The sequence below is a fragment of the Acomys russatus genome, chromosome 12, assembly GCF_903995435.1.
Source record: "Acomys russatus chromosome 12, mAcoRus1.1, whole genome shotgun sequence".
Classification (NCBI taxonomy): domain Eukaryota; kingdom Metazoa; phylum Chordata; class Mammalia; order Rodentia; family Muridae; genus Acomys; species Acomys russatus.
In genome coordinates, this window is record NC_067148.1 from 19,441,440 (window position 1) to 19,513,528 (window position 72,089).

General features: G+C 44.0%; 3 protein-coding genes across 3 annotated transcripts; 1 reads left to right on the top strand and 2 right to left on the bottom strand.

The window, feature by feature from the left end:
* Window positions 1-7,732: 7,732 nt before the first annotated feature.
* Window positions 7,733-8,534, bottom strand: LOC127196161 (small cysteine and glycine repeat-containing protein 6-like). The gene has a single exon (XM_051153714.1). It carries the CDS (start codon window positions 8,532-8,534, stop codon window positions 8,208-8,210), a length of 327 nt encoding a protein of 108 aa, XP_051009671.1. The 3' UTR covers window positions 7,733-8,207.
* Window positions 8,535-20,485: 11,951 nt separating this feature from the next.
* Slc19a3 (solute carrier family 19 member 3) lies at window positions 20,486-34,470 on the top strand. The gene is made up of 6 exons (XM_051153954.1): window positions 20,486-20,679; window positions 24,247-24,398; window positions 27,108-27,918; window positions 30,924-31,116; window positions 33,317-33,458; window positions 34,266-34,470. Exons 1-6 carry the CDS (start codon window positions 20,556-20,558, stop codon window positions 34,434-34,436), a joined length of 1,593 nt encoding a protein of 530 aa, XP_051009911.1. The 5' UTR covers window positions 20,486-20,555; the 3' UTR covers window positions 34,437-34,470.
* A 6,739-nt stretch (window positions 34,471-41,209) lies between these two features.
* On the bottom strand, window positions 41,210-41,599 carry LOC127196344 (small cysteine and glycine repeat-containing protein 7-like). The gene has a single exon (XM_051153953.1). The coding sequence runs from the start codon at window positions 41,597-41,599 to the stop codon at window positions 41,264-41,266; it is 336 nt and encodes a 111-aa protein (XP_051009910.1). The 3' UTR covers window positions 41,210-41,263.
* Window positions 41,600-72,089: the final 30,490 nt, after the last annotated feature.

Below are 72,089 nucleotides of genomic sequence, written 5' to 3' on the forward strand. Positions count from 1 at the left end.
TGCTTACTTCTGAGGGAACATGGATGGGTAGATAGTGCTGAGTGAGAGGAGAGAGGCCACCCTCAACTGCTGGGGTTTATTGAGAACTTGAACTACAATAATGACAGGTTTGCATTAGGTAACACTGAAATTGTACGTGCTCTATCAGTTTGAAATCTATATTTTAGCCTGAAATACCTTCCTTTTCTATATCAAAGCCTTTAGCAAACTAACACTATACATTTGCTTGCACACACACACACATAGTAAAATAAAATAAACTTGGTCAAACTCTGTCCTTCTAATCTTGCTCACCATACATATTATTTACTTGGCAACATAACTTTGTGAAAATATGAATTTCTTATGCAATTTTAATTTAGGACGAGCATCCTTTTCACAAAGAGATTTCTTCAAGAAAAGGTAAAGGCCTAGATGAGGATAAATTTCCAGATTTTAGCCAAGTACAGATCTACCTACCATCTAACTATTCTCTATCACAAAAAAACAAAAAACAAAAAACAAAAAAACGCAACTCACTTTGAGCTTCTTTTCACACTACATGTGAGCAAAGCAGTCTATGGAGCTGGGAAGCTTTAGGTCAAGTCTACCATTTGTCTTGCAAAGATGAGTTAGTTATCTATGGGCTTTCACACTCACTCTAGCACACTTACAGGTGCAAATATACACAAAAAACACACAAATAGAAACACACTTATGTTAACACACAACCACGCTTTACATACACACCACACATTTACACATACCACATTCACACACACATTTACACACACACATACCACATTCACACACACATTTACACACACATATTTACACACACACATTCACACACACATTTACACACACATATTTACACACACATTCACACACACATTCACACACACATTTACACAAACACATTTACACACACATTCACACACACATTCACACACACATTTACACACACACACATTTACACATACCACATTCACACACACACACATTTACACACACACACACACACACATTTACACACACCACCACCAGTATCATTTTGCATCGCAGATGACTATGGATCTCATCCTTCACTTCTTCAGCAATTTTTCTTTCGGTTGCCACTATTCATTTTTTGAAAACAGATGATAAACTATAGGCATAGATGTAGAGAGTTATTTTTCTACAATATAAGCAAGAATGTGAAATGACATATTGTCTCCTAGGACAGCAATCTACCAGTCTGAATATTTGGAGAAACAAACAAACAAACAAACAAACAAACAAAGCAAAACAAAACCTCGCCTTCCAGTTTAGAATTTAGTATTCATTGCAGTGCATGGAGTAATAAGCTTAGGAAACCAAAACCGCTGGTCAGTCTTCTGTTAATGAGGTCCTATCACGTGATCTAGCCATACAAGGAGGCCTTGTCCAGTGTCAAAAAAGAAGGAGCCAGATTGCTGTGAATTCAGAAGGGATGGTTTGAGCCTCAGAAATGCTTATAAACGATGTAGAGTGTACATAATGTCATTTGTATACATGGACTTACCTAAAGACCTTAAACACAGTCAGGAGGAAGGCATTCTCAGTGAGATGCATGCAGAATGTGGTCCAGGTACCTGTGGTTCAAAATCAGGATGAGGGGAGAGTATATGAGGAAGGAAGCCCTTAGCGCATGACTTCAGCCTCTGGAAGCCCTAAGGCTTTCAAATGGCACAGGCACCAACACCATGTATTGTATTGTAGTGATCTCGTGGCATCATTGCATGGGGAGCCCTTGGCCAAGGACAGAAGTGTCCTTTGGAGGAATAGGGCTGAAATGTTAACATATGTCTCACCCCGGAAGCTAACCAATGGCTGTCCTCACCATCATGTCTGACCTTCAGTTAGCCAAAGATCTCGAGGTTTCAGCATCCCTGTGGAACAACCATTCCTTTGACTCCCAAGAAAACATAACTAGGAGAGAGGGCAGGGGGGGGGCACCTTATCATAAGCCATGTCCACAACAGATGTGAAAACTACAGTAGGGTATAGAGAAAGCCAACGGTACTCCCCTCACATTCCAGGAGGGCCCACCCTGGACATCAGCACTGCTCTTCCCTCTTTCCTGAGTCATCTACGCTGCCGTGTTTAGGAATTGACTTGCAATATTGAGAGAGGAAAAATGGGAATGATTCAGATCTCATCAGAGAAGCCTCTTCTTGCAGCAGATGGGAATTAACACAGAGACCCACAGCGGGGCAACGTACCAAGTGAGACGCTTTGGAGAACTCAGTCCTAAGTGGAATGTTTTCATCACGGAAAGATTATAAGAGCCACAGGTCCAAAGGTGAGAGATGACTCCAAGGAAACAGTGTCTCCCAGACACAGCAGGACTGATGCACATATATGTGAACCCAGAGACTGGGGCAGTACACACAGGGCCTGCACAGGTTCAAGCCAGACGGGGGCCCAGCACAGAGAAGGGGAAATGAATGTGGGTCCCACAGCCACAAGCAAAAGAGCCACACAGCAGGGCAGGCCCTGTGCCCAGGGGTAGTCGGTCAGCACAAAATTCACCCAATCAATAGTATTTCCAAGACTTTGTCTCATTTTTGCTTTGTTTGTGCATTTTTTGTCTTATTCGTCTTTGCTGGTATATTTTGGTTTGTTTTTGTGGGATATTTTTGTGTGTGTTTTGTGGGGCTTCAGTTTCTTTGTTTTTGTTTATCTGCTTACATGCTTTTAAAAGACAGGGAGAGGGGAGAAAAGAACATAAAGTTGAGAGGGCGCGACGGTGGGAGGGATTTGGGGGGACATGGGAAAGGGGAAGATATGACCAAAATATATTGTATGAAAAAGTTTTTCAATTAAAAAAAAATAATGGAAAGGATAAAATGAATTTCCCCTCTTACCTTCATATGTACATACATACACATGCATATGTGTGTGTATCTATAAGTGTGTGTGTGCGCACGCATGTGTTTACTATCCAATTTATCTATGTATACGTATATATAATCCAGGATGGATAGATAGATATACAGTTTTGAGGTTTTATGGTATTCCTATATGTGTCTGCATGTGTGTGTTTCTGTATGTGTGCTTGTGGGTGCATGCACTCGCACATGCACATGTGTTTCTCTGTGACTATATACATTCCTTTTGCGTTTTCTTGGCTCTTTTTCTTGTTTGGTTGTTTTGTCTTATTCTGATTTGCTTAGGTTTTATTTATCTTATTATATGTTATCATTATTAATTATTATTCCTTAGATTCCTGTTGTCAACGTACCCAGAGAAGAGGGGAATTGGAAGGAACTTGGAGGAGCAGGGGAACGGGAAACCATATCAGAATACATTTACGAAAAAAATTATTTTCAATTAAAGAAAAAAAATGGTGAAAGATGGGGAAATGATGGTCTATCTGCAGGCAGAGCAATATCTTGGCATAATACATCACATGGCAGGAATAGGAAGCATGTAGTTGTTGGTGTCTGTCTTTCCCCGTGTTTTAATAAAGCCACTAGGTTTATTCCCTCAGACACGCTCCTAAGGACCATATCTAATCCTAATCAGCTCTCGGAGGCCCCATCTCTAAACATACAGGTTAACTGAGGATTCAACTGCAACAACAGAATGCTTTTTATTAATGTGAAATAGTTATTGCTTTCTGACCACAGAGACAGGATGAATAAGAGAGGGCAGAGGGAAGTGGGGCATGATCAGAACACAGCACACCCAAGCACGGAAACGTCAGAGCAGACCCACTTGTTTATGCGAAGCGTGCGTGCTCTACGTCCAGTGGTATCATCTCACACAGATACAGCACATCAAACAGTGCATCCACTTTTGAGTAACATCGTCACATCAGGCCAAATCCTACCACTTCTACTGATGTCCACTGCCTGCCCAGCCTCAGACTAAGTTCCAACTGTCTATCTGCAGGCTGGACCAGGATTTTCTTCTCATGCTATCCCAAGATCACCCAGGCTTGCAATTATAATTGTTGCAGAAGTATCTAGTAGAGTTCCAAGACAGCAGAGAACAGTTTAAAGTCACAGCCACACAGCCTTGGGGTGCCCCCTGACAAAGGTTCACACCTCTGTCCCTTGTCCTCCCTCCCTTGACGGCAGTCTCTCGGTACTAATTAGCTCCTCCTCCTCCCAGAGGAATGCCCTCTGGGACCTTTGCTCTCCTGGGACTCCACCCAAAGTGCAGTGGAAGGTGCAGGATGTCCCATATTCCAGTTCTTGTCTCAGATCTGTCTCCACCCAAGATGACGGTCAGAGCATGTGATCCTTACAGGGCAAAACCCTGCAGCTGCACGTGATGGCCTCACCTTGAGTCTAAGTTCACAGCTGCCCCGACCTGGTCAGTAGACCAGCTTTAGTATCTTACCACGCTTGCAGTAGTTTGGCCTCCAGCATCGCATGTGCACAGCAGGAGCACTGTGCCCCGGGGAGCTGGCCAATGAGACTAACACCCGTGGTCCTGGCTACTTTCAAGGCTGAGGTGCGATACAATTTCAGCCTGCTCCTGTCTCGGGGGGGGGGGGGGGAGGGGGGTGGGGGGGGGCTCTCCATGCACATTGTGCACAGGCAGGCAGACATGCAGACAAAACACTCATACACAGTAAAAACAAACAAACAAACAAAAGAAAACAAACAAACAAAAACAACTTCCATGTTTTCCAGAGCCTTGAGCTCCATGCTCTGAAGCGTTAGTGAGCATCCATTTGAAAAGAGCACCCACACTGCCTCTCAGGCAAGGTGTCTGGGGCTAAACAGAGAAAGAAAGTCTTTCTATTCACACAGCTTCCTATCAGCACAACAAAAACATATTCCATATTAACATGACCAAATAGAAACTTTGCACCCACCCGTGGGTCACATAGGGCGAAAGTCACGAAGAGCCGCAGCACCCGCAGTCTAAGTGAAGCCGGCATTCAAGACAGAGCCCTGCACTAACTTGGGTATGAAACCTTTCCTCTCTCACCAGGATTTTTCAGGGGACACAGCACAGGAGGGGAAGCAGCTGACAAGGCAAGGTTTATGCCTTAAACACGGAGCTCTGATGGTCCACTAGCTCCACTTCCACTCTCAATGCACTTTTTCATTCCTTTCCTGCAAACGTCTTTGCAGTGAGTCTCCGGTGAGAGAACGCTATCACTATAGTTGCACAGGCCAAGAAGGAATGGCTGCTACTTTGATTCCAACACTCTTCCGACCCTACAGGGGCACCTTCTGCAAACCTCCATAGCCTGCTCCCCTCCTCCACAGGCCAGGCCCCATCCTGCTCACCCGGGGCTTCCTTAGGATAGATGGCATAGGTCTCATTTCAGCTACTTGCCAGGCTAGCAGTTCTGTGTTCAAAGTAATCCTTTGCGTAGAAAGCAGCAGGCCTCCAGTCTGCCAGCTTTTCACCATCCAAGCCCACATTTACAATGAGCTACAAGCCACTCCCTCCTCCCCGTCTGCGCTCCTAACGAGTCATTCAGTTGATTTCGCTAGAATTGCATTCTTTCAATTCCTTTAGACTGAGCAGCTCATTCCCTCATCACTTTGTAGTCTGCTCAGACGGAACACTCTGCCTGAACCCTCTTTGGCCTCCCCCTTGAGATTGTTTTTCTCTCTCTACAATACCACATTTTACCCTAATTGTATAAAAGGCACAAAAGATAACCAGGCAGAGTCTTATTGCTTCATAAGATATTCTAAAGCACTGCTCTCCTTGTTTAATTGGCTACTTTAAAAAATAATATAACAGATCAGGACCTTGAAAATACAGTTTGTCAGACGGCCCATCCCTCAGGCATCCCACTCCCAAGACTGCCTGGATCATAAAGCCTACAGTCATCGTTGCTTTGTTCTTTGTTTTGATTTAGACATGGTTTTACTGCAGTCACACGTGTTTCTTTTTATGGACACACTAAAATTCACCTGTTCTTCTGATGTCCAGATTATGGGATGCCCTTGCCATTTTGGCATTCCTATCATGAGCATCCTTGAATGTGCCCGCTGGAACTTACATGTCATCACTTATACACACTTGTAAGTGGAATAGTGGTTTTGTAGAAGAAGATGGACCAGGTGAGCCCAGGCAATGGCTGGGTCCCAACCAGGATTCACTTTTGTGCATTTCACGGTGCATATCCATGTCTGCATACCCGTGTCTCACATGGAATTGGTGCTTGCCAACGGTACACGGAAGCAAATTCAGCTACTTCATAGTGTTCTCCGATTCTTCAGATGCACGTAGACGTGCCAAGGCTGCCGGAAGTAACAACCATTAGCACTCTGCCTTTCTCGGAGTCAGCACCCAGCACTATAGTCCTTTATCTTCTGAGTGCCTCTGAGAAGAGCTGGGGTCAGGCAGAAAGGACCCATTTCTTCTCTGTATGGAGCCTCCCGGTACTCACATTTATTGCGTACTTTTTGAGCCTGGACCCCGCACTGGCCTCTTCTGTGGTTCTCTCTAAAGCAGTAACTCTGACTTGTAGATTCTCTGAGCGCAATGCTATGGAGAAGGGGGAGGGGTAAGAGAACGCCTGGCCCTGCCCCTCCCCCCGCCCCAGCAGGAAGCAGTGTGAGTGGTTCTGAAGGCCCAGGACAGCTGCTGACCTAAAGGATGGCTCATCTCCCATCCCACACGTTTTACAGGGAACACTGCGGCACTCAAAATGAACAGTTTGTAGAAGGGGGACGCAGTGCATCCAGAGCATGAAATGATCAGTGTCACACGTGTGCTTTCACTTCCGGGGATCCGCAATGTGACACAAAAGCTGCTTTTTATGACCTCTTAATGTTGATGGCGGTTTTTTTGTTTGTTTGTTGCTGTTTTTGTAGGGATTACTGTGTTGTCTAGGCTAACCTTGAACTCCTGGGCTCCTGTGATCCTCCCTCACAGGTGCCACGTGATTTTTTTTTAACCTATAATGGGCTATAATCACACCTGTTTTTAGCAATTTCCATCTCTTACTAGCAAATTTATTTAACTATGACTATCTTGTGGTCATAATCTAGCAGAGAGACAGTTAATAAGAACTGGGGAGAGGATGGGGGTGGGGGAGGGAGGGTAAAGATCTCCACTACACTGCAGCCTAGTATTTGTGTATGTATTTTGTTCATGTGTATTGCATTTATGTGTGTAGGTATTTGTGTACGGGTATGTGAATACCAGAAGTCAGCATCATGTCATTAACAATCACTCCAACCACTATTTTTTAAAATATTTTACATATATGCTCATGTATATGCATATGTGTGTACATATGGGTACACATTTTTGTGTCCACATGAGACGTGGGAGGGGGGGGGATCACTCTCAATCACTTTACATCTTTTTTTTTTTAAAGACAGGGTTTCTAGATGAAGTCAGAGCTCGCTGACAAGGATCCTCATCTCTGCCTTCCAGGTGCTGTAAATAATGTACACACAATCATGCCTTGCTTTTAGCATGGGTGCTTGGGGCCAAAGCAAGCACTTTATGCACTGAGCCATCATCCCAAAACCATGTGATCAAAAAGGAGCCTGTTAGTGGAACGAAGCTAAAATGAGCCAGACACCAGCTGCTGCTGCTGAGCTTCAGATGTCGCAGATCACTTGGCCTCAGACACCGAGATCGGAATCTGCTAGAAAACAGCAATGCAAGGGCAGAGAGACAGTGTTTCAATGTGACCCCACTGATGGAACCCTGGGGTCTCTCCTGACTTATGTAAGAGAGTAGGTAAAGGCACCAAATCTTTACAATGCTGTGAAACCCTTTAGCAAAGACTCTATCCATTCTACATCTGTCTTGAGCCAACAGCAGGAGATTTACTTTTCTGAGTTTAGTTGCATTTTTGGTTAGACACGCCGGAATGAGAAAAGAAACAGAGAGATTGACAATTTTATGTCGTTTATTAGGAGAAGACTATCTTAGTTTCACAGAAATGAAACCCTTAGCTGAGGTACAGTGTGTGGAAGCTACAGGGAGAGGGGAGGTGGGGAAGAGAGGTAGAAAGAAGCATTCAAGTGGAGGAAATCAAAGGATATAACATTGAGAATCAACATGCTATTCTGTTGAGTTCATGCTCAGGTTGGTTGTTTATAGGCAAGCTCCTTCTTGGCATTTTCACTTGGAGACAGACCCTTAGCAACCAAGGCATATGGACGAACTCTTGTGCCTTGAGTCACAGTGGACAGGCGAAAAGAGAGAAAGTCTTATGAACCAGACAGTTACCTGCTGCACATTCCCAAGGACCAGGTTGAGTCCTCTTAGCAGCAGCACTTCTTGCAGCAGCACTTCTGCTGGCAACAGCACTTCTGCTGGCAACAGCCCTTCCCACAGCCACAGCCACAGCCACAGGAGTGGCAACAGGTGCGACGGCAGCAGCAGACGACCACAGGTTTGCAGCAGCTACAACAACCACAGCAGCCACCACAGCCACCACAGCCACAGCCACCACAACCACAGCCACAGCCACCACAGCCACAGCCACAGCCACCACAGCCACAGCCACCACAGCCACAGCCGCCACAGCCACAGCCACCACAGCCACAGCCGCCACAGCCACTGCAACTGCCACAGCCACAGCAACCCATGTTGTCAGTAGAGAGGACTCAGGTACAGTGAGGAAAGAGACTCTAGAGAAGAGATGGAGGTGTGATGCCTCCTTCTCTGCGGGGGGAGCTCCTTATGTACCCCCTCCATAGGGAAACAGCAGCACACATGACTACTTCCTTGTTGTTTGGCTTAGTTGTCACGAGAGACTCTCCAATGTGTTATTTATTGCCCTTTGGAATGCCAGTTAGATTTATTAGATCACTTCTTTTGTTCCTTTTCCTAGGTCATGTGCCTAAAGTGACAGAAAACTGGCATCCATGGGCCCACTGAGAAGGTCCACATAGTACCACGTGCAGTGTTTCAACTGGTGGTTTCACATCTGAAGGATACGTGACCGCCATCAGGAGCACCACCCAGTGTCTTACTTCCCCCATTTTCTTACTCAAAACTGCAAAAAATGAAAAGTCTCAGGTACACATGTCATTGTCAGACAACTCAAATAGCCCTGACAGAGCTTGTCCACTGTGCAATGGGAGACCGGCCTCCCTCTTCCTACATAATTACAGCATGAGCCACTGTTCTAATATTCAGTGTGTTTAACCATGTGATTGTCTAGAAAACATAAGGAATCTATAACAGTCCATGGTCTATTTTCTTTTTATAAGCTCCTGCTGAACTTTAAATAGGTAGAGACCTTATGTTAGAATGAAAACTGAATGTTTGAAAATTGTATCAATTAATATCCAAAAAGAAAATATATGTGTCAATCTATTGGTCCTCAATGGTAGACACATAAAGAGAAATAGACAGGCACGGGGTCGGGGGGGGGGGGGGGGGAAGAGGGGTGGTCAGAGTGATAAAATACCATATTTAAAGAAATGTCACCTCAATGGACTATTTGGTCCTATACTGAGTACTATTTATAAAAATCAAATAACCATCCATTTCAGCTTTTACTAAAAAAAAAAAAAAGTGATACAGGCATGTCAGAAGTAACATGAAAGAGTTAAATTGCCACTGATCTGAATATAAGCTAACATTGCCTGTCAAAAAGGAAGTCCTGTGGAGGAATTAATAAGAAACATGGAGAGGTCCAGCAGGAGCAGGAGTGGCCCTGCTCCTGTGAAGTGGAACTGAGGAGAGGGCGGTAGCAGGAGGAGCATGGAAAGAATGGAAACACGCAGACACGTTTAGTTCCTTAGTGTTTCAGACGTGTTCCAGATCACCAACGTGGGCAGCAGCAGCCAGCTGCAGTCGGTCTGATAGAGGCAGCTTCACCACCCAGCTTTGAAAGACAAGCCAGACAAGGAACACAGGGCTCAACTTCAGGAGCTGGCAGCAGGAACGAGGGAGGGACCCCCACACATTGCGGTTGCCTACTTGAGGAATACTTTCCTTTTAAGCAAGTTTCTGCCAACTATACTGCTTTAAAGCAACAGATGGAAAAATGCTGTGGGGAGGTTAAACATGACAGCAAGGTGGTTTTTTTTTACCTTGGTACTACTGACTATGAACTACAAAAATTGCTTTTTATGGAGGACTGTCTTGTCTGTGTAAGACGCTGAGTAATATCTCTGACCCCAACCAGAAGTGAATACAACCTCTCCCCCGGGTGTGACACTTGACAGTGTCTCTGCTACATGAGTCCCAAAGGCAAAATAGTCCCCTGCGATTCTGATCCACTATTCTGTCAATGTGTAAGGGGAATATCGAATAGCACAGCAACACAAGGGGAAAGTGACATTTATAATTAGCCATCAGAAGCATGCATCTGAATTTGATATTTAAAAAAATTCTTCTTTCTCTTAAATTTTTGACGAGGCTTCCTGGAGTCCCTAATGATGGGTGCTAAGTTGCTTGGTGTCGGATGGAAGGAGGAGAGGGGGCTGTTCTCTCTCTTACTTGCATTTGGTACCATTCTCCCCTCCTCACAGACAGAATGTGTCCTATAGAAATTGATCTCTGCTGTCATCTGGATGATTCTCCTCCTCCTCCTCCTCCTCCTCCTCCTCCTCCTCCTCCTCCTCCTCCTCCTCCTCCTTTCTGCTTGTATTCCATAGGAACTTGAGTTGCAAGGAACTCTAGTTTATTTGAAACATGAAGCCAGCTGGTGCTGGAGGATCTGCATTCTGTTAGCCAACCACCCTCGAAATACATGAGAAGAAAGGGGGATATCTTTAGCCAGTCTGGAAAGTTCACTTTGAAATACATCATGACAAGTTCTCCAAGCCCACAGTGGCCTTGCTCAGCGCTTTCCTGTGAATCAGTGGAAACGGGGAGATGGCTGACATCCTAACAGAAGCTGGGGTGTGTGAGGGTTAAGAGCAGTCATCATCAAACCCCTACCCAGATCTAGCCAAGGGACAGAACATTCTCCACAGTTAAGTGGAGACTGGGGACTGACTTTCACACGAACTCTGGTGCCCCATATTTGGCCATGTCCCCTTGATGGGGAAGCCTGACGGCACTCGAGGAAGGATAGTAGACTACCAAGAAGAGACTTGATACCCTAGCATCATATTCAGGGGAAAGCGGTTCCCCTCAGTCACAGTCATAGGGAAGGGGAATGGGGTGAAAGTGGGAGGGAGGGAGGAATGGGAGGATGCATGGGATGGGATAGCAAATGAGATGTAATATGAATTATTTTATTTTTCAATTAAAAAAGTAAATAAATAAATAAAATTTAAAAAATACAGGTTCCCTATAAAATAGGACATAAAATATATAGATAACGCCAATATAAGTTAAACAGTCAAAGAAAAAAAAAGAGCTTTGCCTCTTTGTAAGGGGACAGCAACATCTCTCCATTAACCATAGAGGAGGTGAGGACAGGGTCCTCTGAAGCCCAGGGAGAGATAGGCACAGCAGGAGCTGAGGAATGCTGGTTACGTGGCCACTAGGTGTGTTTTTGCCAAACAAGACCACAGAAAGGTCACTGCAAACTTGAAAACTAATGTTTAAGTGTGAATAAATATTTCAGAAATGTGTTTTTACTGGAAGCATCACAGGAGGAAGCAAATACTAAAGTAAGCAAGCTTGTGGGGGTGAGGCACATTCCATAAGGAAATGCACTCAGGGTCTTGTGAATCCTCCCAGGGAAGTTGGTAGAAACAAGGAAGTGTTTACCTGCCTCCGTGGATCCAAAGATGTATTTAAGGGCCCCTTGAAGCAAAGGCCATCACACCTCCCTGTCCTCTCACAAGTAACTTTCCTCACTGCACCTAACTCCTATCTACTGACAACATGGGTTGCTGTGGTTGTGGCAGCTGTGGTGGCTGTGGCTGTGGTAGCTGTGGCTGTGGTGGCTGTGGCTGTGGTGGCTGTGGCTGTGGCTGTGGTAGCTGTGGCTATGGTGGCTGTGGCTGTGGTGGCTGTGGCTGTGGTGGCTGTGGCTGTGGCGGCTGTGGTGGCTGCTGTGGTTGCTGTTCCTGCTGCAAACCTGTGATGATCTGCTGCTGCCGCCGTACCTGCTGCCACTCCTGTGGCTGTGGCTCCTGTGGCTGTGGCTGTGGCTGTGGGAAGGGCTGTTGCCAGCAGAAGTGCTGTTGCCAGCAGAAGTGTGGCTGCAAGAAGTGCTGCTGCTAGCATGGCTTTAGCTCTGCTTCTAAGCAAAGAAATACTTAGGGCCTTGCTCACTGCATCTGGCAAGACTTTTGGCCACCCATCTTGTTTCCTTCCCTCCATGGTATCTACTCATCTTGTTGCCTTCCCTCCTTCTCATGTACCCACTGGAGATGCTTTTTCAGCCTTTGGTACTCTGAAGTTTCAGCCTTGGTTTTTTTTTTTTTTTTTTTTAACCTTTTTAATCATATTAATGCTCCTACAATTTCTTCTTCCTATTTTCCAGGACTTAGTATTCAGTATGTATATATTTGCTGTAATCTTTCTAATCTTGACTAACATATATTCTCAATATTATAGGCAAAAGCAAAGCTGTTTGTGTCAAAAATATATTTATACTATGAGCTTAACAATGAAAGTTCCTAATATGTCACACTGTTGAAGAAAATAGTTATGGCTAACTTTTTACTCTCTCATAATCTGTATTCACTAACCTCTGTCCTAACTATAGCTTGTTAATAAGAAAAACAACTCATTGTCAATAAATAAAACAAAAGTCTAATCTATTCTAATGTGTCTTTCTGGTTTGTAAAGTGGGGTCCTTTCATGGGGGAGGCCAATGGAACAAGAGAAGGTGACATTCAGACTCTAGTGAGGTTTAGTTGGTGGCTGTCTAGTCCTTATCATGTCTTGGAATACATTTTTCAATTAAGATAGAAAACAAGAAAGCATTTCCAGCTTTCAGGATCAGTGTCATGGAGGGAGATGTCAGCCCTTTACTGTGGGGACTCCATGACCTACCTGCAACTGAACAACAGCTTAAGTACTGAATAAGTCACAGCCTTACCTCACCAACACCAGCAAACAGGTGGTGAGTGCTAGATTGGGCCAGGTATTCCACTAAGCACTAGACAGCCAAAGACAAGCAAACCCTGGTCTTCACAGAGTCAGCATCCAAGAGGGAGAGGAGGAAATTAGAATCAAGTATAGCAGCTTCCCAGTGTCTGGCGTTCTTTGATTGATCGCCCTTCCTCCACTCCTATCCAGACTATGTAAATAGAGTTTGAGTACTTTCTGGAGTCATATTGTGGACCACTGACACTATGAGATTCTCAATCTGCCTGCTTGGGTGAGTTGACCACGCTTCCCACAATTCAAGAACTCAGAAACCACCCTTTGCAGCCCCCTGCCCTTGTGTGGCTACCCTCCATCCAGAATAGTCTCCTCTCCCCTGCTGCTAACAGTTGCCATTCCTACCTGCCCTAGTTTAACCTTTAACACTGCCTGGCCCCAGTGATGAGAAAGCCCTTGTCAGGTGACTTCTAAGATAACGTTCCTCTCCCTCAGAACTGCAGCCCTTCTTTCTCTTCTTCTTAAACACAAAGATTTCATGTAACCTCCCAGTGACTTTTACCAAGCTGACTATTAGACAGAACTGGCCACTTGTTTCCCCAAACCCTCCGCCCCACCCTTCCTGCATCCTTCCTAATAAGCTGTTGTGCCTCCATGGCTGTTCTTTTTCCCTGCTGCCAGCCGTCCGATCTGGCCTCTCCTTCCAACATTGGAACACCACGTCTCAGACGCTACCTACTTCCTTCCTCCCCACTCCTTCATCATCTCTCCTTTCTCCTAATTTTTGTTTCCAAGGAACTGAAGACTTTCTAAGCAACTGTAAAAACCCACATGCTTACCACATTTATGGTTTGCTGCTTCGCTCACCAAACCCCGGTCTCCAACTGCAATGTAAACTCTTTAAGGAGAGGACTAGTATTGATAGGGCTAAAGCACCGAGGAGTGACTGACAGACACATAGGATATATAATTATATTTTATATATATTTTAAAAATATAATTACATATAATTAATAAATTATTAATAAGTGAGGTTTTAAATGTGGGTTTCTTATATGAAAAAGTGGAGAACTAGTGCCGAAACTTGCCGAGACACTGGAGTCGGCGATTACCTAAGCATGGCCAGCCCCTCCCGTGAGGCTGCTCTTGCCCTTTGCAACACAGGACCCAGGTGTCATCCGCAAATGCATTACATGCCTGGGAAGTGAATCCCATTGGACAAAGATTGCCACCATTCAGTAACAGAGGAACAGAATAAACTCTCAAAATGGGAGGTCTTCTTTCAGGGCTGGGTGCAGAGCAGACGGAGACACCTTTCACCTTTCCAAGTATGTCGACCTTCCCTGGGAGAGCCAGTTTTGCAAAAACAGTGTGTAGCACAAAGCACGGAATTCTCCCACGCGCTAGGTGTGGCTGCACACTGCACAAGCAGCCTTTTTGCAAACCATGGTGGGGGTGGGGGTGGGGGGAGGGAAGAAAGCCAAAATAAATAAGTAAATTTCTTTAAAAAAAAAAAATCCAAACTAGAGATTCAAGATACCGCAGCACTATTAACCAGTTTCATTTCTGCTTGCTGCGAGCTCTTCAAAGTCAAGCAGTGTTTCTTTGGGAGACTCTTTTTTACTTCCATAAATCAATTTTTTTAAATCAAGTATTTCCATTCTAAACAGCGGGAAATCTGTGTTAAGTAAATACATTTCAATTTAAAAGCTCTTGGGAGGTGGTGTACATAGTTCAGTGGTACATACCTTATGGCACAAGGACCTGAGAACTGTTTGAGCCCAAACACTCTTAAAGCCCTAGGAAAACGCCCACTCACCCTCTTGGGGCCTGGAGGCACAGTGCTTATAAAACTGGCTTTGAAGCCAGGACGTTCTAACTTGAAATCTAAGCCTCTCTAACTGAATAGTTACTGCTTCTCTTCATTTGCAAACTGGGATTTGCAGCCTCCCTTTCTCCTGACTTTTAGTTGAAATAAACGAATTCATAGGAAAAGACAAACGGAGCTGAGGTCCAAGCCTGGTTTCCTTTCATCTTGCCCTACTACGCTGACTACGAGGGTCAGCACATTGCTTCACTTTTTAGCCCTTTACAAACTCGGATACCTCCTTTTCTAGCCTCAGGGTCAAAGACCAGGGGGCTTCATTAGCATATGCAAAGTTGGGCGTGGCCTTCGGTTCAGCTAGAGTGACCTGGTGGCCAGGTTCACCTTTACTTGAGATCGTGGACCCACGTAGCTGAAGTGCTAGATGTCCAGGGCAAGTGAGCAACACCGCTTCCATAGGTAAGATCTCCCACGGAGTATAATTAATTAAAGAAACTCCAGGAACCCTTTTCCTCTCCCCGCTCTAATTGAAGGTGGGGTCGGGGTGGAGAATGCTGAGGAGCCTGCGCCATACGCATGCGCCAGCGGGCAGACCTGCCGGCTTCGGTTTCTAGGTCGTTCTGTTGTCTGCTTCGTGTTTTGCGAGCTGGAACCCACCCAATCTGGTCTAGCCTGGATTCCTGTACAGGCCTCCGGAAGAGCAGATTAATTAGAAACCCCCATTCGTTTCTAGTACCAGCAGCTGCCGTGGTCACACTCGGCTTCCTAGGTTTTAACTAAAAAGCAATTTTAGCACAGAATGCCAAACCCCAAGCCCCAAAATGAAAACATACCTCCAAAGGAGGAAAGGAAAGGTGAACTCTGAAGTTAAAAGAACCAAGACTCTTGAGAACTATTTTAATGGAAACGAAAACAAAATCATGCAGCTATCCCGCGGTACGGAAACGTTTTTCTAAAATTGGAAAAAAAAACCTGATTATACCAAGAGACACGCACACACTGTTGTCTCCCAAGGCGAACGGCCGTTTTCGTAACATACATTTTAAATAGACCTAGACATTAACTAATTTTCCAAACATTTTTTTTTATGTTTCCTTAGTAGCAGAAATAGAAAAACATATCAACTTTGTTCAGTCAGTTTTGCTAATGGTGCAAATTCTGTGGGGGAAAATACAATTAGAGAATTTAAGAATGTCAAAGGACATCGTGTAAGCAATTTAGTTTAATGGTCCAAAGGGGTTCTGGGGAGGATACTTCATTGCAAACGTAGCAAAGAGGCAGTTTTTTTGGAAGAGTGAAGACTGTACACATCATTTCAGGCTTACTGTCTTTATGTGGCAGAGATGGAGGCAGAAGGCTAGGACATAAATGGTGAGCTATTTGTAGGTTTCTGTGTGAATGAACTCAGAGGGAACTTCGTGTTCAGCTAACAGCTTTGCTACACCATAGTCACACAAGACTCTGGCATGACTTTCAGCAACGCCTGTGGGGGGGTCTAGTGCTGGCACTTTGTAAGAAAACAATGGCCTTCGTTTATTTATTTTTTTTAATCTAACAGATATAAATAGTCAACAATGAGTTATTATTCTGCCCCCTAGCCGTTACCATAAAGATTTTTCCTGTCAACCTGGCTGAAATCTGTCCTTAAAACTCTAAGAACCCAGAAACAACTACAGTTCTGGTGGCATCTGTTCTGTGTGCCTGCATCGGAAGGGATGAGAAGTGGTAGGCTTAGCCGTCATGTACCAAGGACTGGGTGGAGTGCTTCTACGGCAAGCGCTCTTCTTACCCGAGCTGTGCACTGAACCAGACTGCCATATCTTAACAGACCTCACACACATGACTGAAGCAAAGCCGGAGCCAGGAGCAACGAACATCAGGCTCAGGTTTCAAGTTGAGCTCTTTCCGCTCAGCCACACTGCCGCAGCAGAGGCAACCCTAATAAAGAAGGGGGAGGACAAACAAAACAGAGAAGGCCCAGCTTGGGAGGGTTCGCTTGCGTCATTTAGTACAATGCTCTTCAGAAAACAGGTCACTTTGATAATACCATTCAGAGCAAAGTGGACATAGTTTTGGGTCTGTAGACCTTTCTCGTCATTTGTGTTTGGGGAAGATCTGAGCCTGGGTGCTTGTTTTATTTATCAAGACTCCATAAAGGGTATGTGTGTGTGTGGGGGGGGGTGAGCTCTGCAGCAAGTCAGCCTTCCTGACAGACTGGCTCTTAAGGAACGCCTTCCTCCCAGGTTGAAGGGGGGCTGAGGAGCAGCTGGCTGTGCTCTGTGGCTTGAAGGAGCTGAAGCGAGTCTAAGGCGGGAAGCCGGCCCCAAAGTCAGGACTCTGAAGAAAGGTACTTTGTCTATCTGAATTAATCTGAAGGCTGTCGAAGGGCCAACCTTAGGGTTCTTTATTTGTCTTATATTGGACCGGGGCTACCGTTTCTATTCTACATTTCCCAGGACAAACCCAAACTCAAAGGCAGTTTTCCATTCATATAGGGTCCCTGTCCTCATGTGAGTTAGAGTAACTGCAGTTACTGTGCCTGCCAGAAAAACTGCGGCCCTCCGTAAACTCTTTGGAGAAGGGGCGGAGGTTGCCTTTCATCATATGAGGTGTAACTTACTTTCAACAGATTTAAGTTTGCTTGCAATTAGCTCATTGAGGCATTTAATACGCCAGAAACTGTTGTCATGTAGCCGTGCCCCCTTCCCAGCTCCCTCCCTCAGAACTCTGGTCTCAGTCAACATGAAATAGTGTAGTTTTAGCCTCTTTGAGATGCGGTGGAAATGGAATTGCCCAGCATGCCCTTTTCGTGTCTGGATCCCTTTATGGAACGCAGTGTTTGAAGTTAACTTTCCTTGTTCCTTATATCAGCGAATCTTTGGGTCTGGCCTCCCTACGCTAAGTTGCACCCTATGAGTCCTTTACTGCATAACTTCGGGTAAAAACTTAGAGCCATCACCAAAACCAAGCTATAGAGAGAGCATTCTTTTTACTACGCTCCTGCATTCTCTGTGGCTCTTGTTCCCTCCTCAGCCCTACCCTAAGCAGCCACCAGTCTACCCCTTGTCTCCTAAAGTCGGTCTTGCTTGCCTAAGGCTGTGTGTGGTGGGGACCCTCTGGACTAGCATGGGGATTTACTGTTCATCCTAGTCTTGCCATAGAGAGATCCTTTAAACTGTTGGTTGCTGTCAGTTGACTAAGTAGACTGCATGGCATGTTCCTTTCCCCAGTTAGTGGACACGTCAGCTGCTTCTCATTTTCCACCATGTTATGCAAACCTGGATCTCTCCTGGACGGCTTGCCAAATGATGTTCCCAGAAGCTGGTACCACCGTGTCTTTCTGCAAGGAGAGACACGTACAAATATGTACAAATGTACAAATTCATTGACTTGAAACCCCTCCCAGCATTCGGTGGGCTTGCTTGTCATGTTTCACTTAGCCATCCCAGCAACTGTGAGTCACCATTGGCAGTTTTCATGGATGATTGCTGAGAATTCCTGAGGCGAATCTCTCTGTACTTCCAGACAGTCACATTTCTGCAAAACATTCATATCTTCTGCTCATATTTTTCATTTTCAAGACAGGGTTTCTTTTGTGTAGCTTTGGCTCTACTGGTACAAGCTCTGTACACTAAGCTAGGCTCAAACTCACAGTGATCCACCTGCCTCTGTCTCCCAAGCGCTGGGATTAAAGGTGTGTGACAGCACTGCCCAGCTACCTGCTCAAACACACACACCCCGCCCGCCCACCGCTCCCCCCACCCCCCACCCTCGCCCCGCCGAGATGTCAGGATTTTTTTTTTACATATTTTGGATGTCATTCCTTTGACAGACATTGGTATGTGATTGTTTTCTCTGGATTGATAACTTCCCTTTCCAGTTTTGGAACAGTTTCTCTGAATGAGCAACTACGTCTGGTTTTTAGGCTTTTGTATTTGATAGAAAAATAGAGGGAAAATCTATTTTTCTCTTTTTTTCTTTTCAAGGTTAGACCTTTTTAAAAAAATAGTTACCAGTTTCTTGGTCTCTAAGATCTGTTTTCTTCTGGGTAGTCCATGACAGAGTTATACTTTATATTTCGAACTTTTTTTTTTTTTTTTTTTTTACGTACAAGTAAGTAACGAGAGTGAAAGGCATTTTTAAATTTTACTAGTCACAGCCAAAATACATTAGCTGAGGCAGAAATGGGTGGATTCTTGCTCCAATTCTGATTTTGCATCGCAGGAATGGGCTGTGGAAGTAGAGCCTGCTGTCCTTTGTCCACGCCTCCTCCAGCAGCTGCGCCTTAGGCTAACCTGGCAGCTCTTTGTGTTGTTGTTGTTGTTTTGTTTTGTTTTGTTTTGACTGTTCTAGTCAAAAGTTAAATTCTCCCTGGCTTAGTAATAGGTAGTGGGAATGACACACTTAGCTTTTAGGATCTAATATCAGTTCAAAGTAAATATTTCAGTTTTTGCTAACCAGACTTCTAGCTTGTAACTGCCCAGTGAGGGAATTGAGTGGTAATGTTGAAAGCAGGGAAGGTGAGGGTTTCCGAGCCAGTCGCTGGTACAGAAGAGGATATGCATCACTCCATTAGCATTAGCATCTCCATAGATAACCTCAGGGGAGCGCTTGTCACCAGGGAGACCAAGGGATTAAGGGCTGGGCCTTGCAGCATCTCCTATCCCCATCCTAGCTGTCACTGAACTACCCCCAGGAGCTTTGTAATGTTCCCTGATAGTCAGCCAGTAAACATGTTTTCCTGAGCTCTGTAGGCCACCTGTGAGGGGGGATTGGAACCTAGTGCATATATGAACATTGCATGAAAATGTCTCTGTGTGCCAGCACAACAAAAGTTTGATTTCCCAGTTATGGCAGGGGTGAGTCCAGGCTAACTGAAAGAGCAGCCTTGGAATCAGGAAGCAACTCCTAGCTTGCCCTTGTAACCAGCCCACCCCCTCATGGATCCTGGCAAGGAAGTGGATTTTGGGTTTTTTGTGTGTTTTTTGATTTTTTTTTTTTTTTTTGCTTCATGCTTGTGAAAGAAGGAGAACCTTACTTTCTGGGATGTTGTGGGATTGAGATGTCAAATGAGGTTATCTTGAAGTCAACATGAAAATGGAGAATTCCAAATATTAGTGCCTGCTTTTTAGGAAAGGACATTTTAAGGCAGTGGTTAAAAGTAGAAAAAATGCATAACAGGGTAATGATGTGAAGAATACAAGATTAGACTGCAACACCAAGGAGTGTCAGCATGTAAGGGGCAACATAAAGACATTTTCTCTAAGTACTGAAACAAAACTTGTGACGAGTCATCTACCCAAATGTGAACACTGTTAAGACACAAGTAAACCGTACATCTTATTAGAGATAGTTATGGGCTGGTTTTGGTTTTGATGTTGTTTTATGAAGTAGGATTAGATGCACCAGCAAGGGAATTCTCATTTTTTGTAAAGCTACAGTGTTTCACATATCTGGGAGCAGAAACCAGTAAAATACAAGTTTCTTTAGGTGGGAATGTGGAAATGGACCCAAAACAGGGACAGAGTCTGGGGACGGGATGGTCAAGTGCTGAAAGGTCCAAGAGCTGCAGCTGTTGCTTTTTGCACAAGATAAAAATGGTACTATTTTTAGCCCAGCACACAGAAAAAAGTGTGACTTTGAAAGTAACTTAGGTGGTCACTTTCGTTGTAGACTCTTTCAGGGTCACCATGCTGCCTTGTTGTATGATCCCAGTAGTACAGGGGCAGACACCGTGGTACACTACATTCGAGTCAGAGGCGGGTGCTCCTGTGTCTCCTGGGTGGGTGGAACTGGTGAGACCGGCTGGTGTCTGGCATGGATGGGAGTGGAGTCAAGGCCCAGTCTTGCTATTTATTCCTCTGGTCCATTCGCCTCCTCCTTCTGTGCTGTGAGCCTCATCTCTCCTTCTGTAACGTCCTCCACATTCTTCCCCGGCTACCCAGGTAAGCTCTGCCCCAGGTCTGAGCTAGGAGTGGCTGATGAATTCCACCTTGTGTGTTAACTCCCAGAGGCTTCACTGGTGGGATATTTGCTCACAGTTTCAAATCTGCGAGCCTTGATTTTGCTTCAGCTATATTGGTTTTTTTTTTCTCTCTTTCTTTTTCTTTTTTCTTCTCTTCCTTCCTCCTTTTCCTGCTTCTTTTTCTCTTTTTAACTACACCCCACACACTATTCTTTTATCTTAAAAAAAAAAAAAAAACTATAGTTGTGTGGTTTCTGAGTAACGTAGGAGGACCACTGCTATGGAGCAACTCTTTAAAGTTTTGTCATATTTGGAAAGCACAGGAAATGAAGGGATAGGGAAATCTACCTCCAGAAGTGTCATCTCACAATAGCAAGCCAGTTGTGCCCCCGAGTCACATGAGCACAGCAAGTAGAATTTCAGGTGGGATCTTAAGGACGGGAAGGTGGGGTGGTCAGGAGAGAATGAGAAATGGAGATACGCTAGAACACTGCAGCTCATAGACTATTCTTCTTAAATTAATTATTTATTCACTTTACACCCCAATTATAGCCCCCTCCCTCATCTCCTCCCATTCCCACTCTCCCTCCCTCTTCCCCATGTCCCCCCTCCCCTAGCCCTCAGAAAAGGGGAGTCCCCACCCATCCCACCACATCAAGTCATATCAGGACTGAACAGTTCATAGACTATCCTAATAGTGTGTGTGTCTGTGTGCGCACGCACGCCCTTACATGCCCCACAGCCTGTGTAGAGAGGTCAGAGGATAACTTTGTGGAGCTAGTTCTTTCCTTCCACCCATATGTGAACTCCAGGGAACTCAGGGTGCCAGACTTGCATGACAAGTGCCTTTGTGCAATGAACCATCTCACAGGCCCCCAGATCTACAGGAGCATCTGTACGGAGGATGTGGCCCTCCGGAATGTTCTAGGATGACTTGCCCTGGTGTGCATACCTACACCTCTTTCCTCTTCAGCTGCTCATCCTGACTGTCTTGTATTAGTCACATTTGTAATTGTGTTTGTATGTTAGTTTGTTATTAAAATAAGCAAAAGGTACCTAGGGGAAAAACCCTCATGAACTCTGTAGCGAACTCGAATTTGAATAGTTTTGCATCTATTAAAAAAAAAATCCTGCTCGTGCTCATGAACATTACAGTTTTGTTGATAGCACCCTAAAAAAAAAAAACTGGTATTCTAAAGTAAACTGGAATTGAAGTTTTGAAAATCTATCTGTGCTTTCTCAACCCAGGGATGAGGAGAGATTAGTGAAGTTGGAATTGCAAGAGCCAAGTCCGGGTTCAGGCTCCAGCCTTCTGCTTCCCTTCTCTAAAATGAGGACAGAAGGCTAGAGCTCAGCTGGTGGGGTGCTTGACTGAGTTCACACCCCAGCACTGTACAAAGCCTGGCAAGATAGGACCCTCAGGATGCAGAAGCAGAAGGGTAGGAAGTTCAAGGCCATCTTTAGCTGTACAAGGAGTTGAGACCAGCCTGGGCTGTGCTAGACTCTCAAAAGCTAAAAGTAAAAACTAAATTAAATAGGACAAATATCACATTTACCTCCACAAAATTAATTTCCCAATGTAAAAAAAAAAATCACCTCCACAAAGTAAATTTCCCAATGTAAATTCCATTGCAAGAGATCTGGCCTTCCACTGATATGACCAGAAAGTGGGGCGTGCCCAGAAAACCAAGATGGTACTTGTGTGTGGTCTCATGCCCTGTATCTCTTGCCTGATCCTCGCATCTTCCCTTTCCACCCTCGTTGTCCACATGGGCTACAGTTGCTCCTTGCTAGTATCATTTCTTATCATCCTTGAGGGCAGACTGACTGTGAGGTACTTTCTAGCCACTCAAGACAGAGCGATGAACCACACGACACACCCTGACTTTGTGGCACTTACACTCTCGGGACATAGTTTCCACTGCCTTCCCAATTAAGAGATATTGACCTTATTCAACTTTGACAGCTACTTAGAGCACCCTGTAAAAGGTTGAGTGAGGACAAGACATGGCTGTGACTCGGTAGGCTGCTCTACTTAGACCCCTGAGCCTCTACCCTGGTGGCCTACCCTTCTGGCATGAGTGCCACTTGAGCTGTTTTGGCAACTCAAAATTCACTTCCAAAAATAGCTGCCTTCCTATGCGTCATCTCAGAAAGCAAGCAAAATTGAGACCACCAAAAATGTCTCTTAACAACAATGTTTGATCTCAACTGTGAAGGTCTGATAAACTTCCTCGTGCTCACTGTAGTCCGCAGAGGAAAGCAAAACATGTTTTCGAATGCAGCCACCATAAAATAATAAGGCCCATTGTGTTTGTTGTTTGCCTTCTGAGCAGTGACCAAGAAGATCTTCTAGTGCTTTGTGAGCCATATCAACACAGGAAAAAGTGTGAAGAATGACGGACCCTCCCCTGTGAATAACCTGCAACTAGACATTTAGAGGCGATCCATGCATAATGAAAAGAGAAATGATAGTCTTAGAAGCCACGCCTCCTGTTCCCAAGCATAATTAGCATCAGTGGAAAACACAGGGAGGGGGGCTGGGCATTTGAAAGATAGGATCTTTATGTAATTGATTTCCTTAGTTAATATTTATTATTAGCATAGTGTGGGGTGAAGGCAGGCACATACATGCTAGGGTGCACTTGTGGGGTCTTGAGGTGAGAGGTCAGTCCTCAGGGGCCAGTTCTGCACTTCTGCCTTGCTAGGGCTGGGTCCTTCTTGGTTCCTCTGTGCTGTGTTCTTCAGGCTGACTGGCCTCTGAGCTTCTGGGAAACTTCCCTGTGTCTGCTTCCTATTTCTGGGTAAGAGATCTGGGATTACAGATGTCTGCCACCACATGCAGCTGGGTGGCACGCACCTTTAGTCCCAGCACTAGGGAGGCAGAGGCGGAAGATCTCTGTGAGTTTGAGGCAGCCTGGTCTACAGAGTACCAGGACAGCCAGAGGCTACATAGAGAAACCCTGACTCAAAAAAAAAAGGGGGGGGGGGTAGTAAGTTGGCTAAGCAGATAAAACTCAGACTATAATTTAACAGATATTTTAGTTGTTAATTTCAGACAAGGAACAATCTAGTGGAAAGATAAGTTTGTAATACACGAATGCCAGTTAGTGAGTTAAAAGTTCTGGAATCCAGGCAAAATGGAGTGGGCGGACACCAGAAGGCTTGTTAATCCAAGCTGTTTATCTGGAAGGACTTGCCCTGCTGTAACTCAACATAGATTCCTTAGCCCGAATCCCACTTAGGATCAAGTGCGCACTGGTCCACCACCCATGGTATATTAGCAGCTGCCCAGAACTGTGTTCGAGAAAACACTAAAGAAATTCGATTCCCTCCAGCAATAATGAAAAGGGGGCCCTCTGAAAAGAGAGGGTTCATCCATGAAACGTGTGAAAAGTAATGCATCAGTCACCTTTGCAGCCTCATGGCAGATGGACAAACAAAGTCTTTTCATAAAACGTGTAGAAATGGGCCGCTTTTGAGGCTCTCCAAGATGCCCCAGAAGGACGCGCCCGGCTTAACTTCCGCTTTGTTTCCGTTTGACCAGCCATGAATTGCCTCAGAGCTCCTCCAAGCAACTCTTGGGTTTATCCCACAGTGATACTCTGCTTGTTTGGATTTTTCTCCATGTTCAGGCCCTCGGAAGCATTCTTAATCCCATTTTTGTCTGAACCTAGTAAGAATCTTACTAGCGCAGAGGTAAGCTGACGGGTACATATCTTAATGGGGGTTAATTTCATAAGACTTGAACAAGGAGGTGGGGGTGTCATTTGACTTACAGTAAGAAAGGGAGCTTTGGATTCCAGTGAGGCCCCATTTTCACAGAATTTATTGCTTATTAGAACTGTTATTTCCTCCTTACACTTGTGAAAACGTTAAGCCAAACACTTAAAGATGTATAAAGAGAATTTTAACTTTCAGCGTCTGGACGCTAGTCTATGATACACAGGAGCTTTTCAGGTCTCCGTCACACTTACCCTAAAATGAGGCTTTTCTCTGCCACAGGATGGCCCTCTGAGAAACCAACAGGCTTCTGTAGTGTAAACAGGCTATAAGAAGAAACTGTAATACAGTCACATGTATGACATAATGACGTTTAATGAACGGTGGGCTGTATATGTGTGCAGTGCCGCTCCAGAATTATAACACGTCAACTATAGTTAAAGACCGTAACGCTGCAGCCAGCGGAAAGATCACACCTCAGTGCTTATTTATGGGTTTATGTGATATCAGTGTAAGCAAACCTACTGCTCTGTTGCCCATAAAAGTGTAACATACACACCCGTGTGTGTGTGTGTGTGTGTGTGTGTGTGTGTGTGTATACATATATATTATATATAATACAATGTAAAACTCGATATGATGAGTTCTGATGGGATATTATCATATGATTAATGGCTGTTACTGTCTATGCATTCGCTGATACTTTTATCATTGTCTTAAGGTATCTTTCTACTTAGCAAAAAATAAAAGCACCACACTACACCAGCATCAGCCCACACATCCTAGGGTTATTGTGTATTTCGAGTCTATCATATTCTCTTGTGTTTAAGTTAACCTCGTGGTTTTGGTTTTAGTTTTTTTTTTTTAAACGCTTTCCTATTTATCACGCTACTAAACACCACATAGCTGGGCCGTATAGTGGGCTATAGCACCTGAGTTTCTGGACGTACTCTCCATAGGTTTGTACAATAAACAAAATTAGCCAAAGACATTTTTCAGATTGTATCAACAACACATGGCTATATTTCTTGTATTTTTACTTGGTTTTGAAAAACTATTTAGCAGTATATTTGCTGTAAACATATTTATTTCCCTGATATGCTTCTCTTTCAGCATGGCTAAATTCTCTAACTTAAAAAGATACTTCTTACTGGAAATGGTGGCGCAGGCCTTTAATGCCAGCGCTTAGGAGGCAGAAGCAGGTGGACTTCTGTGAAACCCAGACCAGTCTGGTTTATAGAGCATGTTCCAGTTTAGCCAGGAATGCATCCATGCCTTCCTTCCTTTCTCTCTATCTAAGAGGTACAGGAAGAAAATATGCCAACCCAACCAGAAAATCAACCTGGGCTGGCTTATTGTCTCCAAGCACAACCATGAAAATACAGTGTGGAAGGTGACATCACCTAGCAAGCTAACTGGTGCTGGGTTATCAGTAGGGTGTTGGCAAAGACGGAAGGCAAGCAAAAAACAATGGACTCGGTGTTTCTTGCACTGAAACATGTCATATTTAAGACCAGGGTGAGCCAGAATCAGCTTAACACACCCACCAAGTTTGCCTCCGAGTGCACCATGGACAAATGAATAAATCCTACGTCAGACCCACAGGTTAGTCTGGGCCCTCCTGAGACTTTGGCGCGTCCACACGTCAGTGAGGGGAAGTTCAATGATTTAAGAGACTGGTTTCTCATCACAACTAAAGATCAGTAACAACCTTCTGAGTCCTTTCTGCCTATGACACTTGAGCATGCATGTGTTTGTCATGAAATAGCGATATGACCCACATTAAACTTTAGGAAGCAGTGACATCCACAGACACGGATAGGGTGTGAGGAGCTTGAGAGCCTAGCAAATCTGAACAGGAGGGAAATGGCATGCATTACCTGTTCCCACTTGGTAATTTAACAAAGCCATTTACTCTTGCTACTGTTGTGTGTGTCCACCCAGATTTCATCCAGGAGGAAGGCAACCGCGGGTCAAATAAAGAGGGGCTGTCCTACACTTTTTACAATGTGAATTCTATACCCAAGGTTGCTAATCATTGTATAAGAGTAAATTGGGATTTTTTTTCAATTTATTCATTTTTATTGCATGTGCATTGGCATCTTGCCTGCATGTATGTCTATAGGAGGATGTTGGATCTCCTAGAACTGGAGTTACAGAGAGTTGTGATCTGCTGTGTGGGTGCTGGGAATTGAACCCAGGTCCTCTAGAAGAGCAGTCAGTGCTCTTAACTGTTGGGCCATCCCTCCAGCCCCCTAGCTTGGGATGTTTTAAGAACTTGGAAATCACACAAGTTCAAAATATTTAAGTTTAAACTTAACTTGAAAATTTTTTAACTAATTTATTGAACCATTACATACAATTTAAGCTTCAATTTTTTATATAGTCCAGAGGACATATTGTCTCCCTTGAACTCTTCTACTGGGATAAACCTAAGTATGTTTTGGAGCTTTTGTCTTCTTTTCTTCTTTACCCATGCTGTTATTTTTGTTGTTGTTATTTTGTTTTCATTTAGCAAGGACACTACTTTTTCTTAGCAATTTACCTGTAGATCAGTTTTCTATGATTTTTTTCCCTCATAATATTAAGAATGTCGGATTAGATGTGACTTTGAGGTACAAATCTACCACACGTCCCTTGGAGATATGCTGTGCTTCTGGTCATGCCTATGTATCAACTCCACAGATGGCAAACGAGGTCCTTCCCGTCTGGACGTACTCTTACCTGGCAATGCTGCCCCCTGTGTTTGTCCTCACCGACTACTTGCGCTACAAACCCGTCATCATGCTACATGTTGTGACCTTCGCCACTAGCTACCTGATGCTCTTGTTTGGCCAAGGTGTGATGCTCATGCAGGTGGCTGAGTTTTTCTTTGGGATTGTCTCAGCCACGGAGATAGCCTACTATGCTTACATATACAGCATGGTCAGCCCAGAGCACTATCAGAAGGTAAGCAGTTACTGTCGGAGTATCACCCTGGTGGCCTACACAGCAGGCTCTGTGCTGGCCCAGGTCTTGGTATCCCTGGCGAGCCTGCCATACTTCTACCTCTTTGTCATATCGTTGGCCTGTGTCTCTGTGGCTTTTGTTTTCTCCATTTTTCTACCAATGCCTAAGAAGAGCATGTTTTTCCATACAAAGTCTGACACAGAAGCTTGCCAAAAGCCGCCAGAACAAGGTACTGCCCTCGAGGAAGCTCAGAACCACAAGAGCGCTCCCCCAGAATTGTTTGCCACTTCAGTGGACCCAGGGGACCGAGAGCAGAGCAACCCAGGGCTAGAAAATACGGCTTCAAAACACTTTGTGCATTGGTTCCAGGATCTCAAGGAGTGTTACTCCTCAAAGCACCTTGTTTACTGGTCCCTGTGGTGGGCTTTTGCCACAGCCGGTTATAACCAAGTCTTGAATTATGTTCAAGTCCTATGGGAACACAAGGCACCCTCCCAAGACTCTTCTATCTATAATGGAGCAGTAGAGGCCAGTGCAACATTTGGAGGTAAGTAAACATCTCAAGTTCATCAACTTCTCCATGGTGGTGAGTTTGCTATGACCAGAAAGTAAAGTAATCTTTTTTGCAGTTGAGGGAGGCCAGGGTATATGTCCAGATGTGTACGTGGCTGTGTGTACACAGAGGCCAGAAGAGGACATCAGGTGTCCCCTAAAACAGGGTCTCTTACAGAGCCCACAGCTAGGCTAGTGGCCAGCAAGTCCCAGTGATCATCCTGTCCCCACTCCCTACAGCACTGGGGTTACAGGCACACACAAGCACATCTAGTGTTTTGCAGGTGCCCTGGTTATGCTTCCATAGGAAGACCTCTTACCCACTGAGCCATCTTCCCATTCAAGGGTACAAGGCACTGAAAAATAAAGAGTACAATAACTTTGCAAGAGTCGGGGCGGGTTGAGACAGGATTTCTCTGTGTAACAGCCCTGGCTGTCCTAGACTTGCTTTGTAGACCAGGCTGGCCTCAAACTCACAGAGACACAGAGATCCACCTGCCTTTGCCTCCTGAGTGCTGGGATTAAAGGTGTGTGCCACCACACCCAGATGTACAATAGCTTTTTATACTATATGTTACAGTTGTAAATAACTCAAGATTATAAAGCTGACAACCAAGTAATGTATTTTGAGTAGAATCCATAGATAACCATTTCATTATTAAGATAAATGCTGATAATGTGTCCTGTACCTTCAGTATTATGTTCATATAGTTTAAAGTTTGATAATTTATTTTGTTCTTAGTTTAAAGATGAGTGACATCAATATAACTTGTTTTTCTTTTATCTTTTTGGTGTGTGCATGTATGTACACGTGTGCCTGTGCAGATGCAGGAACATGGAAGTCAAAGGACAACTTCAAGTGTCATCCCTTGGGTATCACCCATCTGTTTATATTCTCTTCTCTTCTCTTTTCTTTTCCTTTAGGTGAGGTTTTCATTGGCCTGTAACTCACCAAGTAGGGCAAACTGTCTGGCCAGTTTCTTCTAGGGATCCATTTATCTTGGCCTCCCCACTGCTGGGAATAGAATAATCTGCCATGCCAAGCTTTTTGTGTGGGTTCTGGGACTCGAACTCACATCTTCATGCTTGCAAGGCAAGGACTTACTAAGCTAACACAGCCCTTTGTTGTATTGGTCTTTTTTGTTTGGTTGTTCAGTTTTTTGAGGCAAAGTCTGTGTTATAGCCCTGGCTGTCCTGGAACTCCCTCTGTAGACGAGGCTGGCTTCGAACTCAGAGATCCACGTGCCTCTGGCTCACAAGTGCAGGGATTAAAGGTTTATGGCACCATTGCCTGGCTGTTTTAGTCTTTAGAAGCTTGTGTACATGCATATGTTGTATGCTGGGCATACTTCCTCCTGTGCCTCTGTGCCCTTCCTTTTCCTTCCCCTCCTACTTGTCTGTTCTTGTTTGATGTTTTGGATGCAGTATATTGTAGCTATGGACCCTCTGTCTGCTGTATAATAGCAGAGACTCCCATTCCGTAGGCACCGTCTTCCCCCCCAAAACTCCCAACCCCCCCACCCCCACTCCCGAGTGACTGCTTGCCTTCGCCATACAGAAGCTTTCACAGTATCATGGTCTCATTTGGTGATTGTTGCCCGTATTTCCTGAGCTACTAGAGTCAAGGCTGTTCTTAATATTCAAAGAAAAGAGAAAGTGCAGAATTTTTATTATTAACTCTAGAAAACACATGAAGGTTTCCAGAATCTTACCCTGAGAGTCTTCTCGGGGACCTTCAGAACTCTAGACTGAGCACCAGTAATTTTCAAAACGGGCTTTTTTATGTAATTTCATGATGTTACACTCAGGCTTCTAATATCAAAAAGAAATTTGCCTTTGAAGCATACTCCACAATAAATATTTACATATTCGTAAATGAGACTTTGAAGATGTGTTTCAGGAAGTGACATATTTTTCCACACCTTCCGCTGCAGGAAGCTTCAGGGATGCACATGGCCTCTGTTTGAGTATTGTTTCCCTCTTGGAAGACTTCAGCTAACTCCTGAAACCCCGGGCTATGCCAGAATTGGATCGTTAGAATTGGTGCTTTTATGGCCAGAAGTCTTGGGGAGAACCATCCTTTCTAGAAACAGCTCTATTACAGATCACCTATGGAAAAATAGCTGACCAGCTGTCAATAATTTGAGCCTGAAACAACTTTTGTTCAGTTAAAGAGAACCCTAGTTGCTAATGGATACTATACAGCAGTACAGGTCCTTTTCCTCCAAAGCCTCGAGAAAATCAGGCCAGCTGTAACAAGAGGATTACTGAATGCAGGAGTTCAAGGGCAGTGTAAGGAGCCCCCCAAGATCCCTTAGGTCTAGGAAAGGAGAGAGGGAAGGAAGAATAGATGGAAGGCAGGAGGAAAGGCAAGAAGGAAGGAAGGAAGGGAGGGAGGGAAGGAGGGAGGAAGAGAGAGAGAGAGAGGAGGAAGAAAGAAAATAAATTAGGATACCCATTTCTCCAAAATTATAAAATTGAAAACAATAAAGCAACTTTACTTCCAAAATGTTTATATACCTGCTATCCTAGATGGGTTTTGGTTTTGGTTTGGTTTTGGTTTTGGGGTGTGTTGTTGTGTGTTGTTGTTTGAGACAGAGTTTCTCTGTGTAGCCTTGGCTGTCCTGGACTCACTTTGGAGACCAGGCTGGCCTCGAACTCACAGAGATCTGCCTCCCTGAGTCCTGGGTGTTGAAAGACTCGGTACTGTGTTGCTACCCCACACTGCTGTGTTTAGGGCCCTTCTGTCTCTTCTGCCTAGTGTGTGCCTGACACGTAGTTGATACTAATTAAAAGTATAACAGCAAAGTGGGTTGAAAACAAAAGTCCACTCTTAAAATCCCCATGTAAACCAATCACATAGTTTTTGTGAAATGGTATGATCATCTTTGAAGTCGCTCGAGATCTGAGATTTTGTTTGTTTGTTTGCTTGGAGTGTTACTGTTCTCTTCCTGCAAAGTCCACAGCTTGGTCCTCCCCCCCTCTCTTATCTGTTTCCAGGAGCATTGGCTTCATTCTTGGTGGGCTATGTGAAGGTCAACTGGGATTTGCTAGGAGAGCTGGGTCTGGCTGTCTTCTCGGCTGTCATCGCAGGCGCTCTGTTGCTCATGAATTACACGCATAGCATCTGGGTGTGCTATGCTGGCTATTTACTAGTCAAGTCTAGCTATTCATTTCTTATAACCATAGCAGTGTAAGTATCACCCGCCATTCCTCCCTACTCTACTGGATTCCGAGAGGCTCTCTGGGAGCTTCGGAAAGACTTTAATCAATCACAGTGTTCAATGTTAACTATATATTGAATGTAATTCAGCAAAGCCATCTTCTCATTTAACTGAATAATCACCAAGGGGGGGTGGACCTGGGATACTGCATGAACCAAAAGCAAGGACTCATGATCTATTTCTGATTTCTTTTTGCTTCCAACAATTCGTCTTAATAAGGTGCAGTGTGACCTAATTTTAAATGCATAGGTGTAGATTTTATTTCTAACCTCACTTAGTTGCTTGATACATTTTAAGCACATACTTTTCTGGGAACAAAATATTCTCAGAAAAGTTCTAAAAAAGTTGGACCCGGGGGTGGGCAGGGGTGGGGGTGGGGGGGAGAAGTGATGCAAAGATTATAAGAAAACTTCAGCTTCACTTATACTTGGAACTGTGCTTTTGAATAGTTTATAAAATAAGGCCTCTGGAATTAAAAGCTTTCCTTAAGCTTTTCTGTGCTTTATAAGAGGTTTTGGTTTGGGCTCCTTTTTTTTTTAGGAAAGAAATGATTTAAAAGTATGTGGCTTGTGTGGGTAAAGTTAAAACTGATTACAAGGAATCTTCTTTGGGAGCGGGCTATGTAGCTCAGCTGGTAAAGCGCTTGCCACATATGCATGATTCCTACATAAACCGGACATAGTTGAACATATTTGTTACTCAGAACATGGAACTTGGAGGCAGAAGGGTTAGGAGTTCAAGGTCATCCTTGGTGACATAGCAAGCTTGAAGTCAGCCTGGGCCACATACATCTTGTCTCAGAGAAGGTGGAGAGGAGAATAAATACCATTAGTTTTCTTTGGTGTTAGCCAAAAAGACACGAGAAACAGGCATTTGAGTTTCAAGCTACATCTGAGAAACAGTGACAAGCTTTGTCGAGTTTCATTTTTAATTTGTGAAAAATGTTTGATAAACAGTAAAGCACTGGGATATGAGTCCCGAGGCAGAGATCGTGAGAAAATGCAGAAGTTTGCTAGTTATCAAGTGTTCTGGTTTCATGTCTGTTGCCATGACAGATGCTCTTGGAAAAAGCAGCAGAGATTAGAAAATGATATAGCCCAGTATTTGAGGGGAAGTCATATTTTATCCATAGTCAAGAGCAAAGAGAGAATCAACATATCCTTGTTTCTTGCTCCACCTCACACAGCTTTCTCCTCTGTTCATCTCCCTGCCTAGGGAATGACACTGCCCACATTAATAATCAATACAGCCCCCCAGAGACATGTTCATAGAGTGATCTGACCCAGACAGTCGCTCTTTCCGGCTCTCTTCCCAAGTGACGTGACGTTGTACTAAACTGATAATTGGAGTTAATCATAATCATTACAGAAAGCCAAGTTTTTTAACTGAAATATCTTAGTTTACTCAAACTTCAGAGGTTAGTTTTATTCTTTATAACAAGGACTAAAGGGTAGAACTGTTATTATTCCTTTGCATTTAAAGAATATTTGGAAGCCACAGACTTTTATCTGCATTCTAATATATACAGTAATATTTCAATATCACTATAGTTAAAAACTAACTATAGATTCAGTCAGCTGCACAACCAACCATGGTCTCAATCCTCAAAGAATAATCACCTGCCATATCTTCTCACTGTAGGACATTGAAAATAAATTGAACATATTTGTTAAGTCCTCAGGTCAGATGCTATTTGCATTTTTTAATAAAACTTCATTACGATCATGTATAAAACCAAGTAATATTCAATATTCTCCAATTATAAGATGTTAACTTTTCAGGTTTAATTTCTAGAAAGTGCTAGATTGTGCTAGAGGAATCTTATCATAGTGCCTTACATCTGGCCTTTAACGATATTTAACTCTTTTCCTTTGCTCTGCCTATTTGTCTATACTGGGTACCAGTTAGGTAAGACATGCCTTAATAATGCTGCTTCCAACTCTTTTCTTTTGTGATAGCTTTTAGTTTGCTTTCAACACAAGGCCTCGAGTATACACACCCAAGATGGCTTTGAGTTTGCTCTATGGCTAGAAGTGACCTTGAACTCTTCCTGCCTCCTGAATGCTAGAATTACAGGAATGCACCACCATGGCCAGTTTCAGTTTCTATCCTTGAGATAAGAACTGTATGTATGCTGTGGTTCAGTGCTAACTATACACTTAATGACAGCTTTCAGATTGCTGTTAACCTGAGTTTAGAGCGTTATGCCCTGGTGTTCGGCATAGACACCTTTATTGCCTTGGTGATCCAGACCATCATTACTGTGATTGTGGTAGATCAAAGAGGACTCCACTTGTCAATCACCACTCAGGTAAGCGCAGTTCTGTTCCTATTACAATGCTATAGTAACTCTGTCTAAGTAATATACCTATATAACTTACCTGTACCTATATAATATGTCTATGTTATATTAACTCTGTATAGGTAATAGGTATATTACCTATATATCTAATAGGTATATACTAACTCTATATATATTTATATATGTATATATATGGGGGGTGTATGGGGTGTGTGTGTATGTATCTATGTATGTATGTAAAACTCTGTTGCCTATTACAATGTTAACCTAATACTATGTTACTGTTAACATACTGTCTAGGAATGTAAAATAACTAGGTTGCCTCCAAGATGACTTAATCTTAAAACTAGCAATGTTGAAGGTTTATTTTTAATTCATTGATTATGAACAATTCTAAGTATGCAGCCTTTAATTATAACACCAACTAAGCTTATAACAACTAGATTCATATTCACTTGAAGAAGGTGAGGAAGAAATAACCTTGGCATTTAAAAATCACCTTCAAACCAGCCTTCAAACACAGACATACAGACAGACCCGTGGGACCTACTGGGCTTTCCCTCCACCATTGCTGAAGTAGCTAGGGTTTGAACCTAAGCATTTTGCCACAAAGCCAGACCCTCAGTCTCCACTTCACGTGCTTACATTCTTAACCTTGGATCATTTGATATAGAAGAGGGTAATCTCCAATCAGAACGACCCATAATAAGTTCTGGATCTCAATTACCCCATAAGCCAATCAAAGAAGGAAGATTGTTACATATTATCAGTGATTCAAGCGGTCAGGTTTTATAAATGCTAATTGTTTTCTTCCAGTTTTTAGTTTATGGGAGTTACTTCGCCGTCATTGCTGGGGTCTTCCTAATGAGAAGCACATATATTCTCTACTCAGCCAAGTGCCGAATGGAAGTACAGAGCCTTGCTGCCACTCCAAGTCCCAATGAGCCACACCCACAAGAGCCAAGAGAGGAGTCAACGAAGTTCTAAGCCAATTACATCAAAATGGGCCGAATTTCAGTATGGGCAGCCAGAAGTGCTTTGCCACACAGAGACGCACTCTGCCGGTAAGAATTCTAAAACCACAGCCAAACTTCAGCCTCCAGCTAATGCCTTCAACGCCCAGCTAACTACAAGCACTCCATGCAGGCCATCAGCAGTATTAGCTACTTCTTGATGCTGTGACAAAACACCTAATAAGAATCAACTGAAGGGCGGAACTTAATGTCTCAGTTCGCAGTTTCGTGGGGTAGCTTCCATGACGGATGGGAAGCCACGTGACACGTTGCATCTGCCACCAGGAAGCAGAGAACAATGAAAGCAGGTGTTCAGATCATGGTTCTCCGTTTTGTTCGTCATACCACCCAGCCAGGGGATGGTGCCACCCACACTGAAAGTAAAGTCTTCCCACTTCAGCTAACCTAATACAGGCAACACCTCACAGGTGTTCAAAGAGGCTTACATCTTCAACTTCTAGATCTGTCAAGTTGACAGTATTAACTATCAATATTAACAGCTGAATGACCCTTGTTGGAAGGGCTGTGACTAGCAATAACTTGGAAACCCTAGCTCTGATGAGTTCTAAGAACAAGCAAATGGCATGGAAACAAAGCCATAAAGAAACTCCGGCCACCTACTGATGACGAGCCCCCGAGTGAGCACAGATACCAGCAGGACTGACCTGTAATTGGCTTGTGTACTTCGTAGATCGAAAGAGGCAGCACCTGGGACAATTTTGTTCCTCTTCCATCAAGTGAGCTTCTGTTGCAGCTTCCAGCTTTCTGAAAGAATGGTTCGGTTGGGTCCCATTTCTGAGAGTTCCTCTTCAAATCTGAAAGCACCATCGTTCTGTTAGCATGTTGTTACTGGATAGTCTCCGTGTTCTCACCTTTTCCATCATGTGGTCCCTCCTGGACTCCTCCAGATGCTCCTGTGTGTCCCTGGAGTGCCCTCACATCAGCTCCCAGTGGCCTGGGAGAGTTGATGAGCCCTGTTCCCACCATCACCCTAGATAAGTGTTTGGTTGATGAGTGTAGAACACTTCTCAAGGAAGTTCCAGAGCTCTCCAACAGTCTTTATACATAAGAAAACACTTGCAAAAATTAAATACTAATTGTCCAGTTTATAATTATGTTTGGTGCTAAGGATCAAGCCCAGGGCCTCACACAAGCCAGATAAGCCCTCTGCCACTAAGGTATATCCTTAGCCCCATGCTTAATTTTTAAATGTCAGAGATTATGTTCAATAAAATATTAACATTTTTAAAGAATTCAAGTTTATTAATTTCTCTGAGTGTTGTCTAAGGATTTCTGCCATTTGAAACACAATAGAGTGTTTACTGAGCAATCTGCTACAGGGGGAATAAAAGACTGATTTATAATTTGTAATTTAAATACATTTTATTCCAAATTCCAAAATTCATCCCAATGGAATTGAAAATAAAATTTATCCCAAAGGCCAAATCAGCAGTATCTTCTTAGTGACCATTTTGGTTTTTTGTAATTTCAGTACCTATATGAGGCCACAGTCCAAAAATATCGAGTGGAGAGGACTAGAAATGGACAGCACATAGTTTAAACTGCCTACTGTTCTGACAAGTGCTCACTGTCCACTCTGTTCTGTCCGGGGCGTGTTGTGTTGCTCACTTACTAGTGGCATCATGGCCTCCTCAGTTATCAGGTCAACTGTGGTCCTATCTCAGTGCTTATGTTCAAGCGAACTTTAGTTTCTTAAAGCTAGAGTAGTGGTGCTGGAATAAACTCATACAAAGGAGACATGGTGTGCAGATAGGCAAACCCAAGTGATATGCAAGCTCCATTACTGTCCATTGTTTCAGCATCCCCTGGTGGTCATGGAAAATTGTTTTAGTTAGGACTTTATTGCTGTGAAGAGACATGGCAGCTCTTGTAAAGAAAAACATTTCGTCGAGGCTGGCTTACTGTTTCAGAGGTTTAGTCCATTATCAACTTGATGAGAATCACAGCAGCATGCAGGCAGACACGGGGCTGGAGAAGGAGCTGAGAGTTCTATATTTTGATCCTCAGGCAGAAAAAGGAGACTGTGTGTCACACTGGGTGTAGCTTGAGCACATATGACCTCAAAGTCTACCTCCACAGTGACACACTTCCTCCAACAAGGCCACACCTCCTAACAGTGCCACTCTCTACGGGCCAGGCACTCAAACAGCAGAGTCTATGGGGGGCCATTCCTTTTCAAACTGCCACAAAAGTGAGTAACAAGCCTACCTAGATACAAAGTATGTGCTCTAGTTAACAGACTTCTACTGGAGATGCTAGTCAGTAGAAGGAGACAAGAAAAAAATCAGGACTCAAAAATTCGAAAAGAAAGCTGGGTGTGGTTGCACACACCTTTAGTTCCAGCATTTGGGAGGCAGAGGCAGGCAGATCTTTGGGAGTTCGAGTCCAGACTGCCTTCAAAGCAAGTTCCAAAACAGCCAGGGCTATTATACAAAGAAACCCTGTCTCAAAAAAAAAAAAAAAAAAAAAAAAAAAAAAAAAAAAAAAAAACAAATTGGAAAAGAAACAAAATTACACAAAAAGCTACAAGAATACACCCAAGGGCCTCAACTGAAAGCCGAGACACCAACAACTATGTTTACAACACAGCTGGTAAAAATTCCATTTATAGCGGAACCAAACAGTACAGGAGCATGATTTCATTTCCTGTATTAAATGTATGAAGCACAGGAATAGGCCTGAGGGCGCTTCACGGTTAAAGAAATAACACCTAAATGTATAGAACATTGTCCCTTGTTCTTTAATTGGAAGAGAAAAATAGAGAGACATAAGACTCTCCTAAGTCAATTTATAAATTAAATGTTACACTTAAGGAAAACTATAACACATTTCATCCCAGAACTAGTAAAGGTAATTATTTGAAAGGTTAAAAAAACAAACAAACTAGGTCTCAGCCCTAAATGGGATATTTCTACCAAATCCCTCCCCTCAGTGTTCACAGGACTCCTTGGAAGAGGAGGCAGCAAGAGTGTAAGTGATGGAGGGGATGGAGGACACCCAGAAGACAAGGCCCTCTAAGTCAACATGATAGATGCTCATAGCACCTCCCAGAGGCTGCGGCCGCATGCGCGGGGCCTGCACAGGTCTGCACCGGGTCCTCTGCATTTCTATTGCAGCTTTCAGTCTCATGTTACTATGGGACTCCTGAGTGTGCAAACCGTGAGTCTCTGATTCTTGTGCCTTCTCTTGTGCTCTTTTCCTTCTGTTTGTTTGCCTTGTCTAACTTTGATGTTACAGGTTTTGTTTTGCCATATCATATTTTATTCTGATATATATATATATTCTGATATATATATATATATATATATATATATATATATATATATATATATTTTTTTTTTTTTTTTTTTTTTTTTTTTTTAAGAGCGAGTGAAAACCTAGCCACGAGGGTAAAGGTTAACAACTGAACTCGCACTTATACTACTGGGAGAAGGAAAATCCATTTTCTCTGCTAGAAGAATACCACATACACTAACCACTCCAGGGCAGATCTCGTGTTCAGAATTAGTTGGCCTAATATATAATGGATTCTACATGTAATTTTATTAGGTTATAGCTGGTATTGTGCTTTGCTTTTTGTTTTTTTTTTTTTCTTTATGGGTGTGGTTTATTTTGTTTTCTTGGTTTGAGGTGTTTTATTGTTTGTTGTATTGGGTTTGTGCTCATCTTTTTAGAAAGAACTTAAAGTTGGGTGGGTCAGGCTAGCTGTTGAAATGTACTACCTTCTTTTTGATGGGGTTGCTTAGGAACAGTGGGATGAAGAGTGATGGAAGCTGGGCTTCTCCAACCATGTGGGCTCAACACAGTGACTGGGGCATGATCCGCCCAATAAGGAAGGGACACTGAGTGAGGCTGCACATATCTTCCATTTTTATTTCTATTTTTGCATTTATATTTGTTGTTGTTGTTGTTGTTTTATCTGCACACCTACACTTAATTGATTGTTTTGTGTTAGCTTGTATCTTTCCAGCATACATTTCATGGCTTTTTGCTCATTCCTTTTCTATAATATTTTCTCTAATCCCTCATACCTGAAGCCCACATTTTCCCCACCACATCCTCTCCCCACCCACCCCACCATCAGCTTACTAAGTAGCTTCCAGAACTATGTGGACAAGAAGAAAGTTCCCTGGTCAGTTTGAGATACACTTCTTAGTGTTCACAATCAAGGTGGGTGGCACCTTTAGCAATAAGGTCCTACCGTTTAGTTATGCTGGGCAACCAAGGTCAATGACAATCATTTGTACTATTTTGGGTCCCTCGGGGCCTCCCTAGCCAATAACTTGTATAGAGGTAAGCCATGGCTTTAAATAATCAAAGTCCTGGAAGCAGTGTTGTCCACCATGGAGCAATCTCTAATAAGAGTCCCATTTTCATTTTGATTCACTTACAAACTAGTACATTTCGCTAGGGCTTCTATATACACACTTATTTCTGATTAACTGACACTTTTACCCTACTATGCACCATATACCTGTGTTGTTTTACTTTAAAATTAGGTGTCAGATATTGTCACAGCAGGAAATATGAAAAGCTCTGGGAAATAAAAAAGGGTTTTTTACACAAAGATTCTGAAAAGATGGAGTGTATGCATACCAAGAAGTTACTGGTCATATCATAGGGAACAGCAGGAGAGAGGGAGAGCACAGCCAGCGAGGCTGAGGAGCAGGGTGAGGCCATGAGATGGTGCATGTTACAAACAAAGGGCACCAGCAGATTTTACCAGTGTCTCTGAGATCCAGTTCTCACAGGTGGACAACGAGAACTAGTGTGGCCAATGCTACCTGTATAGAGGGTAGCCAACCACCTGGATTGGATGCTCAACTTTTCCAAGTCAGTGTGCTGTGGCCATTGAATCAACGTGTCTTTGTCAGACATGGTGCTGGGGCCTCTCACGGAAGACCAGTTTGTTATGAAAAAAGATTTAAGTGTAAATTTATAATGGCCACTAGAAACAAAACAAAACAAAGCAAAGGGCGTGCTAGACTGAACACAGCTTACTATCAAAATTACCCAACTAAAGGACGAAGCAGGCAGAGTCTGTTTTGTGGCTCTTCTGCTATGGGGATCAACTGTGCCCTCTTTTGTACATAGACTGATGCTGTGACTCCCAAGACCTCAGAGAGTAGACCTTATCTGGAGAAAGCAACTAAGAAAAGGCAGCTACATCAACATAAATGACCCCAGGTAGTGTGCTGGGTAATTTTATGTCAACCTGACACAAGCTGGAGTCATCTGAGAGGCAGAACCCACTGGACTGTAGGTGCTGGGCCGAGTGGCACAGGCTTTAATTCCAGCACTCAGGAGGCAGAGGCAAGCCTGTAGAGCATTTTATTAATTAATAATTGATGTGGGAGTGCCCAGCCCATGATGGGTGTGGCCATCCTTGGGCTGGTGATCCTGGGTGCAGTAAGAAAGCTGGCTGAGCAAGCTCTGGGGAACAAGCCAGTAAGCAGCACCCCTCCATGGCCTCTTTATCATCAGCTCCTGCTTTCAGGCTCCTGCCCAGTTTGAGTTCCTGTCCTGACTTCCTTCAATGATGAACAAAGATATAGAAGTGTAAGCCAAATAAACCTTTTCCTCCCCCAGTTGTTTTGGCCTTGGTGTTCCATCACAGCAAAGATAGCCCTAATGAGGACAGGTAGATTTAAATTCATCATGACTGGGGTGTTTGATAAAGGAAGAAAGGCAGCAGACATGAAGACCAGGCAGACCCAGTGAAGACAGAATTCTCGGAAGCTGCTAACACCTTGATCCTGGACTTCCAGCATGGGAAATTATGAGAAAACAAACAGCTCTGCTCTAAGTCAGCCAAGCCCAGGTTTTGATGGAAGTAGAAAAAGGAAAATGGCAGTGCCCTGCTGGCTTTCTTCTTTCCCTCCACCTGGGTCCCCAGCCCATGGGACAGTACCACTCACATGTAGGGTGGTTCTTCTCCCCCAGCCCCCGTTCCAATCTCCACACACCCCACAGCTCATCCAGAGTTTACCACTTCATTCCACAGGCCAATCTAAATGCAGGCAAGCCGACCCCAGAGGAGAGCCATCACAGTGGTTTGTCCCAGCTGCTTCAGGCCCATGGGGGGGCAGCACACCCTGGCAGGGATCTCTTGAAAGAGTAAAGCCTCCCAGATCATGCCCAGTATGTGGGAAGAGAAGGGGGATTCTGAGCTGGGTCCATGACTCACTGCAAGGGCCTGTTCCCACCAACCAGAGGACTACCCTAGGCTCAGCCATCACTGCCTGACCATGTAGCTCACAGTCTACCTCATCTCTAGTTCTCTGAAGCTTTTGCTCATCTAGAATGTCAGTTGAGATGGAACTCGTTTCTCCCCATGGAAAGACAGGTTAGAGACTGGAAAGCACATGAGACACACAGGAGTCGGCTGTCTGAGAAGGATTTACTGAAGTTTATTAAGCAACAGTAGCTTTGTAGTTACAGATATGCAATGCAATGGGAAACAGGTCATTGGCGCAGAGTGAGAGGAACTATAGGCTGTCATAGCACAACCTACCAGACGTGTCAGCCATGGTCATGATCGCATGGTACCTGACAGAGAAGGCCTGGGATTCAGTCTTTTGCTTGGTGCCCATCAAGTGTTGCAGGATGGTAACAACTATAGAAATGCCAGGCTCCAATGGCAATGAGCTCAGTTCATGCTGGTGGCTCACAATCCTAACAGACAGTCAGACAGGCACGCAGGCAGGCAGGCAGCAGGCCGGCAGGCCGACTCACCTCTATCAGTTACCTACAGGAGAAGCCCAGAGACAAGCATCCATCCTAGCAGCAGCACTTCTTGCAGCAGCACTTTTGCTGGCAGCAGCACTTCTGCTGGCAACAGCCCTTCCCACAGCCACAGCCACAGGAGCCACAGCCACAGGAGCGGCAGCAGGTACGGCGACAGCAGCAGACAACCACTGGTTTGCAGCAGCCACAACAACCACAGCAGCTACCGCAGCCACAGCCACCACAACCACCACAGCCACAGCCACCACAGCCACCACAGCTGCCACAGCCACAGCTGCCACAGCCACAGCCACCACAGCCACAGCTGCCACAGCCACAGCCACCACAGCTGCCACAGCCGCCACAGCCTCCACAGCCACAGTAACCCATGGTGTCAGTAGAGAGGAGTCAGGTGCAGTGAGGAGAGAGACTCAGGAGAGGAGAGGAAGATGTGATGTTCCTTCTGCTGGGGGAGTCCCTTAAGTACCAGCCTAGGAGGATAAGAGGGGTGTGACTCAGGACACATGACCATAGATGCTTCCTTATTCCTATTTATTCTAGGGTTCAAAAACAGTGTACAGCTATTTCTCAAGATACATCCTTAAGAAACATTTGGCTTAATAGAAAAAAACTAAATGGTGAAGCTTCTGTTTCCATGCTAAGAACCCAGCCTTATAGATTGTGTGTAAACAAAAGAACCACAGATCCCTTCAAACGCAGTATGATATAAAGAGATGATAGGAAGGGTAGAGGTGAGATTTGGAAAGACTAGCTCAGCATGCACGGATTCTCTCTTTCTGAGAAAACTCAGCTTAAAAGCATGCCCCTGAGCACTCCCTAGGTTTTACAAGTAGTGGAAGGGACTCGGTACATCTCCATGTGCTGTGGAGGGAGTGACAGTACTGATGATACTGGCCATCAAGCACACCACTGGTCAAAGTGGCAAAAGGAATTCTGGGCTTAGAGCAGCCAGTCAGGAATAGGAACCAGTCAGAGACGCAGCCATCTTCCAAGCCTCTGGCAGCACCAAAGTGAGCCAGCTGGAGGCTATGTCCAAGCAACACAGTGGCATTGGGTCTTGAATTGGGCTCAGAACAGGTCCTATGTCTGTGGGGCATTTAGCTTATTTCATTACATTCACAAACTGCCCAGAGCCTTGTTTATAAATGTATACCATGGGCTGGCAAATGGACCAGAAGAGAGAGCTATGTTACTCACTGGAATCATTACCGCCTCTAGACACATCACGAAAGCACACATCCTCCCAACAGTCAGTACTTGTAAATGTCACTCGCTGCATCATGCACACCTGGTGAACTTACTTGCAGAGACAAAGATAGCATTGTGAATAGACAGAAGAAAATTACTGTAATTATGAGAGACATGTGCAAGTGAACCTCATCACATGGTGTCCCGACTAGACTTGCCTTTGACTGCTGAAAATCTTAGAGTCACTATCCATTATGGTCTGAAGGATGTCCTTCCCAAATTTGAAACCTGGAGACCGTGTCTTTAAAGAGATAACTAAAATCACATAAGATCATGCACTTGGGGCCAAAATATGATGGAGCTAGTTTCATTTTAAGAGGAAGAAAATAAAACACCAACGCTCTCTCTGTGTGCACAGGAAAGATCATGTGATGACACAGAAGAAGGACACATCTACAGTGCTAGAGGAAGCCCCACCAGACACTGATCCAGTGGTCCCTTATCTGGGACTTCCTGTTTCCGGAACTGTGAGGAAAACGCATTCCTATAGTTTAAGCCCTGCCCTGTCACTCTTCTGTGTGTTCTCACTGCAGCCCAACTGCACTAACATGCTTTCTGTCTCTCTCACTATCGTCCTAAAGCTTAAGTCTTGATTTAGATTAATGGGGACATCTCAAGAAATAAGCAGATTTTGTTTGGGTTCTAAAGATAGACTGCTCGTGCAGAAGAAAAATATAATTCTATACCAGAAGACTGTTAAAAAGAAATCTGACAGTCAGATTTTTAAATCCTTCTCTTCTTAAAGGTTTATTTTTAAAATTTAAGTGTGTGTGTGTGTGTGTGTGTGTGTGTGTGTGTGTGTGTGTGTGTGTGTGTGTAGATGAGTGTAAGTACTCACAGGGCCAGAGGCACCAGTTCACATCGAGTGAGAGTTATAGGTGGTTGTAAGTGGCCCAGGGTAGGTGCTGGGAACTGAACTCTGGTCCTCTGCAAAAGTAATAGGTGCTCTTAGTTGCTGAGGTATCTCTTCAGCCCCTCTCTTAGTGACACATGAGCAAGAGATGCTTCTTAGACTATCTGGTAAATTGGAATCAATAAAATATGAAAATATAAAATGGATCACAGATTTAAGTAAATAACAGGAAATATAAAGAATAGAGTTTAAGCATTAGTTTCACAAATGTCTGAGTAAAGTAAAGAAAAAATAATATGCAAAAAAATGGAAAGGATGAAATATTTAAAGATAAAAGCTGGTAGCTTTTCTATAGTGATAAAAACATGTACTTAGATTCAAGATCCTCAATGATTGCCCAATTCAACAAAATCAAGTAAATTCAAATGCCAAACCTTGTAGTAAAACTAAAGAACACACACACACACACACACACACACACACACACACACATCCCAGAATGCAAAAACATCCAGAAAGAAAATAAAAGCTAGGCGTGGTGGTGCACACCTTTAATCCCAGCACTTGGAAGGCAGAGGCAGGTGGCTCACCGTGAGTTCAAAGCCAACCTGGTCTACAAAGTGAGTCTAGAGCAGCCAAGGCTACACAGAGAAACCCTGTCTTGAAAAGAAAAAAGAAAAACCAAAACAAAAAGAAAAGAAAACAGAAAGCTTTATTCTCAAAAGATAATCATCGAGCAAAGGCAGATGTTTCCAGACAACGGAAATCAGAAGGTAAATGTCAAACTGGAATGGAATCTGAGAGACTCTCCTTTTTCAAGGTTTGGGTAAAACAGAAAGTTTCTAGACAAGTTAAGGGACACACTCAGCACAAGCCGACCTCTGTGAGGGGCTTCATAGAGTGTGTTTAGAAAGAACCCACGTCCGCAAGAAGGCCCAGTGTTCTGAGAAAAAAAGTGCAGAGCGAGCCTAGCCATCATGGGCTTCTCCGAAGCCAGTGACTGTGCAAAACAACCCGCCACCATGGTGCCTGGAGAAAGGCCTAGCCACGGACATGATGTGACGTGAATGACAGTACCCTGAGGTCTCTGGGTTCCTGGGGAACGGGCAAGGCATTCTGTCACTTAAGCTGTGATAGTTAAACAGACTTGTGATTACTCAGGTGGCAGCTGGAAGAATGGGAACATATTTTGGGACTTCTAGGGGAGATGGAAAAAAAGAGAAGGAGAAAAACAATGGCAGAATGAGGAAAAAAAGAGAGTGGAAAAAAACAATAGCAATGACTAATTCTGAAAGAAGGTAAAAACAAAACAGGAATATGTTTCTTTTAAGTGTAAAACTGGTAAATATGAATGTAAATCACTAAAAGACACAATAAAGACGTGTGGCCTCCTACGGTAATTCTGGATGCTTCACGTGAATGTCATTGCATACTCAACTCTCTTAGCGTGAATACTGCTGTCTTGTTTTATATGAGAGGAACGGGACGTTGGTGCACAAGGATTTGAAGATCAGTGAGGAGAGTCTGCTGTCTTGACTGCTAGTCTCCATGACCTCCACCCCCTGCAGAACCACAGGTTGGTTGCACCGTTGGCTAAAATTAGTGGTTATTTTTGTAGAGGGTGATGGCCCAGGCATGCACACCTTGAGATCTAAGTTTTAAGTCAAAGACAGCACAGCACAGCTGTCGAGTTGGGAACTGTGATCAGTCACAACACAAACGGGAAAGTTGGAGGGCTGTAAGCCTAGCTATTCAACATGACATGGCAAGTCCTGGACTGCAACGAAGAGATCCAGCTAAGGCCAGACCTTCCCCAGGGATCCGCTGCTTGACACAAAACAGATTACGAGTCCAGGTCTTACAATTAGCTTCTTTTAAGTCAAGATTTAGAAGGACACTCTAAATTTCCGTTTTTATAATGTGCAGTAAACAGAAGTTACCCAATGTAGGGAAGGAGAGATGGCTCTAGGCTTCTTTCGCAGAGGAGGGGGAGGGAAGTCAGTTTCAAGACCTATGACCAACAGCTCACATCCATGTATCTCTCTCACTCCAGAGGATCCAGTGCCCTTTTCTGGCCATCATGGACACATACATGCACCTACACACACACACACACACACACACACACACACACACACAGACAACCAACTCTGCTGCTAGAGAATCACTTCTTCTCCATCCAATCATGACCAGACTAGGACAGACATCTCTTGCTTTTATTTAATGTACACAGCCATTTCTCCATACTAACAGTAAGGTAGGCGTCCATCATATTGGAATGTGCATGAAATTCAACAAAATGCCTAAGTTTCTACTTCTAGGTGCCCAGTGTTGCTAGACCCATCTCCAAGCCCTGCCCTATAGCTTAGTAGCCAACAGCTTATTTGGAAAATTAGAAAGAAATGAAGGCTGTAAACTACTTACTATGGCCAAAACAACAGGCAGCTGTGGTAATGAGAAGCAAATCACTTACAAATTTTGTATCTCTTGCTCAGCTTTTTCAAGCCGTTGGAGAGAGGACGCAGGGAGGTGAGGAACTCTGGGAGACGCAGTTGTGCTCCTTGAACACTATTCCTGAAGGATTGCACCTGGGTCTGGGTTCCTCTCCTATAAACAAGGTGACCCAGAAATATACATTGGGTTATGGAGGTGGGGAGGCTCACTCACCCTAAGCCAAGTCTTAAAAGTCTTAGTGTTGCTAGAGGCCACTGCCCACACTCTGTCTCTTCTACTTGCCCAGAATGAAAGTCATAGGTGACATTGTCATTTGTTTTTGTTTCCTTCGCGGTCACTATTCCTTTCTCCATTTGGGAGCCAATATGAGGGCAACTGTCTGAGAGGAGGAATACATGTGGGCTTTAGACCAATATGTAAAAATTCACAGTGCAAGTTAGCAAATGCTTGTTGCTATTGTGAACTGCCCTACCTAAAGAGAGAGGAGCTGGGACCAGTGTCAGAGCACAGTCCAAGAGAGGTCCTGTGAGAATTCTGAGTACTTGTGAAAACACTCCAAGAAAACGAGACAATAGTCTTGTGACGCAAGCCTCTTCGCAACATGGAATTGTTCTTGGACTGTGTTTCTGCGCTCCTCCCAGGTGTAGTGAATTAGGAGTGAGTTCACTTCGGATTATTAATTACAATTGGATACTGTTATTCGTTTACCTGCCTCTATGGAAAAACATGTTTCTGCCACCCGTAGCTTGTCTGCCACATCCAGCTTGTCCTGTTGAATGTACACATTACTCATGGGACTCTTCTTGACTGTCAGAGTATAAGTTGTCTGATGCTCTGAAGAAAGTTGGCCATTGCATGAGAGTTTAGTTCGTCTCATGCAGCTGCTCCCTTCTCCCAGGTCCCACTGTCTCAAGGAGCAATAAACAAGTGGAGCCACGAACAGGGACCTGAAGTTAGCTATGAGATGAGAGAGGGGACCCTCAGAGGAGGAGGGAAGTGAGAATAATGTGGCAGAAACCAGGAAGGGCTGTGCCTTATACCCATCTTCTCCATTGTTTTTTTTTTTTTTTAAGAGGAACACCGGTATTAAAATCACGACTATTAAAATCACGACTATTAGATTGCTCTCAAGTTACTTATGATTATAATCCCTGGTCTCCAGAAGAAGGAACTTTTGATGAAGATGTGTGGGACAAAGTCCAAAACAACACTGAAAAAGCAGGTAAGCAAGGCGGAAAGATCCCTGTTCAATTTTAGGTCACTTGCTCACTAATTTTGGCTGCGATCGAGATGCTTTAGAGAGACAGAGAGGATGTTAAGCATGAGGAAAAGAAGCCTATTTTCTTGAATGGATATAAACTGGATGAGCAAACCTTAAAATTGGTTAAAGAGTTAAAAAAAAAAAAGACATTTTATTTTCCATTCAGGCAAAATTGAAAGTAAACAGTGCTACTGGTAACTCCTCCCACTCCCTTACTGGAACCCTTTAGACAGACAGGCATCGTCCATCACCTGGAGAGGACCCTGAAGCATGGGACGAGAAATTTGAAAACCAATCTAATTTTGAATTCTCTCCATTTTTTGATGAGGACTTAGGAGAGCCTTTGAAAAAGCTAACTGTACTACTGAGTCAAGTGAGGGCACGGCAGGGAAAAGGAGCTCATGTTTTAGTCTCTCCCCAGCTCCCTGATCTGTGCTTGGTGTTTCCAGTGCACTCCTATCTATGTAAAACTCTAGAACAATGGTTCTCAGCATGGCCCCTTTGGGGATCAAACAACCCTTTCACAGGAGTCTACCTTAACCCACCCATTTTTACTTCTCCAGAGGAAAAAAATGGAAGGGGTATGCATCTGCCATTGCAGATAGATCCACCAAAGCATTATGGGTCCCTCTTTAGCTCCTCTGGCCCCAGGCCATCAAAGACATCGGTGGAGGAGGAGGACACAGAAAAACAGCAAACCTCCAGCTGAAGCCCCAAAAGGAGATAGTGACCATGTCATCAGAAGGCAAGTCTGTCCACCTGGGGCCAAGTTAAGGCTCTGTGCACCAAAGGAGAAGTTAGGCTGCAAAATACAGAGCCTCCTATGTCCCCTGAGAATCTCTTTGTGGTGGCGCTGCTTTGACCTGTGCATCTGCAGTGACTGCCTCTGAGCACGTGTATTGGTCCTAGTTTTCTCATCCTCCTTTGCTTCAACAAATAGATTTGACAGACCCAGCTCCTATTACCTTTGCTGATGACCTCGTGTTTATGACTGGACCTTGGAACTTTAATAGACTCATTAATTCATCTGGAGAAGGGACTGTGCTTAATTGTTCCTTAGGATTTAAATCACTTCCTATTTGAATAGGATATCTAATGTTTGGAAAAATGGGTTTACGTTCCACAAGAGACCAGAACTACTAGTCATGTTGGTCTCTTTTCAAGATATTCTCTAGATTTTTCTGATTAATACAACAATGTAACCAATAGTACTGGACATAGTCTGGATCCCTGTTCTTGGTTGAAGAGTATTGCACATAATGCTTTCACTGTTCGAATATTACGTTATAGTTTGCTTAGGAGTACTTATCATCAAATGACAATTAGATTTATCTACAACATGTCAGATAAAAAGCACTCTGGATAGCCAATTAAAACGATGAAAAGATGGGAGACGTCAGAACACAGTCCAAGAATGGAGTCACGTAGGAGAATTCGGAGTGCTCATGACCTCAGTTTCTTCAAACCATGGAATTGTTCTTAAAATGTGTTTTCACACCCCTGCCAGGTGTAGTGGTTAGGAATGAATTTGCCTTAGATTATTCATTGCAACAGGCCATTGTTATTTGTTTATCTGCCTCTATGGAAAAACATGTTTCTGCCACCTGTGGCTTGTCTGCCACGCCTAGCCTGTCCTTGTGACTGTACACTGCTCTTATAGGATTCTTCTTAACCGTCAGAGTATAAATTGTCTGATGCTCTGAATACAGTTGACTCTTTGATGAGATTTTAGTCCATCTTATTTATTGGCTCCATTTTTTTTCCAGGCCCCACCACCTCTAGAGCAATGACAGACCTAGAGCTGGCACTGACAGCATATTGAAACATGTGTCTCATGAACAGGTCCTGAGCCAGTGACCAGAAAAGTCCCCCGGCTATTATCAAATGCTATAAAGGGAATGGGGTGACTGGACTTTGATCTAAGAGATTAAATTGTATTTGAGGTCCTGGAAAAGGAGCCTCTATATAGGAAAGTAATGGGGGCAAAGGGTGGATATGCAGCAAACCTTGGAGCAAGGAATCAATAACCGTGTGTCATAGAAGGAAAGAGGAATGTGTGAGCCTTGCAGAAGTTAACAGTGTGCAGGGAAGGGGAGAAATGTGACCTTGCAAAGACCCTGGGCCTGAGGCCAAAGAGGAAAGCTAGTGGCATACCATAAATATGAGGTGTTTTTTGTTTGTTTGTTTTTGTTTTGTTTTGGGGTTTTTTTTTTTGGGGTTGTTGTTTTGTTTGTTTTTGTTTTTTGTTTTTTTTCTGGTCACTAACAAAATTAGATACCAGAAAAAATTAGAAAAGAGATTGTCCCAGGAATGGTGGGCTGGAGACCAGAGACTTCATACACGGAGGTTTCCTCTACCAGCCCACAGAGAGGCAGAGGGTTCACTTAACAGAAATGTGGAGCTCTGGTTTGGTCTGTCCTAACTCGACAGTAAGCACTGCACTCTGGATCCTTCTGCTGCGTGGAGGTGTGAGGCAGGTGTTATCTCCGTGGTCTATTCTGTGAGCAGAAATGCTGGCAGTGTAGCTGATTGTGACAGGCTCCTGGTGTGACCAGAGAGAGGCCAGAATCCTAAGCTCAGGATTAACTCCTTTTCTTGCCAGCTGACACACTAGTCTCATCCGTGTACAGCGTCTCTGCTCCTGCCTTCAGACCCCTGAAGCTTAACCCTGCTATGTTTTCCTTACTGCTGTAAGACGCAGCTGGGAGAATAAACTATCTTTCTAGGTACCTTTATATATTGGCTTCTCTAATATGGAGACACTTTGCTTGACTGGTTCCTGAGTGGGGAGCTGTGCAGGGAGACGGTTCATCTTTATTAACTGTGAAAATATACTAGTTTTTTGAAAAAATAAAGCATTAACTCTTCATTTTATGTTTTTTAAAATGTTTCATCAAAATACTGGGTGGAGCTTAAAAAAAAAAAAACACAGGAAGACAGTTCTTCCTGGCCTCCCTCTTCAGCCCCAGTTCCTCTCGGTAGGCGTCGCTTAGACAATCTGCACAGAACACACCCATATTCTCTTTCTTGATATTTCAAGTTTTTGACACTTACCTACTGATTTACAGCTGTGATATCTTTAGTTAACGTCTCTCACAGCTCCCTAACAGGCATTTTGCTGCTTAGAGTTCATGTGTTGACCACGGATTGTCAAGTCATTCACCATCTCCTTTGCTGTTGTTGTTTTGTTTTTGTCTTTTGAGTCAGGGTCTCTCTGTGTAGCCTTGGCTGGCCTGAACTCATTTTGTAGACCTGGCTGGTCTTGAACTCACAGAGATCTGCCTGCCTCTGCCTACAAACTGTGTGCACCACCACGCCCGGCTTCACTGTCCTCTTCTTGCATTGTGAAGATGTCCCATGTTTCATCCCACATTCTAAAGTGAAGATGCTGGACCCCTGCTTGCCTCTCCACCATCTCCTCTCCACTAAGCACTCTTTGAATCCTCTCCTGTATTCCAGGCATTATGTTAACATTTTACTCCTTTCTGTAACTATTGACAAGCCACCCATGATTTGATGATTGGATGATTCCAATAATTGAAGAGCAACAAATAGTGTTACATAGTCATCCACTGTACATCTGGCCCACCAGGTGCACTAGGATTGCACGTCACACAGCTGTTTACATAATCGCTGGTTATAGACACTACCGCAGCCAGGCGCACAAGTGCTATATTTCACACTGTGTTTTTTCTATCACCCGCATTCGTTTCTACTGCTCTTCCCTGTTTTTTTAGTAGGATGATTGCCTCTACTATAAAGCCTGCTCTCCTCTAGTGTCCCCATCTTTGGTAACACAACTCTGGATGCAACAATGTATGGGTGTGACTGATCACTGTAGCAGAGTCTGAAACATCATCAGTGTCTTATTTTTCTTGCCAGAAAGTACAGGTGAAAAGCAGTGAACTATGTTCATAAACCTTTGCTAGGTAAGTAGAATTATCCACAATGGACAAAGAGGAAATGAGAATATATGACTTTTAACAGGATAAAATGGAGTCTAGAACATCATTTGTTCAAGAGGAGATTTATATATGTGTGTGTATGTATTTGTATATGTATATACATATATATACATAAATACATACATATATATGGAGAGAGAGAATAACATGTTTTTGGGTTTTGGGTTTATTTGGGGGGGGGGTTGCCTGAACAGAAAGACAATTAAATCAGATTAGAGCTAGATGAACATTGCTCAGAATTGTGTACTGGGAGATGCTACGGTAGTGCAGCCTCTCAGGAGAAACCTCCTCTGCTGACAATATCCACAAAAGGCAGCACGTGGGCAGCTGAGGAAGGGAAGGGAGGACATGTCACTCTGCAAGGCTTCCCTGGCCACACATGAAGAGCAAGGCCCCAGCAAAGCTGCTCTCTCTCCCCTGTGTCTTGACGTTGAGCTCAGGGACTTTTACAAAAGGTTGACTCTGTACAGCTCAAGGTTGGTATCTAAGACAATGAGCATCATTAAATGGTCACCATCTTCCGACTGACAGAGCAAAATGCTGCCTTTCCAACTTCTTCCAGAAGATGGCGCCAGTAGCAAATAGCACAGGCTACTGTTGAATCCGGCTGAAAGTGTTCCAAGTTGGATCGAACCCATTTTAAGAATTCATGCTCCATTTATTAGCAGTTGGGGAAATAAGTGGTCATTTAATGATACTCAACAGTGTAGATGTCAAGCTAATTCAAAGATTAATCACCCTGTAAGAGTAGGCCTCAGAGGAGGAAGAAACAATACAGTGGACAACTTGAAGGAAACTAGAGAAGCATGCTTCAGCCAGGTCCATACAGGGCAGAGAGGAAAGCTCCACCCACATCTTTACAGGACTGCTCCCAGCCTACATGACCTTTGACTTTCTGCATTCCAGCCAGTAAATATGTACCATATGAAATCTGTACATTTTTACAAAAGATTTAAAAAAAAAAAAAAAGTCCCCTGCGTCAATCTATGTTTGACCATTTATCAGTGCTTGCTGAAGTCATAGGTTCCTAAGCGTCAAACCTGACCCATTAAACCAGAAGGGCTAAGAACAGCCAGGGAGTAGGCGAACTACATTTTTCAAGTTTCTCATGTGACCTGATGCTAAAAGCTGTTCTCTCGGGATACGCCACCTGCACGAGAGAGGCCGAAAGGATAAAGGTCTGTAAGTGAACCAACAGGACAGCTGCACAAGTAACTAGACCTAAGGTAGAGCTGGGGGCGGGGGCGGGGGCGGGAACATCTCCGTAGGAGCATTAAAAAAGCACCAGAGCTTGAAGAGCAGCCCCAGCGGAGCCGCGAGAGGTGCTTCTGGAGAACCTCAGAGTTTTTCTACGAATCCCAGACTCTGGACTCTTGGACTGTCCTTCTAAAAACCTCGGGTCTCTTGTGGGACGAGAAGGCGTCAGGTAGCAGGAGAAAAGGGACGAGAATAACAGGGGAAATATAGATCAATGTAAACACACACACACACACACACACACACACACACACACACACACGGTGAAATTGTGCAAGAATAAGTACTTTATATAAAGAATCAAGGTCTAACTCAGTTCTTAGCAGACGGCTTCCCTGCCATTTCCTGGCAGAAGCATTAGCTTTGGGCACATGAGTCTGAAAACCACAGTCAACTTGAGATGCCTCTGCTAAACATTGAAATGGAGCATCAAGAAAAACCAGTAACAGAGATGAAACTACCTCCAAAAATGTGTAAATTGAGACAAGACGTGAATCAGTAATGGAGCTTGGAGGAACTCCAAATAAGGCTAATTATTTAAGGTGGGTGGGGAATTACACTGTACAATAACTTCAGGAGAGGCCAGAAGAAAATCAAATGTGACGGTAGCAGTCAAGGAAGAAAAAAAGTTCGACATGAAAAAGAGAAATCAATAATGTCAATTAATATTGGTATTGGAAGGGCTGGAGAGATGAGTCCACAGTTACTAGCACTAGTTGTTATGTAGCAGATGTGCAGCTGGGTCATCATGTGGGGCCCTAACAATGGGAGTAAGGGCTGTCTCTGATGCTATTGCCTGCCTCTGGACCTTTTTCTCCTAGCTGGGCTGCCTCAGTGGGAGAGGATGCACTTAGTCCTGCTGCAACTTGATGTGCCAGAGTGGGTTGGTGCCCATGGGTGGGTGGGGGGCTCCCCTTCTCTTCAGAGAAGGGAAGGGGGAGTAATGGGAGGAGGTGTGAGGGTGAGACTGGGAGGGGGAAATGGAGGGAGCTGCCATCTAGCTGTGATTAAATAAATTAATGAAAAAGAAACAAATCCAAAGCTTTTTTTTTTTTAATTACTGTTTGTTCTTCAAGAGGACCTGGGTTCAATTCCCAGCACTGTCATGGTGGCTAACGACCATCTGTAACCCCAGTTCCAAGAGATCCAACACATGGTTCGTGTACATGCACACAAGCAAACATTCACGCACATAAAATATTGATATTGGAAAGTCAAGTAATACACTGCTGAAATATTTTCATTATATTTGCAAACACAGAAATCTTTTATTATTATTATTATTATTATTATTATTATTATTATTATTATTATTATTATTACAAGTGTATATTGAGGCAGTCAATCCTGACACCTCATTCATGAAGACAGTCTGTGATGCAAGGGTGGAGGAGAAAACCATCAGTGAAGTGGGCTGTCGGCTAAAAAGGAGATTTCTGAAATGGGAAGTTGAGTAAGCGAGGCATGGTGGCCTTTAATCCCAGGCAGATCTCTATGAATTTGAGGCCAGCCTAGTCTACATAGTCAGTTCCAGGGGACGGCCACAGTTACATAGTGAGACCCTATTTCAAAAAAAAAAAAAAAAAAAAAAAAAAAAACGAAAGAAAGAAAACAGAGAAAATGTTGATGGGTATTTTGTTTTTAAATAAGATAATTTCATAAAAACATTAAGTTCAGTGTAAATGTTCTTATGACATGAGAGGAGCAAGAATACCGTGTCCTGAGGAGGACTGGTCCAAGAAAGAAGACTCTGCGGCACCTGAGAGCCAGTAGGCAGCATGAGACAGTTTATTCACTGCTTTTCTGTTTCTGTGGTACAGCACCAAAAGAAACTTATAGAAGGAAAAGTTTGTTTGGGCTAAGTGTTCCTGACAGAGAGCCTATAATGGCAGGGGAAAACATGACAGCAGGTAGCCAGAAAAGAAAGCTGACTGATCATATCTTTAACTATATACAGGAAGTAGAGAGCATGGAATAGAAGTGGGGCAAGGCTATAAACTCTCAAAGCCCACCCCCAATAACGTATTTCCTCCAACAAGGCTTCACGTCCTAAAAATTCCACTACATCCCCCAAACAGCACCACCAACTGGGGACCAAGTGTTCAAAACCATGAGCCTGCGGGGGACATTCTCATTCAAACAGCCATAGGCAGATCTAGAATCAGTCACATACTGCTGAAAGAATGAGGGAGATGGAGTTTCGTAGGGTCCCAATTCTCTGTGGAATAGGATGTAGCCTCTGAGAATGAAGGGGGAAGAGGGCGCAGCTACTGAAAGGAAGATGGGGCCGTGCGTGAGCAGAAGGACTGACTATGTGGAGAAACCTCCCATGGCTGCCTTATGCTAAATCCTCAGAGGCTGACGATGGTGAGCACATAGTGTGGTCGTTCTATGGGATGTTCACCAGTAAAAGCTGAATGAAGCCAACTGAAGATGTCCCCACCCACCTGCACCGCCCCAGAATCAGCTTTATTCTGCAGAGCTGTAACCCAAACATGGGTCAGCAATGACAATGACATGATTGCTTACAGTAGTGATTCTCAATCTTCCTAACGTTGTGGCCCTTTAATACAGTTCCTTATGTTGTGCTGACCCACAACCATAATGTTGTTTTTACTGTTACTTCATAACTGTTGTTTTGCTGCTGTTATGAACCGTAATATAAATATCTATGTCTTCCAATGGTCTTAAGTGACCCCTAAAGGGTCCTAAATCCTAAAAGGGTCATGACCCACAGTTTGAGAACTGCTGGTTTAGAGACACAAAGGTAAGTGAAGAAAAGAGAGGGGTGTTTGGTTCAAAGGAGATGACAGGTACCCGGCACAGCAGAAGCTGTGCAGTAAAAGGAGTTGGCCAAGGGAACAGAAACGAGAAGTGGCTGAAGATTCAGCCAGGTGACTGACCCTCTCACATCATAAGAAGAATCTTGTGACTGTGAGATAAGACAGCTCGGGCAAAGAGGACAGCTGACGGAGAGAGGGAGGGGGAGAACCTAGATGAGTCCTGCGTGGATACTGAAGAACTGACAGCCAATGGCCGGGTTCGGAATGTGGAAGCAATGCTGAAGAGTCTGGTGGCGGAAGAGGAGAGAGCAGGTTAGTGGCTATCAGCTGGGAGAAAGGGACCTCACAAGAGGCACTTCACAGAAGTGGACGTTTCTACTGCCTCCCGCGCGGCTGCCTCCAGGGATCGTGTGGAGTCAGCAATGCAGAGCAAAGACGAAGTCAGTGATGCTGTGGACTGCATCTACATGATCAGGCTAGACTCGAATGAAGCAGCATTTGAACTCGGAACCCACTCTCAGTGAACAAGTCCATGCAAAGCACTTGACCTCAATATAACCAGTAGTAAATGTTTTTCTCATTGTGGCTCAGCTCCGCATCCATGTAATACATGTTCTGGTTGTTTTTGGCACTGACTGTTTAAACAAGAGTATGGCAGTAAGATGGAATAGTATTTATCACAAGAGGATGATGCATCAAATGAATCTCCAAGAGAGGCTGTCTTCATCTGGGCAGGGCAGAATTGGTGGCAGAGTAAAGGTGTGGTGTGTGTAGGGGTCACCCCTTCCACTGTTGTTTCCCCCACCGAAAGAGCCAGATTTCTGCCTATGTTTACACACTTCCTGATGCACATCAGTGTCTCCAGCTTTCTCTCCAAGTGAACTTACTCAGAGGGCAGGTTGACTGCTGCTAGTAAATATAAATAAAGCCACAGAAACATCACACACAGACACACAGACACACACACACACACACACACACACACTTCCGCCTCTCACTGCCCCATGGTCAGACAGAGAGTGCCATGATTCAAGGAAAGGAAAGGAAATCCCGTGACTCTCAGCAGGAAGGGAAGATAGGCTTTTGTAAACTAGTAAACTCCAAGGTCCTCTCCGAAGGTGAGCCTCTGAGTCAACCTCCCCAGCTTCACTGTCCTCTGGCGGTTCAGCAGCATGATCAATATCGCCACCTTCCAGGGGCTCCTGTTCAGCAGCCTCCTCCCAACACCTCCCCAACTACTAATCAAGGGACCGCCCAGGAAGAAGCCTGAATAACTTTAGCTCTGTGTCCAGATTCCTATTATTAGTAAGACTGGGGTCATTTAAAGCCATTTAGAGATGGTAAGTTCAAATCAAATTTGTATCTCAGCTCCAAAGTTCTCTGAATAATGAGCAATAAAATTATGCAGCCCCAACAGCATAGAATAAACCTAGGATGACATCATCCTTGTTTCAGGTAAGGCTATATGGCTATAGGTCAATCCGCCCATTAGAGGCATGCCCATGAGAGTCAAAAAGCAGAAAAATGTTTAAATGGCCAGTGTTCTCCAAGGCAATTATCTCAATTACAGTCAAACCAACTGCAAAAATCCCTTCTCAGAGAACCCCCTGGACAAACACTTAACATTATTTAAACACAAACATCCTAAACACTAGAAGAATGCTCTCTAACAGAATTAGGGTATATGACGATAAACTACCATTAAATTTAAACAATTTCTAGATGATATCAGATAATGTGCCCCACTTTTTCTAAGACAGAGTCCCTGAATGGCTTTGGACTTGATATGTAGACCAGATTGCTCTCAAACTCACATAGATCTACCTGCCTCCACTTCCTGAGTGGTAGGATTAAGGATTAAGGGTGTGCACCACCATGCCCGACTAGATGATATTATATTTTTAAACTCAAAAAATAAAAAATGAATATTTTCTATGAATTCATACAATTTGAGGTTATTGGTATGCTATTAAAACCATTCACAAAAGACACTGGCTTCTACCAACTTAACCCATTTGGTATTATTTACATGTGTCTGTGTTTGTCTCTTATTAGTTATATTTCTCTAGGGAACACTGACTGCTACAATTACCAACCTCATGCCCTATATTTCCACAGCATCCATTAACCATCTGATACATGCTAACTGAGCCTGATGAAGTGCTAGGAACACAGCAAGTAGCACAATGCTAGCATCTTCTATGCTGGATTTTCTCTTTTAGGGGTGAGGAAAGAAACCAACAGTGAGACATATATAACTGGCATAAACAAGGCAAGAAAATAGGGTATCAGAAAGACAGTCATTTTGGGCAGGGTGAACCGGGAAGTCCTCGCTGACAAGGTGACAATTGAGTAGGGTCTACAAGAAGTGGTCAGCTGACAGCTTGTGATGACCTGAAGAAGAGGACACCAACAGGTGAAGCAGGTACACCCGAGGTCCTAAGGAAGGCATGGACCTGACTGCCTTGCCTTAGTTGTCTTATGTCATCCCGGGGTAGCATTTTTACCCTACAAGGGCACTGTGGGCGGCAGTCGGGGGTCAGGTCCTACTGCTTCCATTAGCCATGTTGTCTTCCAGCCTCTATTCCTCATGGGAAAAAGTAAAGAAGTAGGACCAGACAGGTGCTCCCTCCATAGCAGCCCCACTTCCCGCAGCCTCCTCCCAGTGTTTCCTAAAGGACCAATCGAGGCTCTGAGGACCATTCTAGTAAAGGAGCCTGGGAAACATTAACTGCATGTCTTCAGACGTCTTTGGTCTCAAACCTGACTTTCCTTATTAATAGAACTTAGACCACTGAAAACACATTTAGAAACAGTGAGTTTAAGAAGAAAGGGTATCTGTCTCCTGAAGGAGAGATAAACCTGTTTTTTAGGATCCCAAGTGTGGGATCGAACGGTCTCATGAGAGAACAGGTGATGTTAATCCTTTAGAAGACCAACCACCTCGTGCAGGAGCTTGATTGTTGCCAGCTGGAAAGAGCCTGTGAACAGACTCTGGGGGGAGATATATAAATGAGCCCAGAACAGGAGGCAGGGCTTTTGGAGACTTGGGATAGTTTTGGCTATTCATCACTCCACTCCAAGAGAGAACCACTCGAGGAAAGGCTTTGGGGGCTGAGGTTCCGGGTTCTTGTTACTCCAGGTTCCAGCAGAAGAAATCCTGCTGATTACACCAGGAGAATCGTTCCTCAGAACTGATATCCTTATGGTTTTGTTATTGTGTGCATTAATCCTCATTTCCTATTGTTTTGGTTAGTTGGGTTATAAGTGACGTATGCTCGGTTAATGAGTTGTAATAAAAAAAATATTGGTTAAGAAAATTGAGCTTACCGCCTCCTCCAAAGTTCTCTGAATCATGAGGACCCATGACAGCTCAACAGCCCAGCTTTCCAGCTCCCTGACATGAGACTTTAGACAGGAAAGAGACCAGACTTTCAACTTCTTTTTGGCAATTGAACTTTTCTTACCTATGAGACGCTATGTGGAACATTTATAAACAAGACCAATAAAACCAAGATTCTGTGGGCAGAAAGAGGCACATGGCAACTAGTCAGAGGACGAGTTTGGACTCCGTGTGATCAATCAGCATCTCCTGCACGTACCATAACCATAGTACCCTCTAGAGACATTGCCAAGGTGATTAAAAAAAAAAAAAAAAAAAAAAAAAAAAGGCGAAAATGACTAGAGAAACCTCTTCTTTCAAACATTCGTCCATAAATGTTGGCTGTGAGTGCTAGTTGCTGAGTCGTGGCTTGCAAAGTGAGGACCCGGGCAGCCAGAGGACCAAGTCCCCCCGGGAACTGTCTAGAATGGAGGGAAAACTCTTATCGGGATGTGCTGTATGGGAGAAGACTCTATTTTCAATAAAAATTAAAAAATGTAAATAAATGAATGAATGAATGTATGAATGAACGAATTGAAATTTTGGCCCCAAGTCTCAGTGAGTTAGTAACTGGCAACCAGGCAAACAACTGGTGTGGAAGCAAGCCCTCCAGGCAGAGAACCTAAACCACAACTCAGTCTTTCACACACCACCAGGGATAGACATTCTTGTGACATATTCACTGTAGAGTAAAAATAAGTTTAGAGACAGCCTGTTGGAATGCAGAATGTGCAAAGAGGAGGATTACTATACTTAGCATTTGTTCATCAGTTTTTACCTCATAATTTGCTTTCAGGCTCAATATGAGTTGTATCCACTCCAATAACACTTCCAGAACAATTTCCTTGCCAAGAGAAGACTCTAGAAGAAACCTAATGATGTGGCTTAGATCTTGAGAGTCTCCCAAAAGCTCATGTGTAGAAGGCCTCATCTTCAGCCAGTGTTGCTATGGGAAGAAGTGAGGCCACGCCCAGGAAGGTAGTAGTTAGCCCTCATGCCTGCACGCAGGAGAGTGATGCAGAAACGTCCCACGTTTAGGGTCAACCTGAAGTAAATATGATGAGGGTTTTCTCAATTATTTTTTTAATTTTCAAGAGAGAGTGTGAGCCTGGTGGGGTCTCTAATGGAGTAGCTTTGGAGGGGTCTGTGGAACTGTGGGACCTTTCTTTACTCCTAACCCTTCACTCCCCACCTTTGGGTGAGTGCATTTGTTCTCACTGTGTGCTTCTACCATGATGTGCTGCCTCAACACAGGCCCAAGGCAACAGGCCAATTAAACTGTGAACCAAAGTAGCCTTTCCCCCTTTACCGGGTGATTGCTCCAGTGATAAAATACTGAACAATACATGGACTGCTAAAAAAAAAAAAAAAAAAAAAAAAAAGCCCAGGGCTCTACCACTGAGCTAACTCCCATCCCTACCTATCCTTTTTTTAAAAAGTAAATTTTCTGTGATAATGCCAGTTGTGAAAAACAAATTTTATATGGGAAAATTTTATACAAAGAACCCATATTATTATTTGAGCAGGAAGTTGTTTTCAGTAAAGTTCTTTTTTCTGACCAAGCCATGTCACAGTTCCTCTGCCAGTGACTAGGGAGATAGGATACAAGTGCGGAAATAAGTCAGGGAAAGCCCATCACAATCACCTGACAAGCATCGCCTTCCTCCCTCCTCCCCTCCCTTCCTTCCATCACTCATACCTCCTTCCCCCAAAGAGTCTCTGAGTGCCAAGCACTCCATGTGCATGCGGGCTCCTCAGGTGGCTAAAAGCATAAACCTGTCCAAGACATCCAGTTCCATCAGCCCTCACAAGAGACACTTTGATCTTCATTCTCAGGGTGCACGGGTCTCCCGGACACAATCAAGGAAAACATTGGCAGTAAATACTGCTAGCTCAGGTGTGAAATCAGTCTGAAGCAAATTTATAAATAAAGCAATGACTATAAAGAAGTTGACAAGTCTTTACCTAGCACCTGAATCAGTCAAATTCCTCAATGCCTCTGTATTTCATACAATAAGCAGTGAAAAAGACCTGCACTTAACTACTCTATAAAAATATCTAAGGTTTTAGACAGCCATATGGGGTTCAGACAACATGCATTACTTAACTGAAGATATTCATGGGTAGCCACAGAACCAAACGAAAGCATTCACCCCATATATAAATAAAAGTGCATCTGTCCTAGTTCATTTTAGTAATAATGAAAGTATAGAAATGAGAAAAACAGGACAGTGTTGGGGGCCAGGCTGGAGACTGAACATGGGGTCTCAAGCATGCTAAGCAAGCACTTTACCACTGAACAGCTTTCCCGTTTATTAATGTTAAAACAATTGCAGATTTTGTAATTTAAAAACATTAAACATATTAAAAGTTTAAATTAGAGGTATTGGATCTATGTCCATTCCCTAACCAGCTATAATGGAGTACCAAAAACTGGTTGGGTTAAAGAATCATAAATGTATTATATAATAATACTAAAGGTTAAAAGCCCAAAGATGTAGACAGAGGCACATGACCTCTGGATCCTGAGGATTCCTGCTCCTGTTCCCTGGCAGTCTTTGGTTCTTTGACTTAGACACATGACTCCTGTCTCCACGTCAGTCTACACATGGTGGTCCTTTCACTTGTGTGTCTACCTCTGTCTCCTTCATATCTTAGCGTTTCTGCAAGGACACTGATCTTTGATTAATGATTCCATCTACTTCAGTGGGGACTTAATCTTAACTAATTATATCTTTTGTGACTTCGTTTTCAAAAAGTCACAGAGAATCTGATCTGGGGCGCTTCAGGATATCTTTATGGGAGAGGGGAGGCATAGTCAACTAACACTGGTCCTCCCTTTAGCCTGGCAACACAGTCACTAATCTCAGCTTCCTGGGAAGCTGAGGCAGGAGGATCTCAAGTTCAAGGCTGGCCTAGGTGATTTACCTAAACCCTGTCTCAAAAATAGCGAGTACAAAAGGGGTGGGGATCTAGCTCAGTGGAAAAGTAAGTACCTAGCATGACTGAGGTCCTGGGTTCAAATGCCAGTACCCCAAGCGTATACAGTAAAGGTGGGCTCAGAAAGCAAGATCAGCTCTCTGCTTCCTACAAAACTTGTCCTGGGCTGGAAATACAGCCCATGGGTATCCCTAATACCAAATGCATTCACCCCCATTCCAGCATCAAACTTGGATCCAAAAATGTTATCTGAATGTTATCAAATCTAAGCCCCAAATCTCATCATCTAAGTCAATTGTAGATGAGACTCCTAGCTTCCTTCAGAGAATCCTCCAGATCTGTCACTAAAATCCACAACTCTGTCAACATTATCGAACAGATTACCTAGTGTTTCCCAAACACTCTGGCTTCTGCCTGTACCAAATCCCAAAGCCGCTTCCACATTTTACATCTTAGTACAGCAATGCCAAAATTGCTATCAAACATTTCTTGTTCCCGGGGAGACAGAGAGAAATTCCATTGAAATGAACTGCCCCGAGCCTAGTTCATGACATCTAAACAGCAAGCCCACTGATGCAACTGAAATCCCAGAAGATCTGTCCCAACCCTGCCAGTAAAAAAAAGATCATATGCTGGATCATATGGGAAATGTCACAATGGATGCTGACTCAAGTGATCTGAGTAAGGAAAAAAAAAAAAAAAAAAAGAAAGAAAGAAACCTACTTACATTGAGTCATAAGGGGCTAAAGTATAGAGACTACTTTCAGCTCTCTTAAAGATACATCCAATAAATGTACACTAATATAGACCACACGGAGAGCAATCTAAATGAATTTGAAAAATATCTGAATGAGGAATTCAGCAAGTGTGTGGACAAAACGTACGGCAAGCAGGACCTAAGAGAACACATGTCCCCTGTAGTAGGCAACTGTCAGAAAACTGACCGTGAGTTAGCTTTCTTACACAAGAGAATACTGGCGGAGGACTTCCAGCCAGTGAGACTCCTTATTACAGTCCTTCTCTCCGTGACCCTGCTTAAACTACTAACTTGGTCTTCCAGTCTCTTCATCCATCTTCATTTGAGCATCCCCATGAAAACAAACATCTGGCTTAACTGAGGACACGGCCTGAATGTGTGGGCGTACCACTCCTTCTGCTGGGGTTCTGGACAGAATGAGAAGGACAAGGTGATCTGAGCAAAATTTATCTTTCTCCTTCCAGACTGAGGGCGCGGAGCGACCAGCCACATCATGCTTCTGCCACACACCAAGCCTTCCCCACCATAATGGATTTTACTTTTCTCAAACCGAGAGCCGGAGAGAACTTCCTTAAGACGCTTGCTGGGTATTATGTAACAATAATGAGAAGCATAACTAATATCTTTCTTATTCTTATAGTATAACATTGAAGCTGATTACACATTTTGTATTAATTACCAATAATCTCAACTTTGTGGGTGTGGTCAGTTCGAATGCATTAATACTAAGCTTAAGCCAATAATGTGCTGGTGTCTCTTTAAAGAAAGATATCAAAGCACTTCCTTCTTGAATTCTGTGCCTTGCTCTCCTGTGTCTTCCGTCCTATGCTTGCTGTATATGAGTCTGAATCTGTGTTTGCCTGAAGGCTGTCCTGTAAATCTGTCCCTATGGCTGTCTGTCAGTCTGTCTGTCTGTCTGCCTGTGTCAATGTGTCTGTCCCTGCGCTGTCTGTGAGTATCCATCCTTAACAAAGGGCTCGGCTCTGTATTTGCTGAACAGCACGGTGAGCATCACGTGGGAAAGAAATGAAGACGACTTTACAGAAACCTCTAACAAAGGTTACAAGGGATTAAGTCACTGCTCCCAACTGACCCACATAGCCAACAACACTACAGATGTCATTGTTTACCAACCAATATCCAAATGTTACGCTCGACATTTATGGTGGATATTCACTTAATAAGATTGCTTCCAACTTCTAGATTTACCGCTTACAGCAAATGAAGGTTAGGACACACGTGAATTACCCTGGGTCAGGGGCATGGAAAAGCACATAGCTTAAGGGGACAGCTGTCCGTCAGCTTAGGTTGTAAACATTGATTACCTGAGAAATCACAAGGGAAGGAAAGTTGGTTGTTACATCGTTCTCTTAAAAAACAAACAAACAAAAAAAAACCCAGGTCTTTAAAAAAGTGAGTTCGAGGCCAGCCTGGTCTACAAAGTGAGTCCAGGACAGCCAAGGCTACACAGAGAAACACTGTCTCAAAAAACAAAACAAACAAATAAATAAATAAAATAAAAAATAAAAAAGCAGGGCAAGTAGACAGTAGTACGTTCAGCAGTCTTGAGTCCTAAGTAACGTCAAGGTGTGTTTTTACCTTGGCTATGAGGTATAGCGAAAGCCTCAGTCTCTTTGAATGGAAGAGCTGTTTTTATCATAGAGTGTCACCACAGCTTGGTCAGATATTATGAGACTTTGTTCTGCCAGCAATTCTTCGGTTCCTAGAAATTCCTGGGTGACAGACCTACACCACAGGAAGACATCCCCAAACAGAGACACAGTCTTTCTCGTATTAGATGGCACCCCAAGTCCTCTCCATGTAACGCCATCCGCTCCACACAAATAGTAAAGAGAGGAATTCTTATCTCTAAATAAATAAGGCTCAAAAATATTAAGGCGTTTGAGGAAGGGCATATAGCTAGGATTTGGTACAAGAGGACAATAAAACAACCCAGATGGTTCATATGATAGCAACGTTGATAGCTATAGTGTTTGTGAGCCAGAATCCCAGATCACAGGACAGTAGCCCAGAGCCGTGCCAGGATAGATGATCACCCCTGGCCTACTCTTTTCTGTGCATCGAACTTTCTCCTCAAGACTAAGAATTTACAGTATAATCTTATTAAGAAAAGAAAAATCACAGCATTTGTTTGCCAACATTTTAGCTACATTCCCAATGACCGTTGTGGAAATAGGTTTAAAATTAACTAGAATCTGCCACTTGCTTGAAGCGCGTGACTCGTGCCACTCGGGCGACCTGAGGTGTAGCACTCACTCAATTTTTTCACGGTTAAAATTCTCCTCTCATTAACTTTTTAAAAAGAGGAAATGCCTCAGGATTAGAAACAGAGTCCTGAGGAAGATTTGTTTGGACCTTTAATGTCCAATTTTTCACTCCATTCTATTTTAGATAGACCATATAATCAAAGAATATTGTGTTCGGGTATCCTCCTAGAGAGTCATTAGATTGGAATTAATGTTCCTCAGTTCAAAGAGTCTGTGACCTTAGGCAGAACCCTGACAGATAAAATGAGCCCACGCTGACTTTTGACAGTTAATGAAAACACCATCCACCCTCCTAACACAGGTACAAAAATCCCATCGAAGAACTGCTCTACCAGTTGTCCCCACATCATCTTTTATTGTAAGCGTCTTCCTTTGTGGTGGAGGGAATTCCTCAATCTAAAAATCCAGGAACCTGGGCCTTTTCAGTTAGGCATTTGGCTCTGCTAAGTGGGCTGCCAGCCTTAAAGTGGGATCCAGTGATTCCCAACATCCAATCCTGAAGCCACCACCTCTCCTCTCTCAGAATTGGTGAATGAGGCCTGGGATGGTAGCACACGGTACAAGCATGAGGCCCTGACTTAGGATGCCCAGCACCCACACAGAAGCCGGGTATAGCAGCGAACACCTGTAACCCAGCGCTGAGAGACAGAGACAGAGACAGGGACAAGAGAACCCCAGGGCAGGCTGACCCACCAGTCTAGCCTAGAGAACGAACTGTTTTAATGAGAACAGTGATTTCGGAAGCACCAGACATTAGCCTCATCCTCCACACCCACCCAGGTGAAAGAGCAAACCTATTCCTGCATATAAACCACACATACAAAAAAGAAAAGGGGATGTCTTAGGGTTTCTATTATGACGAAGAGACACCATAACCATGGCAACTCTTAGAAAGGACAACATTTAAAGTGGGGTTGACTTGCAGCCATGGACAGCTTGCCTTCTTTTCTCTGCTTCCTCCCCTCCTCCTGTGGTGGACAGTGACGCTCCACAGAATCACTCAAAGGTTTAGCCCATTGTCCGTGTGGTGGAAAGCATGGTGGCATGCAGAGAGATATGGTGCCTGAGAGGGAGCTGAGAGTTCTACATCGCGCTGCACAGACAGGAGTGACTGTGAGTCACACTGGGCATAGCTTGAGCATATGAGACCTCAAAGCTCATCCTCACAAAGACACACTTCCTCCAAGAGGGCCACACCTACTCTAATAAGGCCACTCCTCCTGACAGTGCCCCGCCTTATGGCTAAGCATCCAAACAGTGAGTCTAAGGGGGCCATACCTGTTCAAGCCACCACAGGAGGAGGGAAGGAGAGAAGGAAGAGAGCAGCAGTGAGTGATAATCTTGTCCATGCCTGTAGGACACATTTGATGAGTCACAGACACTGTGCTATTTCTAGGGGACAAAGCTTATCCCTGCTCTCAATGAGTTTTTCCAACTAATATCAAGATGTGCATATTGAAACATCAAGGCCTCCCAAAGGCTTCCAAAGCACAGCTACAATTATGGTGATATGGTGTGTCAGGCAATGTTCTGAGATCCGTTGGCATATGTAACCCTCATGGCATGTTGTCATCTCTGCTTTGCAGTTGAGGAATCCGGTACAAAGAGAGTCAGACAGCTGCAAACGGTCCCTGGGTGTGAGTAGCAGAGATGGCACTGGGCCTGCCTCACTGCCTGGCAGTAAGATCTTACTGGGCTAGGAGGAGATGAGTCAGAGCATCCTGAGTGGGAGGAGCTGGAATGGGTCAGGGAGGCTCCGGGAAGGAAGTGGCCAAGGGCTGTGTGGGTAACACTTCGGGAGTTGTTGTCTTTCTATGGAGGAATGTTGTTCTCCATATAGGCAGCCAGCGAGGCCTGTCACTATAACCTCTCACTCCTCTGTACTAGCAGAGATGGGTAAAATCAGGAATGAGTGTAACACTTTCTCTTTCTTTTTTTGTTTTTTGTTTTTTGAGACAGAGTTTCTCTGCATAGCCTTGGCTGTCCTGGACTCGCTTTTGTAGGCCAGGCTGGCCTTGAATTCACAGCCATCCACCGGCCTCTGCCTCCCAAGTGCTGGAATTAAAGGCACGCGCCACCACGCCTGGCACGTACTCTTACTTTTAAACTCTACTTTATTCGGGATGTTTGGGCCTCAACTTCCCTTCCAACCTCCCAACCCTACTTAGGAGAGAGAAGGTTAGTGGGGAGAGGGGGCCCTTTTACTTCTGGCTGTTTTGGGTCAGTTGGGTTCTTTTGGGCTATACCTGTCTCCGTCAACAGCAAACAGAGCCAGCCGTCTCCTCCAAGCCACTGAGCCCCGAAGTATTTCTCTCCATCTGTCTACTTCAAAACGCAGCAGCCACAGGCCAACCCCACACACCCTCAGAGAGGGTTCTTATTTATAGCCTCAGAGCTCTAGACCACGCCCCCCTCCGTGCTGCACAAGGAAGGCCCCTACCAGCTGGCAAAAGCCACGCCCCTCACGAGCCAATTAACAGGTGTGGTAGACAAACTAAAACTCAAACCAAACTCTCACACTTGGAATTAGAACAAAAGCACGTTTACCTAACACAATTGAGTTTACAAAGAAGCCAAAACTTCCATTACAAATGAGGGCCAAACAGCAAGTTAGAAAACTACTTTTAAAAGTATTTTTGTGTATTTGTATATGCATATTCGTGTGTGTGTGTGTGTGTGTGTGTGTGTGTGTAGCCATACAGGTGTCTTCAGTGACCAGAAAGAGCATTAGATCCCCTAAAGCTGATGTTCCCCGTGGCTGTGAGCTGCCTGGCATGGGTGCTGGGAACTGAACTTAGGTCTTTTGCAATAGCTATCACTGAGCCATCTCTCTAACCCCCTAAAAAGCTACTTCTAAATATCATACTTTACTTTCACCCAAGACTCAAGCTTCTTTAGATGCCGAGCGTTAGTTCTCTTTCTGGAAAAAAAAAGGTGTTAAAATCCAATAGATGCACCTAGAAATGTGGTGATTAAGTTAATTTAGGTTACTGATGCATAGCCAATGTTTACATCTAGTTTAATGCTTAAAGAGGTCTACCTGCTCTGCAAATCTCCACTCCCAAAGGCTTTTCAGTCACATTTAAATACTCACTAAAAACAACTTTCTGGGCGATATGCTAATGAGTCCCTGAAATCGGCAGGAAGCCCAAGCTTACTTAGCAATGTCTGTTGATGCCTCTTTGCTGTTTAAAATCTCCAAAGTCCTGCCCTGTACTAGGAGTTCTCCTTCGGGAGACATCCCTTGTTTTTTGCTAACTCTAAAAGAATAAAAGGGGATTTGATTGAGTTATCTGGACCACATTTAAGAGCTATTTTCCCTCCCTCTCCCTCTCTCCCTTTCTCTCTCCCCTTTCCCCCCTCTCCCTCTCCTCCCCCCACCTCCACCCCCATGCATGAACATGAGGACACAGAGTTGAGATGAAACCGAATCTCCTCACACTGTGTTTTCAAGTCATCATTGTTTTCCTCACTGAACAAGAAACCCAGAATGAAAGGCTCAGGTTCCCGTGTGTTGACCTGCAATGTGCTGTCTTTGCTCCGATGATTTTTCTTTTTCATTTTTATGACTGAAAGATGAAAGGCACACTAAGAAGGAAATCCATGTTTTATGGCATGAAGCCCATGTGACTGATGGCCAGTCTTCCTAACTGCTTAATTTTCTTTTCTCTGTAGTTTTAACAAATAGAAGTTGCTAGCGTAATTCAGTGAGCCATTTCTGGAGTTCTTCCTCACACTAGTTCTCTGTTTAGGGCCAGTGGGATGAGTGAGAATGCCTGTTGTGCAAGCTTGTGCAACCTGAACCTTCGTGGAAGAAGAGAACTGACTCCACAGGTATCCTCTGACACATGCATCATGGCATGAGCATGTGTGCAGCAGACACATTATCTTCATCGTCGCCGTCATCATCATCGTCATTGTCATCTTCGTCGATCTTGTCATCATCATTGTGGCCTCATTGTTGTCATGATCATAATCAGCTCAGGTAATGAAGTCTGAGTCCCAGCACTCACTTTCACTTGTAACTGGGGTGTGGGACCCAGAAGGGACCCTGCCATTTACTATCATTAACCTGAAATAAATCTGTCCCTACTTAAGAGTATAAACTAGTTATTATCTGGCCTTTACAGTGTTGGGGACGATAGGTCATATGACCAATGTTCGGCCATCTTGTCCAAGTCTGCACCTTTAAGTCTCTGTCCTTCCCAGGGCTTACCTTTCACCAGAAACTAGCTGACCCTGTTGTGAGTCAGCAGCTAAAGACAGACAGGGATTGAGTGACCCTGTTGTGAGTCAACAGTTAGGCTAAAGCTAGATGAAGACAAAGCAAGATACCCTGCTTACCAGGACGTCATGACCCTGCCTTGAATTCCCTATGTTTTGAGAAAAACCCGCAACTGCATTGCTATAGCGATATGCTTCCCTGCCTTCTGAATTATAAAAGCTGCTGCCTGACTAATAAAGTTGAGAGCTTGATCAATCAGACTTGCTTTCCTTCCTTGTGTCTTGCATTTCTCAACAGGTGACCTCCCTCCGGAGTTTTAGTCGAACCCAGCAGGTCGGGGCAGTACAGAATGCAGATCTTGAATTCTGTTTAGTGGACTGCCAAGCAGCATTTTAAAATCACAGAATAAACAGACCAGGGAAAAATGGAATGGGCTAGCACAGGAAAAGAGGATAAAATAGAGAGGTTATTATAAAGAAGGTAGAGGCCAGTAAGGATATATTTGGCTTTACAAAAATCCTATTGATACACATGAGCATGTCCACTTTTCCCCTTCAGACTGTAACCAAGGAGAATCGCAACTTCTTCCTCTTAGAGCAACTCTATTACTGCAATCGAGGCAGTTTAAATGATATACTTGGATTCTTTTTAACTCTCTACCCTTAGGGATTTCCAGTTTGTTGCCTTCAGATTTAAGACATATCCAGGTATCTGGGAGAGCAAGAGATAACTCAGACTGGCCTCCCACAGGCTCCCTGCTGCCTCCTCCCCACAGCCAGATATTGAACCATCCTACACAGCTTTCCTAACCATCAGCCATCTCTGATTATGCGGCCAATTGTTGCAGATGAGCATAGTGAAGGGAAGAGTCTCCTCGTGAACAGGTGGGGCAGATAGACCATAAACACGCCTGTTTATGCATCTTGTTAGTGGCTTTCTCTTGAGGCGGCTGGTGAGTACTTCATCCTGAATTACTTACAGCTGGGTAACTGATGCTCACTTTGTCTCACAGGAAAAACAGGCAGAGACACAGAGTGACCTATGGTGGCCTTGAGAAGCTCTCTGGGGGATTGCTAGTTGCTGGGTTCACTTTTCGATCCCCTCCTGGGTTCAGCTGAGTCAAATATCCCCGCTCCTGAAAAGGCCTGGTCAGGGAGTTGGGAGTTTACATACTTGACCGTACCCTGTTTTCCCCTTCTAAGAGTGTATTGTGTCACCTTTGAAACAGTTTTCCAAAGAGTGTGAGGTAGGAGGGCGGAGATGCAGGCACAGAAACGGTGATGTGAGCTCCGATGCACAGGGAGCGCTAACGGAAGAGACGGCAGAGCTGGAAGCCCACCTTTGAAGCTGTCCCAGAAGAGCACATGTGTTTTCCTGACATCAAATGAAACTTTGAAGTTATTTATTTTAACGTTGGGTTGGCCCACACCCACCCAGCTACGGACATTGTCAGGATCCATTGTTGGATTGGTCTTCTGGTTTTCCTTTCTGAACCACTTGAGTCCTAGAGTCCCATTTTAGGGTTCAGCTCATACTTATCTTGTTAGCATTTGAAGTCCTGGCTTCTAAGGATAAGGGAATACACTCTCTCCTAGTCACATAGCGCGCTCTTGTCTCTTTGTAACACCAAGGACCCTGATTAATATCAAATTTTCTAGGCAAAACCAAATAGATCTGTCACTGACCTCAGACCTCACATATTAAGCCGGGTTGACAATTGCCTGTTCACGCCAGAGCCAGGAGCACAGTATTGATAAATCTACAGTGTAGATCATAAAAATGAATTTGTCCTAGGGATGTGTTGCATCTTCTGCCAAGCCTGTGCCCAGTCAGATCAGAACTAAAATCAATGTCTCCTGTCCTCACATACTGGCATTCAGGCTGGAGAAAGCTTCACCGTGAGGACTGTTTCCTGTCCTGAGAGATGAAGGGCCATAGCATTAGCTGCTAAAACCACTAGATGCTGGCATGTGCCTGATCATGACAACCAAGTGTGTCTTCAGATATTGCCATGAGAAGAAAAAAGAAACCTGCTTGAGAACCATGATATTAAAGTTAGGGTTAGGCCGGTTGTGGTGGCCCATGCAGGTAGGATTTGCTGAAGGAGGCAGAGGCAGGAGGATCATGAGTTTGAGGCCAGCTGGGGCTACACTTTTTTTTTTTTTGGCCAGGTGGTGGTGGCACATGTCTTTAATCCCAGCACTTAGGAGGCAGAGGCATGTGGTCACTGTGAGTTCGAGGCCAGCCTGGTCTACAAAGAGAGTCCAGGATAGTCAAGGCTACACAGAGAAACCCTGTCTCAAAAAAAGAAAAAAAAAAAAAAGAAAGAAAAGAAAGAAAGTTAGGGTTAGACTAGAGTTAAAGATTGTTCGGAGTTACCCTTAATAATTATGATAGTATAATAAAACTATAAATCAATTTACCAAAAGTTTCCCCACCAAGATGAATTGGTTTTTGTTTGTGGCTTTGTAATTGTTGTTGTTTTCTGTTTATTATTATAATCGTCGTTTTCGTCGTCAGCATCGTTGGTGTGTGTGTGTGTGTGTGTGTGTGTGTGTGTGTGTGTGTGTGTGATGCATAGCATACATGGAAAAGTCAGAGGACCTTTGGGGAGACAGTCCCTGACTCCCACCTCACTGAGACAGAGTATGCAGATGCCATCCTGCATACTCCACATTAGCTGGTCTAAAGACTTTAAAGCAATGCTCCTGTCTCTGCCTGCCTCTCCTCCCACAGTAGGAATGCTGGGATTACAGCACTCTTCCTGGGGATCACGCTTAGGTCATCAGGGTTATGTATAGCAAGTGCATACCAAGTGCACACCAAGCCATCTTGTAGGCTCTGTTTGTCTCTGAGAGAGTCTTTCTCTGTAGCCCTTAATCCCTCTGTTTCAGCCTCTCGAGTTCTGAGATTATAGTCATGTGCCAGCGTGACCAGTTTAGGACAGTTTTAAAAAGCAAGGACTCTAACGTTTACCAACATACTGTCCCATAAAGAAGCTGAAAGTCCTCAACAAATGAATAAAGGACAAAGAAGAGAGCAAACAAACACACAATAACGAAGCATGCAAAGAGAGCTCTAGAACCAGACGGCATTTCATTAAATGATGTCACAGAGATGCAAGGAAACACGGAGACAAGGGAAGGGACGCCATCTTTGCTAGGACCTTCTGTAATGTCATAAGACCGAGTCACTGTCAGACAGAGAGGAGACTACAGATTAGGAAATTCTAGCCTGAAGGTCACTGGCAGGTCACACAAACATCAAGTAGTCATGGTTGTCCAGAGCTTAGCATGGTATCTCTCTTTGCCCTCACACCCTGGGGTCCCAACCCTGAGCCAGCACACAGTTGTGGAATGTGCCCTTCTCAGCTCTCCCTGACAACCGGCCGACACCGTGGGACAGCTTCCTGTGCATCCTCGCCCAGCCTTTCCCCTCCATTGTCC

Coding starts and splice junctions, on each gene's coding strand:
- LOC127196161 (XM_051153714.1), bottom strand. CDS start 8,534: ATGGGTTGCTGTGGCTGTGGCAGTTGCAGTGGCTGTGGCGGCTGTGGC.
- Slc19a3 (XM_051153954.1), top strand. CDS start 20,556: ATGGGAGTGGAGTCAAGGCCCAGTCTTGCTATTTATTCCTCTGGTCCA. Junction 20,680..24,246: donor ATTCTTCCCCGGCTACCCAG/GTAAGCTCTGCC, acceptor CCGTTTGACCAG/CCATGAATTGCCTCAGAGCT. Junction 27,919..30,923: donor GGCCAGTGCAACATTTGGAG/GTAAGTAAACAT, acceptor ATCTGTTTCCAG/GAGCATTGGCTTCATTCTTG.
- LOC127196344 (XM_051153953.1), bottom strand. CDS start 41,599: ATGGGTTACTGTGGCTGTGGAGGCTGTGGCGGCTGTGGCAGCTGTGGT.